The sequence below is a fragment of the Sander lucioperca genome, chromosome 12 (genome assembly GCF_008315115.2).
Source record: "Sander lucioperca isolate FBNREF2018 chromosome 12, SLUC_FBN_1.2, whole genome shotgun sequence".
Lineage (NCBI taxonomy): Eukaryota > Metazoa > Chordata > Actinopteri > Perciformes > Percidae > Sander > Sander lucioperca.
Window position 1 is genome coordinate 16,893,814 of NC_050184.1, and position 72,089 is coordinate 16,965,902.

General features: G+C 41.7%; 1 long non-coding RNA gene across 1 annotated transcript; it reads left to right on the top strand.

Moving 5' to 3' along the window:
• The first annotated feature begins 8,620 nt into the window (after positions 1-8,620).
• Positions 8,621-26,394, top strand: LOC116040624. Its single transcript, XR_004102721.2, has 3 exons — positions 8,621-8,746; positions 14,191-14,200; positions 26,384-26,394. It is a non-coding gene; the product is annotated as an uncharacterized LOC116040624 (long non-coding RNA).
• The last annotated feature ends 45,695 nt before the right edge of the window (positions 26,395-72,089 follow it).

The window sequence follows — 72,089 nt, forward strand, 5'->3', positions numbered from 1 at the left end:
GGAGGATAATCAGTTGAGATCGCGTGTGTGTGTCCTTAAGAACTGTAAGTCGTATAACTTATGTTGTCAGTTCATTTAAGCCTGTTGTTGTATTGGTCTATAGTTCTTGCAAATTTAAAATAAGTTAGCTAGTGATTTTGTTGTTTGTGTTCTTCACCAGGTTGCATTGCTTGATCTTAATAAAGCATCAAAATAGAGAAGTTGTCTCCGTCTGTGTTTTAACAGACACACCTGGGGCGAAGTTGGAAACCAGACACAGCTTTAAATACAGTCCAAATTTAGTCCTTACTAACAAGTTTCAAATAATTTCACTGGAGTTACCGTTATTTTCGCGTCATCAATACCACATTAATCTAATTGGATGGGAATATACTGTACGTTGCACTTGACACACCACTACAAGACGACTCGACAGATTTGGCGGCATTCTGTATTCATTCGCGGCAAATCATTGCGGGTTGATGGTGGTAACGTTAGCACATAGTAGTATGGATGGCGACATGATTGAAAATGAAGAAATCGGCAGCAAGACATCCTTGGCCTTATCTGAGAGAGATGTTTGAGATAGTGGGCACCAAGAATGACTCCTGGCCAATGTGCTGCGCAACTCTTAAAGTATGGGGAACTTCTTAATTAATGTCTGTTTAGTAATTCATATTTTATCCTTTATTTTCTTTCCAGAAGCCATATTTGAGCACACACACATACATGTAGATTCCTTTAAATGTTAAGGGGAAGATTAGAAAAGAGAAACTGGATCTGTGAATTCTCACAGAATCACAACTGAATTCATAAATAGCTACTCAGTCAGAATCTTATTAACCTGGAGTCCCAGTCTCTGTCAAAATAATCATATATGTGATGTTTTAGGCATATTGGCAGACATCCATTTAAAATGTAGCCTTTTTTCCATGTCCACTGAAGTTTCTCAGCTTGCACTCTAGTAATATTTGTGTGGTCCAGGTAGCTTTGCATGAAAAATGGTTGTCATTCACAAAGCTACTTTTACTTTTATACTTTAAGTAAATTTCCAAGCCTGTACTTTGTTACTTTTACTTGAGTAAATAAGTTAAATCAGTACTTCTACTTTTACCAGAGTATTTTTTAACACAAGTATCTGTACTTCTACTTGAGTACGGGAAGTGAGTACTTTTGCCATCTCTGGACCTTACCAGTTTGAGCCTGAATACTCAAGTTCAGAGGATTCAGGCGAAGAGGACCAATTAATTTCTTTTAGAAGAGGGCAGCAGTTTCAGAGTGGTAAGTTGAGTGTGTTTTTATTTTAGTAGGCTTTAGACAAAGTCAGCTAAGGTTAGACTGGTGTGGCTTCAGTGATGTGGCTATTCGGGGCTAATGTTATATGGTGTCTGTGTATTTTGGCGTCTTTTGGGTTTTTAGGTTTAAGGTTAGGTTAGATTTTGGGCAAAAAACTGAATATTTTGTGCATGTAAACGTAGTCAGTGAGTGCACTGGAAGTTGCACCTGCATCCTGCAACATACCATCAACATACCATCTTCAGTTGGGTACTTCGACCATGGCACTGTTGTGTCACAAGCTTTTGTTATTTTATACAAATGCAGTGAAAAAATAAGTCCCTTAAATGACTCGAGAGAAGCTGAAGATTTTTATTATAGTCATTAAAAAAATGTATTAAATATCCAAAGTGTTTAAGATGTTAGTCTTGCAGATTGATATATTGTCTCTCCTCTGTAATCAAATGGAAAATTACCTCTATTCCCCATGCTTCTATAGATTTGGACTTTGTAGTACCTCCACTTATGCGATCCAGAGGTTTATGGCTGATATATTGTATGGAATGCCACCCATCTGTTCCAATATCAGTTGTATGTTTATGGCTCTCTTTGATGAACCTGCTATAAAAGTTCAGTGAATCTGCCAATAGGGCGAGGGCTTGTTGAGCTGTAAATGGACAGTACAGACTGTCGCTACAGTCAAGTTAAATGCTAAAACACTAATAAGTCTAAAGTGCTATTTACAGGGAACAGGTACTGCAATAGGACCTAATAGTGGACTATAATTACATGATAATACTGGGTAGCTGTTAATGTACTGCATTAGCATTAATTGTTAGCTCACTAAAGCCCCAAAGTTGGTAGCTGCAGTTAGCACAGCAGCCGATTGTAAGATGTGATGCTGACGCATTGTTAAAACAATTTCCAAATGCTAACAAGAGCACAAAGACCAGTGGTATTTAAACGAGGCAAAGAAAAAAACAAACACAGCTTCAAGATTAATTGGTTTCATATCAAATTGTATAAGCGTAAAAACAAAGATGATCAAATACTCCAGTCAGCCCATTAGTTAGCGTACGGAGAGGAATGGATGGATGTTGTGGAGGAGAACGATGACAGCTGAGTACAAACTGAGGCGAGGCACTGAATCTGTCTCATCAGAACAGTTAGCTTTCTGCACAGTCATTATTCAACCTCTTCAACAGTGACTGGTGTGGAGTCTGTGATTAGAGGTCTACACCGGACGGAACAACCTGAATCTGATGTGCATAAATTATATTTTTATAAGAGAGCCTGAAATCTGAAAGGATAGGCAGGCCTGATCCAAACTGAAACAAGGATAATTAGACCAGATCCAAAATGTGATTTACCAAAGAAAGATAGAAAGACCAAACAGAATGGTGGCTCTGCTAAATAGTCTCTGGAAGGAACTGTTTACACCATACAGTAATGTGAGCTATTTAAAATAGCTGAATATACATGGTTACACTAATTTGCTCTTACCAGTGCATCGCCGTGTGTATTTCGTCCACAGCAATCCAGTCAATCGGTCCCAAAACGTCCCAGTGAGATAGTAAATGCCATAAACATATTCTTTGTAAATCTTTACAATCATTCCCCGAAAGTACCAAGCAGACCTGCCTTATTGCACAATAAAATTATTTTTAAACATTTTCAGCATGTAGCGAGGATGAGTTTGACAATGGCAACACACACAGAGTGGAAGGTGAAATGTACTGCCATTGATCCAGACATCCAGAAACATTTTTGTTTTGTGAATCATCAGCATTTCCAGCAATTATGCCAACGGGTGTCGTTATGTCATTATTGTATTGTATATGTTGTTTATACTCCATACCATGTAACCACAGTCATGTAACATGACCTTTATCTGTAATGGCATGGGCTTATATTTCAGAATTGCTACTTTTACTAATAATAAACTCATAATTATGAATATTGTTACATTCCATTTCTTCAATAGAACCTCCATGTTTATACACACTGCTCCTTCTGTTTACCTCATCCAGCACTGATCAATTCAATTGGAATTACATTTAAATACTGTACAATACTGTACAGAATATATAAAGTGCACCACAAGCTGAATTAAACCATTCAGAATCATTCATAAGGCTGTTCCTGTCCTTTTGTGCTGTCCCCCTGCTGTATGATTCAGTGGCTGCAGGATTTGGCCAATCTCTGTAGCACAGGCTGAGTTATGGCCCGCAGACAGCCCCAGTGTAGCGTGTCAGCTGCAAATCGATGAACACATCTAAATATAAACTTGTCTCATGTAACGCTGACAAAATCATCACCATTTTACTTTTCAATAAAAGTCCAGCCGTCGGATGGTAGCGTTTGTGTGTGTGTGCGTGAGAGACAGAGACTGAGAAAGAGAGAGAGAGAGAGAGAGAGAGAGAGAGAGACTATCAGTGTTCTTGATGTTACTGCACTGCTGGGTTTTGACTGATCCATCACTCAAAGGTAGCGATAAAGGGAATCCTTCCTGTACCTCCAACCACACACACACACACACACACACACACACACACACACACACACACACACACACAAGAAACATGGTTTGTCCATTTGACGGCGGAGTCAGGTGAAAGTATATTCTGAGAGGAAGAAAGGAAGGAGGTCCATGGCTTTGGGCCAAACAGATTTTTTTGTGTCTACATGGACTTCTTCCTTAGGCTTAGAATAGCATTGGCTTGCCCTTTGTTTCACCTAGATATATAACTGTCTTAATGGCAAGGTCATGGGACAGTTTTCCACTCTCTCGTTGTTTCAGCCTGACCCATCCTCACTTGATCCGAGATATGGCGCTGCATGACGGCAAGACAACAACCAATAAGAACAATGTTAAATCAAGGCAAGTTTCAATTATCCTTATTGTCAGCGAATGCATGTCTTGTCTCGCCATGCTAATGCACCAGCGGTCGGTGGGCCAGACGAGGGTGACGAGATGGGGGGGGGGGGTGTGCGGCGGCTCTGAGGGGACTTGGGGAACAAGCCGGTGACATATTGATGGATCTCAGTCCTGCTTCGCATAATCATTCTCCTGGCCACTTGAGGACAGAGAGAGGGAGGAAGAGAGACAGAGGAGGCAGAGAGACAAAGAGACAGACAGAGGAAAACAGAAAGACAGAGTGGGAAAATAGAGAAGGGGGATGGGGGGGGGGCAGGGGAATTAGAGAATGAAAACTGTAAGAAGGGAGAAATAGAATGCCAAGCAGTGCATTATTCTGAGGAAGGGAAACGAGCAGAGAGAGCTGAGCCATGCAAAGGACTCGAATGGAGCAATGGGGGAGAGGGGTTAGCAGGAGGGGGAGGGGGTAAAGAAGGCGAGAGAGGATGGAGTCAGAGGGTGAGACAGGGGGGAAAGAGGCGTTGTAAAGGTGGGCCGAGGGAGCTGAGCATGTCGAGGGCTGGGAGAGATCAGAGCTGCAGCTGTGGCTCGCGATAGCGATGTGTGTGTGTGTGTGTGTGTGTGTGTGTGTGTGTGTGTCAACACGCTACCTCGCTCCCCTCGCACATCTGCTCATTCATTCCCCTACGCTTGGAGCCGGGGCGCCGCCAGGTGATCATTTTCTCTGTGAATTAGGACTCCCGGCAGAGTACAGTCCATTAGGGCGGATCGCTGTGTATCAGTGTCTCTCACAGCCAATTGAGCATGAGAGAGCAAGCACACACAAGAAGCGGTGGCTGTCGCCAAGAGCCGGCGCAGAATTGTACAAATGTGACACCTGTTTTATCATGTCTTGTTGCTTAGGGACAATTGCAATAGTTGCAATTCTACACTGATTTAAAATGGCATACAGCACAGTTTTTATACATTTTGTTTATCATGTGCTTTTTTTTGCCTCAGTTTGTGTTACTGCTTCAATCTGCATGCTCTCTCTAAATGTTGTCATTTACCATCAACCTTTTTGGAACAAATGGACACAAATATATGAACTAATAACACAAAACTCTAATTTCCCTCATATCTGCCAGCGCCAGCTTTACAGTCTATACTATTTTGCACCACCAAGACATTTTTATCTCGTCTTCCACTTGTAGGCCTACTTAATACTGAAGCAAGGCTTTTAACAAAGGAAAAGAAAACCTCTGATTCCCTCTGGTATGGTCTTTGTATGGGTCCTTTTACACCGTCATCATTTGTTGCCTTTCTGGAGAACTTTACTGCACCTTACATGTATGTGTTTGTCATCTCTGATGTTACAAAGAGCTCTTCCAGTCCTTTCACATGCATTCATTCCAGTCTCCCCATACAAAAACAACTATGGTCAGAAATCACTTTTTCATACATACATCAAAATTTGGAATGACATTCCCCATCACATCAGAACACATCCATCACATCACACCACATCCATCACATATTTCAAAAAGGCATATAAACTGTTCTATCTCAACAGTTACACTTACACTCATTGATTGTTCATGTATTGTCCAAGTCTTGTTTGCACTGTCTGTATTGTTGTTTTTAGTTGTCTGTGTCTGTCTAGCCCATGCTAATGTCCTGTACATGTGTTTCTGTCTTCATGTGCCGTAACTGTGTTCTATGTTTCTGCAGAACAGGAACCTGCTAAACTGAGTCAGGCCCGTTTAAACTGTAACTTAATGTTACTTTTAATCCTTTCCTGTATAATAAATGAAATGAATGAATGAATGAAAAACAAATAATGGATGAGTATTATAAGACTAGACAAAAATCGCAACTGGACCTCGTTTATCATAAATAGTATAACAGACAGCAATGAGACAAAGGTTTTTTACCGCAACATAATGGAGGGATAGTTAATGTGTGGTCACTATATGTTTTACTATTTCACCCACTTTTTATTGGGGAACTGCAACAATAAACACAGTGGTTTAACTCCTTCAAGCGAGTCGCGTTTGTCATCCGTTACCATGACAGCAACTGGATTTTTAGGCTGAAATAATAAGTGGATTAGCCATGTTGTTTTAATCAGCAAGAGAGAATAACAGAAAACCTGGATGTATTTTACCAACATGCTTAGCAAGGAGGATGGATTAAATGCATCACAGCCAGACACAGGGGAAAAGGCTACTAACATTACATTAGTTAAAACCCAAAGTTTTGTTTTGACAAGGTTAACTTGTTAATAGCAATCTGTGCAAGCAGCAAGCTGTGAAGTCTGTGCTGGGGCCAGGTTTGGGTCTGATGTTTCTGGGTTCTGCATAGGTCGGGGTCCCAGCTTTCAAATAATAAACGGGTCCGGTTTGGTTCTGTGAAGTACATTTCCAGGTCTTTTTCGGTTCGGGCACACATTTCCAACCCATTCTTATTCCCAACTAGTCACATGCTAGAGCTTGGTCAGTGGCTCTCAGTGTCAGATACCGATGCAAAAATCACCCTTTAGTCTCTGTATGGAACGCACCAGGTAAGATGTCGTAGTATTAAGAGCAACAACGGTAGCGAGTAGTCTCGCATTGCCAGATATACCTCCATAGCACTGCGGAGGAGGGTCTGGCTAGTCCACACAGCATTCTGGGATGGTAGAGGAACGTTCTGTAGTTTATTGGCATTTGTTTAAACCGATAACAATCGTCTTGGGCGGCGCTAAGCTGCAAAATAGCCTCAGGAAGGAACTTGTTTTGTGTACGTTCAAAGGTTGTTTTAGACGTGCAACAGAAAACTCAGATTGAACAAATAGTTTAGCTAGCTGTCTGAATTGGGAGCATGCCTATGTTCCCACATTTTTTAAGAATTTTTTTTTTCACAGAAAATTAGGTCCTATGTTCCCACAGCCCTATGTTCCCACATTTCCTTTTTCATAAATTTGTATCAGATTTTATCCCCCTAACCCTAACCCTAAAAAATGTTGTTGGGAGGATAGGGCTTAAATTGAAGGGAAATGTAGGGACACAAGACCTAAATTTGAAAATGTCCTAGAAATGGGCCTAATTTTAAGAAAAATCTTAGAAATGTGGGAACATAGGACTGTGGGAACATAGGGCCTAATTTTAAGAAAAATCTTAAAATGTGGGAACATAGGGCCGTGGGAACATAGGGCTGACCCCTCTGGATTTACCCTGCAAAGATCTGAGGAGCAGTTAACCATAGTCCTCATGAATCCACCAGAGCTTAAAATGCCAACACAAAGAAAGCGGAAGGTGATGGACATCCAGCCGAAATGAGGGACAACGTCGTCGATATAGACTATGGTAGTGAGTAGTATGAAAGACCGAAAATCTGCGTAAGGAGGTTGGAGTGGTGGATGTGTCAAACAACACAGGACTTTTGGCCAGGAGACCGGTCTCCTGTGGTTGGGGAAAACAAGTTATGATAAAAGTTTCTCAGCTGCACCAATATTATATATATTGTTTCAGTCCAATGATTGATGATGAGGTTTAAGCTGTGCATGTATATTTTGCCATATTCACAATTTAGCATAGCACATTAGATTCAGTGTGTTTTAAGATGCAAGTGCTGTGTTAACAATGTTGAGGAACAAATTAAAACAAAATGAATTGAGGAAACGTTTGAAAGGACATAAACTGTAACTTAAAGGATAATTTAATTATTTTGAACCTGCGCTTTAATTTCCTACTTTTTGCCATTGTGATGATTGATTGTGTTCACTTACTTCTCTGTAGAGCTTGACATACCTCCAGTTTGTCTGCAGTGCTGCTCTCCAATACACAGCCGGAGGGCAAACACATTCTCCAACAGCTGAACCCCAAAAAGCAATTAAGAACTTTCGACAAAAACAGCCACACAGCAAAAGGGTCCTGTTTGAACATCCAGTCTGCAGTGATGATCTCACAAACCTTATTAGGAGAAGGGTTATGTTAAGATTGTTTGTATCTCAAGCGGCATCGTGATCTGTCCGCTATCGTAGGTAGTCCAGGGAAATCCATATTACTATTATCAATTATATTATAGTCACACTAATACAGTCTTCAAACTCAAAATAGCTGCTATAAAATTAAACTTTGATACAGCTGTTTCAAACATATATCATTTAGAGAAAAAATTACTTTCTTCCACTTCTTCTGATGTAATGAGTGTTTGAGCAAGTGTTAAATGGATTCAATTAAGCATTGCATTAGTTCATGCAGGACAGGGAAGTCATATGGCCACTAATTGAATTATCATTCCCACCAGTCACAACCAATCACAGCCATTTTTCACATCAGGCGGTCCATTTAACCCTTGTGTTGTCTTCCATTCGTCCTCCCGGGTCAAAACTGAAAATCACTTTTTCTAACGTTTTTGTCTCTTTTGGCGCTTTTTTCAATGTTTTTGGCACTTTGAAGTTTAACACTTCCTTTCACTACCATGTATGAACACCACTAACACCAACTCATTACTAGATTTACACTTATTTTTGGAATCTATGGTCAATAAACTTAATTTATAGGAAATTATACCTTATTCCTGAGTTATAAAGCAGAAATTATAAAAATTTTAGACTAATAATAAAGGTAGGATAATCACAGAATGGCATATGTCAACGTTAAAAAATTTCAATTTTTTCAAATGCAAAAAAATTGAACAAAACACACAAAATTCAATGAAAGTATAGCTTTTTGTTGTACTTGCGAAGCACGTTGTATGTAATCATCCATGTTATTTTTGGGTAATCAAAATTAGGTAGTAATTTAAAGAAACCCATATTTCTGATATAGACATTTAGACAACAGGTCAAATTTGACCCTAAGACAACACAAGGGTTAAATGTTTCCCTATTCCTCACTGCTTCCTGCTACTCCAATGCTGCCTCACACCGCTGCTGCTGGCAAAGCTTGCCTCCACCACCCCAGCCTCCACCTTCCTGGTTTATTGTGTCATCATAACTTAAGTCTGAAATTGTTTTAATGTCTTGGATTGGGCCCACTCTTGTGTACAGGAGGGTCTCAGCAGCGTGCTCCCTGTTTCAGCTTAGCATGCTGCTTGGCTGATCCAGGGATCATCATTAGAACAGAGCCTTCATCGTCAAGTATAACTTGTATTTCCATTTGTTGCAATAAATGGTTAAATCTATGACAAGAGTGTTCCTGACTGAAAAGTTGTAATTGTTGAACTGCAGATATTGAACCAGCCCTGTCTCCTTAAACTAGCGTTCCCATATAACTAAACTGCATTCTTAATTGCGTTTTGAGGGAAACATGTTTTCTTCCGGATTATGTTTGTTCCGCATCGCAAATATGTTTCTTAACAAAGTCTGGATGGATGGATCAAACAAACATGGGACTTTAACCCATGAGATGGCTGTTTGAATCCAAAAATGAACATTGACTTATTTTGACTTACGTATTACGTAACGTACCTGACCTATACGTCAAGTGCGTGACACACTTTATTTATGAAGGCAACGTAATTTACGTAGGCAACTTAAGTTACGTCATTTGACCCATTGTTCATATAAAAATATAGATTAATGCAGTTTTTAATACTTACTGCAATATGTTCTAGTGTTGACAGATTCTACACTCTGTTCTGTTTTCCTTTTTTGTGCTCCTCCATCCCCAACATGCATTGATAAAAAAGTTAAATTTGACTTCATATTGATATAGTACATTATAGTTGTTTGATAGTTATTAATTACAGTTTAACAGTGGTAATTTCAACTAATTTAGTTCATGTTAGTTTTCAGAGCAGCCTTTGTGTGCAAGTTGTTCAGAAAGGTTCAGTATTTGTAGATTTAGTTTCATTTTTGCAGTAGTTTTGGTTGGGGCCAGTAGAAATAGCAAGGATGTTTAATGTTTAATCTATGCACTGCTTTAGTGTCTGATAGGAAGTAATTGTAGGCATAGAGTCAGCTTCTGGAATGCCAACGTTAAGTCTGTTCTATTTCTGCCATTTTTTTTCTACAAATTTAGATTTGCATCCATGTTTAAGTTTACTTCATTATTTTTTTTATTTTTCTGGTTGGTTTCTTTGGCCTGGTAATGTAGGTTTAGTTTAGTTTTAGTTTTTCTTGAAGATTTCAGTTGTATTCAGTTTCAGATACCAAAATGTGTTGTTTTTCTTGGACTGTGTTTACTAACCCTGATCTGGATTGGTTGTGGCTCCCTCGGTTGGGACAGCGCCGTTTATATAGAGCAGTGGTTCTCAACCGGTGGGGCCCGCCCCCCTGGGGGGGCGCAGACACTCTCCTGGGGGGGGCGCGAGTAGGCTACAGGATGGGAGTATAAAAATCACGTAATGTAATGTAACTACACGTCGCTCGGTCGTGGCTGGGTAGCGTTGCATTTCCTCCATGACTCATTTCCTGGTTCTCCTTCTCCATAAACAACATGAACTCAAGGAGATAATTAACTTTTCCTGCTCCAGATTTCCCACCGTGGTCAGAAAGAACAAAGGAGACACTTTGTTAATCTCACTATGACTCTAGAGTCGGTACTCGCTCTAAAGCTAAACGCCGTCACTCTCTCACTTCTCCCTCTACCACACACACACACATGCCGGCTCACGCACAAACCAGTGCACAAGTATAAACATCAGGCCACTTACGTAGGCTACGGAGAAAGCTCTGTGTGGAGCCTCCGCAGAACTGTAAAACAAGTCATCCTCCTGGCGACTTTTTTTGTCAAAAGTGACTAGCGACAAATCTAGCGACTTTTACTGGTGTTATTGGAGACTTTTGTGGTGTTTGGAGACTCGAAAACACGTATCACTCTGCAGTTATGTGCTCAACGAGCAGCGGGTGCTGCCGTGAGCCCCTCCCCCGTCCAAAAGCCCTCACAGGCAGTGTTGCCAACTTAGCGACTTTGTCGCTAGATTTAGCGACTTTTCAGACCCCCTTAGCAACTTTTTTTCAAAAAAGCGACTAGCGACAAATCTATTAGTATTGTCCAGCGAGCACGCGAGGTATTTCTCTCCTGTAGCTGCCTTCTGTTCTGTGACAGAGGAGCAGCGGAGCAGCCTCTCCCCTCTCTCCTCATGTGTAGCAGCACTGCGCACAGTGTGCAGGTAGTTAGAAGGGGAGGGGGGGACAGGGTGTGCGGGTGCTGGTGTAGGTAGGAGAGACAGCGGGACGCGACGGGAGAAAGACTCCGCTGAGCTGGCCTGGTCCTGGGCAAGCCAGCCTTCTTTGAGAATTCTTTATCGATCTTTTTCCCTCCCTTTGTAGAATACAATTGTTTTACTTCAAAGATAGGCTACCTAAGTAATAATTATAAGGTAAAATAAATTCATGTATTGAATTTGTGATTATTTGGCTAAAGAGTTCTATTTCTTTTTATCTACCTTGCTGACAAAACCACTAAGCTTTATACAAATGATTGCGTAATGACGTCAAAAATATGCAAATGAGCATATGACGTCATCTAGCGACTTTTAGCGACTTTTGGAGCTGGTGCTAGCGACTTTCATTGGAAAAGAGTTGGCAACACTGCTCACAGGCGGTCAGTCTCTCAGTAGCCTCGCGCAGCAGTCCCAGCCTGCAGAGAGGAGACACACACCACTCCGCGTCCAGGCTGCACACACGCACTCATCGTTACATCATAGCCTCAACTTATTGAAAACACAACTAATCCACATCCAAAATATTTCAAAACCAAACAAAAATAGAGAGATTTCTAGTGAGGACCAACAAGGCAACCGACGCACCACCAGCTGCAAAAAAGCTTTGAAGGTACATTGAAGCATACTTGGCTCAGGTCTCACATTAACATCGCCTACCTGCAAGCTTCTGTAAAAAATGCAGATGATATGCCTACTGTTAGGCCTAGTAATAATAACAGTAATAAAGCATGAATTCATATCAGAGGTCTGGTGCCAATTCCCAATTATAGCAATAGCCTAGTAATGATAATAGGCCTACTACTACTCATAATAATAATAATAATGCCTGCAAGCTCACATTAGAAGTCTGGTGCTACTGCCAATTATAACAATAGCCTAGTAATGATAATAGGCCTACCTACCGCTACTGATGACAATAATAATAATAATAATAATAATAATAATAATAGTGTGGGCCTAAAAATAATAGCCTAGCCTAGGGCTATCTATCTATCTATCTATCTATCTATCTATCTATCTATCTATCTATGCAAGGTGGTGTAGTGGGGGTGGCGCCGGGAAGGGGGGGCCCAACTGCAATGAACCAGCTTTGGGGGGGCCCAGCTTGCAAAAGGTTGAGAACCCCTGATATAGAGAGTTTGGCCAACTCAAATCATGGGCGCCATATTGGATACCATCGTCAGATGACTCTACAGTGGGGCGAATATGCTATCTTGAAATAAATCGCTTATTTTCACCATAAACAGGCATATAAATGTTATTATCAACGTTTGACAATATGTAAAAGGCACTTACGGGAATATTCCAGTGTATATTTACTTTCTATATCATAAATGAGCCTCTAAAAAATGCCCATTGTAGTGAGTGACCACGTCGCCTAATAAGTCTCTGAGCAGTGTTTACCTTTCTAATGTCCGCTAGCATACATACAGGTTAACTATAGCCAGTTAGCTTTGTGTGTAACGTAACAAAAACCCACCCATCTCGTAGGAGCGAAGCTTAATATTTCATTCAATAAAATTATGGTACAAAAGGAGCACTAACACTACAGGTCTTATGTTGACAACATGGACGCAGATATAGGAAACTCCGAAGGCAGTCGTAATATTTACCAAGCAGGCTAGGCTAACGCTGTTGCGCTAACGTTAGTAAACGTCGGTGTAGCATTAGCTAGCTGTCTAAACTTGTAAAAAGCCAAACAACATCCCTGTCCAAGCTGTGTTTCACTTTCCCTCCAATATTATTATGAATATAATAAAGACACCTGGACTCGGTTGAGACCAAAAGCCATATGACTATGGCAAGATCACAAGCATTTAGGTACATGGAGTGCTAGCGAAAAAGCTAATGCTAGCATAAGGCATGGCTAACTTCAAAGTTCATTCATTTCTAAAGCAGCGTTAGAACTTTTTTGACAGCATGGTACACATTAACGATGGTATTACTATATTTATCCTATGTGATTTGTTATAAGTCAAAGAGAGAAATTGACATTTACCTCACACAATAATGAGTAGTCACTTGCTCTCCAGTTAGCTCTTTTCACCTTCAGCTCCCATACTTTTCGCCTTTTTGGTTCAACTTGTGAAATCTTTTGCCACTTCCCTGTCTTTCAGTTGAGCATTTTTTCCGTGATTTATGACATTTTTTAAATAATTTATTACATTTTTCCACTGTTCCCTGCACTATGTCAATGGGAATCAGATGAATGTTGGTATACAACATGGAGTCCACGAAACACGTGACCACCTCGGAACCAATCGTATAACGGGATAGCTCAGAACATTCGATTCCCTAGTTGGCCAAACTCTCTATATAAACGGTGCTGGGTTGGGATTGATGTGCTAATTGTGGATGATTTACTCCACCTGTGCAGTATTGGTTGTATAATTAAACCCACTTGTGTGGGGAGTGTTGTTTATAATTACCTGTGCACACTCTGAGAAACGTCCGTTGTGTGGCAATAAACTCAGATTGGAGTTCTGTCCTAGTAGCTTTATTAATGATTATTCACTCTTAGGATCCAGCACCCAGCGTTCAAAGCTTTTTTAAGTATTTACATGAGTTGAGTGCGTCCAGTCCTATTTTTTATGCCCTACAGTGGTAACACAATTAAGGTAAATTGCAGTTGAGCAAAAGCGTGTCCCTTAATTCATATGTGGTTAATAAAACAGACAGTGGGAGAGGCAGCGTAAGACTAATCGCATACATGTGCCTGTGTGCATTTGTATAAGAAAGAGAAAGACAGAGATAGAGAGATGAATAAAAGTAGAGCGCTAATCCAGTGATGAATCTGTGTGTATTTTGGCGCTGGCAGCTCTGATTTATCACCAACACTTTATTCAAGGTCCTGAAATTAGTAAGTCGCTCCACAAGATGGAAACCCCCGACTTTGGAGATGGTGACAAACTGGGTGTCTGCAGCTGCATATGTGTGTGTGAAGGTAAACGTGCTTCCCTTTACGTGCATGCATTTAATGTGTTCATCTGTGTGGGTTGCCTTAAAGCTTTAGTGCGTAACTTTTTTTTATATTAAAGGTCCAGTGTGTAACGTGTTTAGTTGTTCATTATCAAAATCTGTGTTGCCCATTCACAAACTTTTTCATGAATATTTACCACCACCATCAATTTCAAGTATTCCTTTTGGCTTGAAATTTTACATTTGCATTCGCATGAACTGGGTTAGACGCTCCGTATTCATGCGCCATCTTGAAATACGTTACCCGGTAAGGGACATACAGGGCATACTGCTCCGCCTTTCGCGTTTTCGCTGTCACATGATAAACTCACAAGTGCTGCTGATGCTGCTAATGGGTATCGTTGCTTCCCAGCCCCGGCAAGTTTGAAGAAGGAAACATGGAGGACCACACGTATTCAAACTCCAAATTTCAGGAACAGGAGTCTTCTTCTTTGCCCAGAAAAAGAAAAAGGATATTGAAAAGCGCAAGAGACCGGCTTTTTGAAGCGTGAAGGCTACCGTAGCTGTAATACGTACTTTGAACTGCGTGGTGCGAGAGAGTTGATTGCGATTTATGATCTCAACGCTAGATGGGAAAAATTCCTACACATTGGACCTTTAATGAACGTCCGTTACATTCAAGCCATTGCCAAAAGAGTTGATACAAAGCTAACTAAGACTATCAGCTCCACACAACTCTCTCTGTATTTCCCAGCATGGCTTTGTTAAGAAATTGGTGTCGTCTGGTGACTTTCGCGTGCAGAAACTCGAGTGAAGATAATTACCTCTTCTGAAGAGTTCATGTTTTTGAAATCCTCTGTGTCCTCCTTGGTCGACGTAGCAACTGTCTGGAGGCGGGGTGGGGGTGAAGCGCGATCACGGAATGCTTGTGTCATGTGGATGCACCGACAGAATTGTTGTCATTACTTAGAATTCCTCATGGGGGAGACATAAACTACGCACTACAACTTTAACTCTGCATGTGACAATGTTAATCTGCATCTGTGTGTTTTCAATGCATGATTTTGTGTTCAATGCTTCCATCTGGCATGAGTTCCCAGACTTAAGGCCAATTTATGCTTCTGCATTAAATCGATGCCGTGGGTACGTACGAAGGTACGTGGGGACACGGACCCTACACCGTAGCCTTACGTGCACCTCTTAAAAAAAAATGTAATACACATCGTGGCGACGCACGGCGCTTGGTCGTGGCTTGGTAGCGCTGCATTTCCCCCTACTCATTTACGAGTTCTTCTTCTCCATAAACAACATGAAATCAAGGAGAGGGTTAACTCTTCCTGCTACACATTTCCGACCGTGGTCAGAAAGCACAGGGGAGACACTTTGTTTCTCCCACTACGCCCCTAGAGTTGGTACTTGCTCCGAAGCTAATCACCGTCACTCTCTCACTCGCTCTACCACACACTCCCCGTGCACACACACATGCCGGCCCTGCTATTCTCTTAAAGAGATCGACACACACACCAACGCACAAGTATAAACTTCAGGCCACTTACGTGGAGCCTCCGGAGAAGCATGAATCCCACTTTGAGGCTTAGTTATACTCTGGAACGGACCTGTACACAGACAGCTACGGACACTACAGAGTAGGTCTGTTTTACGATCTGCTTGGAGGACACGTTCCACACATGCACAGTAGATTGCTACGCTACCACTTGACCACACGGACAAAAATTGGGAGTATGCCAACGCCTGCACAAAGCCTGCGCTTGAACCCTCTGATGACCACATTTACTTTACGTCACGCGGACACTGGATCATAGGCTACTGTATAATTTCGATTTAAGAGTGCAGTCAGACTTCCAGTGCCAGTCATGAACAGACTAATATAAACACTTTTACCTCAGGGACAAAAGTTTCTTCAAGGTGCACATCCACTTTCCAGAAGATGAACAAAATATTAGCAGAATGATAAAGCGAAGCAGACTGATGCTATTATAAAGGAGAAAGGTGGGAGAGCCAGGGGCTGTGGGTGCTCCTGAGGACATTATGAGAAGCGGTATGCTGGCTGATGATGAAAAGGCTGCAGGGTCTGGCTGAGAGCATTTGTTGAGATATGGGCGAACGCTGCCGGTGCTAAGGCAGTGAGATAATATAAAGTGCCTTTCGACCACCTTAACTCCTCGCTCTCTCCTGCTTCCTCACTCTCTCTCAGTGTCTCTCTTACCTGTTGGACCAAAAAACTGAGACTACATTCCAGTGCTCCTACCTGATCCGATTCCCATTCCCTTTCCTTAATAGTCACTTGTCCTTTTTTGTTATTAAAAAAAAAATCTATGCAAAAAAGCCTTCACACAGCCATAATTCTGCATGCAAAGGTCTGCTTGCAGAAAGCCTTCATGGTTAACGTCACATCTAACCACCAACTGTTGTGTAGATCTTTATGTAGGGGCTTTTATGGCCTTTAATTGACAGGATAGTTTGAAGACAGGAAAAGGGAGAGGGGGGGACGACATGCAGCAAACTACAGCGGGTCGGATTCGAACCTGGCCCGCTGCCAAGGACTCAGCCTACATGGGGCGCAAACTCTACTGGGTGAGCTAGAGGTCCACCATTGTGTATATTTTTACAGTTTGAAAACGAGGATAAAATCATTTTTGGACAAGTTTGTGAAAAACAGCATCTAAGCTTGTCAACGTTACACACTGGACCTTTTTTTATATTAAAGGTCCAGTGTGTAACGTGTTTAGTTGTTCATTATCAAAATCTGTGTTGCCCATTCACAAACTTTTTCATGAATATTTACCACCACCATCAATTCCAAGTATTCCTTTTGGCTTGAAATTTTACATTTGCATTCGCATGAACTGGGGTAGACGCTCCGTATTCATGCGCCATCTTGAAATACGTTACCCGGTAAGGGACATACAGGGCATACTGCTCCGCCTTTCGCGTTTTCGCTATCACATGATAAACTCACAAGTGCTGCTGATGCTGCTAATGGGTATCGTTGCTTCCCGGCCCCAGCAAGTTTGAAGAAGGAAACATGGAGGACCACATGTATTCAAACTCCAAATTTCAGGAACAGGAGTCTTCTTCTTCGCCCAGAAAAAGAAAAAGGATATTGAAAAGCGCAAGAGACCGGCTTTTTGAAGCATCTAAGCTTGTCAACTTCTGAGGTGCACTACTATAGTCATTATCCATGACATTCCACTTCCGGGATTGCTCCGGTGCTGCCGGAGTGTCCGCCGGGTGTCCCTCTTTTTGGCCGGATGTCCGTTACCTTCCGCTTTCTTTGTGTTGTCATTTTAAACTCTGGTGGCTTTATGAGGACTATGGTTAACTGCTCCTCAGATCTCTGCAGGGTAAATCCAGACAGCTAGCTAGACTATCTGTCCAGTCTTTTTTTTCTGTTGCACGACAAAAACAACTTCTGAACGTACACATGTTCCACCAAAACAAGTTCCTTCCCGAGGCAAAGAGACAATATTCTCACAAACAACAATTGTATAATTCCAATGAAGGTAATCGAGCAGCAATTAAAGCAAACTGAAGCAAGCATCTCCCTATCACTAACCTTATCCACATCATATTTAGACGCAAAAAAATGGTATATTTAGCTACAAAAAGCCTGGAAGTCAGAAGATAGGATGGAAGTACAAAGAGTCGTTGCTATGGAGTTGATACACCGTCTCATCTCGTCTCATTGGTGTGCACTGGCAGGTTTCAGAACGCTGCAGACCGATTCAACGCGAATCTTTGGTCTGAACTGGGCTTTACAAGGTTAAAGTTTTCACCTCATGGGTAGTGCATTTACATCTGTTAGCTTCCACTTGACTAGCATTTGGTCGGGCCATGCTAATACGGATGTCCGCACAAATGAGTAACAGTGAGTTCGGGCACAAACTCTTTGAGACACTCCCCTCTGGCAGGAGGCTGAGGTCCATCAGGACCAAAACCACACGCCACATGAACAGTTTTTTCCCATCCGCCACTAGCCTTATCAACAAGGCCCGGCAACCACCCTGACACTCCACCCCTGGCTCTTCATGCCACTGTTCTCTCTCTGCTGTAATGCTCTTCTTATTTTATTTCTATCTTTATTTTTTATTTAATACATACTGTGTACATATACTTATACTTATATTGTTAATACCTATACTTATATTGTTTAATATTCCATTTAGAGAATGTGTAACGTGTACCAACAACACCAAAACAAATTCCTTGTATGTGTTAAAAAACATACTTGGCAATAAAACCCTTTCTGATTCTGATTCTGATTCTGAAACAGAGCTACGTACCTCAGTTTAAAATCCTTGTGTCCTACTGAGCTTGTGTTGTGCTCCATGTTTTTGATCAGTTTTTCATTCAAGCAAAATGTGGCAACATCACACAATCCCCCTGTCGATGTTAGACTTAGAAGTCCTGTTTCCTCAGGTTTGTCACTATTTATGACATACAAGGTCCAGTTGTTGTTTCAAACAACAAATGTTCATTTATTTGTCTCTGATCTCTTGGCAGATTGGCACACCAGCACTGCACGGTCGCCTCGAACAGGAAGAGCGGACTGGACAATTATGTGTGCCACCAGCCCCCGCCTTCTCCGTCAGGGTAAAGAATGTAGTCCCTTTTTGAACAGAACAGACTGATTTATGTATCGAATCTTCCTTTTTGTTTAATTGCCCACTACAAGAATGTACTTTTGCTGCTGCTAGTAAAATTAACCCAAATAAAGACGATTTTAAAATCAAACCAAACTTGTGTCTGTGTGTGTATCAAGCCTGGGGATATAAAAGGGCCTAAATGTCTACTTTGTGACATTTACACGCAAACTACTCATTCAGGAGTTGTGACTTGCAAGATGATTTGGTGGTTTTGTAATTTAGGTGATTTTTTCTTGCCGTACAAATTGAGTTGAAACTCTGTGTTTTCTGCTTCTAGAGCAGATTGGTGCTCCGGCTGGAGATGGATGTGTGCTGGACAGACAGCGAATGAATGTCTACTATCTCTGCTTGACTGTAAGGGAACGGCAAGAACAGAGGGTGCTGGGGAAGAGATTAATGGATAATGGAAGAGGGAAGTGGTGAGTAGCGGTAGAAGGATGGTGCAGAGAGGTGGTATTGTGATGAAGGGCAGGAAGGACGACTGGTGCAGGTAAGTAAAAGAGCAGATGGGTGGGAGGGTGGGGTAAATCCGGATATCAGAGATTGCAGGTCTGTGTTGAGATAGATTGGGGCTGGCTGGGCCAGTTTGTACCTACTATCAGTTGTGCAAGGGACAGAGAGAAAAGAAGGCGAAAGGAGGTGCACGGTTGGAAAGACAATGAGAGTAGAGAGAGGAAAGAGTATAGAGGAGGGTTAGAGGACAAGGACAGGAATGGGAGGGAATAATCCAGGATGATGAAAGGTAGGGTGAAAACGGAAAGGGAAGGAAAAGAAGAGGGAGGTGAGATGAGAAGAGGAGACGGTGAAAGAAAAAAAGGAGTTTGGATTGGAGAAAGAGAAAAGTGGAATATGGAATATGGGGGAGGTTTGAAATAAAAAAACAGCTATCCAAGTGAGTTCCAGCATATCCTCCATTGGTCTCGGTCTCTCTCTCTCTCTCTCTCTCTCTCTCTCTCTCTCTCTTGCTCAGTATGATTTATGAGCACAAAGCTCCAAAACACTCTCAGACACTGTCTTCCGTAGCTCTGTTGATGATGTGGGTATTTATACACACATTCTGCCATTTCCCGCTTTTTTGTGTTTTTTTTGTTTGTGTGCTTGTGCATCATAGATTTCTCCTGACTCAAAATGTTGTCCAATGATTTTGACAACATCAGCCCTTCTGCAGTAGTAGCCACACACACACACACACACACACACCTAGGATTACTGTGAATGCTCTATATTTACCCCAAGGCCGTAATGGTTTTGGCTTGCTACTCGACAGCTTTAAACACAAGGGCTCAGCAATAGGACAGTATCGGCCGAGGAGGAAAACAACATTCATTAACAACCTTTGACCCATTCATAGACTCTCTGTATCTACCAAGGGGCACACAGAGTCCTCTTTTCCGTACACTCTGTCTTGTGAGCAACACACCGTGGAGACACAGAGAATGGAGGAATGAATGGATGGAGAGAAAAAAAGGGAAACCATTATCCTGTTGGACTTGGACTTCTGGACAGGTTTCACCATATCTTCTTTTACAGTGTTATATTATGTAATTCTTTTGTAAGTTACAAATTGTAACAGTTGAGCACCTTCATGAATAAAAAAAAAAAAAACAGGTACACAGAAATCACATACGATGCTGCTCTTTCCATGCATAATATAATACCTAATCAGTTTTAATTTAGCTTTTGTTTATTTATTCATGATGCCAAATTCAGGTAACTTCATGGATTGTTGGAATTCGACAATGGCCGTAGTCTCTTTGGCTGTGCCGTCCATTTTCTTTACCCTCCGCATATGGAAGGTAAAGCTTTATTAATATGTGCGGTGTCTCTCCCACACATCTCATTCATTATAGATAACCTTACACAGGACTGTTTGAATGGGAGAGGATACAGTACTCGGGGAAAGGAGGAGACTGTGACTTGGGTGTTAACTGAGCAGGTCTGAGTGTAGCTCTTTAAAAAGGAGCGATCAATTTCCAGTGGTACTTGTTGGTGAGGCTCGTTTTAATTTTCACCATACGCACTCTCAGAATTTTAGATTTTGATTGTGTCAGGATAAACCCCTTGAGCCGTTTCATCCTGTTTTCAAGGTACCAAACAAACAAATTGAAAACAGAACAGTACAAGACACAACTAAAACAAAACAACAACCAGCAAACAGTCAATCAACAAACTACAAGATAAACCTTAGACAGACACAATCAAAAGACAATTGATCTTTAAATAAAGGAACAGTGAAAGCATTACTGATAAGCTAGGCAATGTCTTTTAACTTTTTTAAAATAGCATGGTACTCAGAGAGTGCTGACCCCCGCCAAAGCCAATGGTGCATTCACGTGCTCCTCGGATGGTCCCATTTCTCAAGTTGGGAAGTCATTCTTCCAACCTCCATGTGTGTATGAGCATTAAGACGTAATGTGGAAACAACAACTGTATCTGTACAATCTGTAACCCTGCTGACAGACAAGCCAAAAACATAACCTCCTTGGCGAATATTTACAGGTAACTCATTCCAATCAGAAGAAACCTGAAACATAAAAACTTTTTTACCAACTACCTTAGACACAAACGGGACGATCGGATCAGAACGGCCTTAGGCCTTGGTTTCACTTGTCTTTACAGTGTACATACTTTACACTTTACATTTGTTTGTTTGGTACCTTGGTTTCACTTGTCTTTACACTGTGGTTAGATACCACTGTGCAAACTAGACTTGACGGCAGAAATAATGCAATAATTGAAGAAAATCGCCGACAATATGAGAAAGGAGGGCTATGCAAGAACTCGGCTGCAGAGCCAAAGAAAAATATCTCAGCATCTAAAAGCAATATACAGGACTGCTAAGGAGTCCAACAAAAAGCGGTTACAACCAGAAAACCTGTCCGTTTTTTGGTGTGCTTGACGTCCACCCAACCAGCACCACAAAGAGGACCCCTCAAGAGCGAGGATGCGGATGGTGGTGATGACAAAGAGGAAGAAAGTGCTGTCCGCGAACAAGGACCAGGTAAGTAGACGCTGGATTTAAGAATCAGTAATGTTAGCTACGTTGTTAGCCTCCTTCATAACATACACCCACAGCATTCTAGTGGAGTGCGCAACAATTCATTCCCAATTCCCATTTTTGAGTAGATGCTGAAATTATGTGCTAGAATTCCTGTGTGTCTTCAACAGCTTATATTGTGGTGCTAGGGCCATGCATCACGGTTAATGTAACTGAAAGGAATCCCTATTTAACTAAAAGGCTAGCTACCATCCATATGTTTTTAGTTGTAAGCTCTGATTTATTGGGCAGCCCTCTCTTGATCTAACAAGTGCCAGGGATAGAGCCTTTTTTGGGAGGGAAATCTTTTTTTTTTTTATCTCCCTTTATTTCATCAGTAGTTGCCATGGAACGGTCCATATGGTGCAGAGAAAAGCTATCCGGTTGTATAGCCTGGTCAGGTCTGTTCTGGCCCAGCCAGGGCTTGGTTAAGCCGAACACGCAACAGTCCATCTCCCTCTGAGAGCTGATTCCGGAATTGAAGGTTATGCCGTTTGTTGTGAAGAGATTGTACATTGGCCAGCAGCAGCACCAAGATGCTGCCCCATTTTCCTCATCTCTGGGCACCCTGTCTGCTGCCATTACTTTGTGGTGTTAACCGTTTGTTGTAGGTAATCTCTCCGGTAAAGCTGTTGGGGACACCTGCTTTGTATGTCCACTAAGTCAATTCTGAAGTTAAATGTTTTTGAGACAAGTCAGTTCAAGTCACTGACTTGAGTGCATATCTTTGTTGATTGTTTACAAAATTAAAAGAACTTCACAGAAGTACAAGTTGTATCATACATTCGCAGCATCAGCTGTTTTTATTTTCTACAGCAAACATGCAGTAAACAGTAGTGGTAGACTGATCACCCCTTCAGAACTTTTGAGCTAAAAACCAGCAAAGAAGGAAGAAATAATAAGTTTAGGTCATGTATGCACTATAAGTGAAGTTATGGAAAGTCATAAAAGAGCCATGGAACGTTGTAAAACAACCTGGTATGAGTGCCGTTTGTCCTTTAGTTTTAAAAAAAACCCTATTGTAAATACATTTTGTTTGCAGCATCTGTTGAGCTAAAACAAAGCAACAGCAAACATGAGGCTAGTTGGCTTCATTCAGCCGTCTATTGTCACGGTAGAATCAATTGTACAACAACATCACAGCAAATAATGCAACATATTATATTTCATTGCTTTGACCAAGATCCGATACAACAGATTTCATTTTACTTTGATTTTGATTTGCATTAACAAAAGTGAAAGCGAGCAAAGTGACGGCAACCTACCACGATTAAAGAAGGTGAATGCTGTGGTGGGTAAAAGACTTCCATGGGAGCATAACTCAGTGGCAGGTGCACAGGTCTGCACAGGAGACACTGCTGAGCTTTTTAAAGGAAAGCCATGGAACACTTGAGACGGTAAAGTTAGAATCAGCAGCATTTGGCGGCTTGAAGGATCTGGATATATGGGAGTAATAAAGAATGTACGAGTTACACAGTGCACCTGCTCTGTACAAAATCCCCTAGAGATGCAAGTTCCCGTTTGGAAGAGGGCTCTGAGGAGGCTTTAAAGTTCAGGGGTCAGACGCTGCGGAGATGGTACTGCTGAAAGGGTGAACAACCTACTTTTTTCATTTTGCATTCGAGCCACTTAAGTGCTGTTTGATCTCTCGCACATTTACTGCATAATAATTTAAGGCAACAATTGCTCATAATTAGTTTTGTTATTTGGTGCCATTGATTTCAGCACACAAGCCAAAAGATGGAATGACACATGAAATAAACCAATATCTTTCCTATTTGACTGTTCCCCCAAATGGCTTTATTAATGCTTAATTAACTGTTTAGTTATGTTTTATCAGCTATAACCTATAAATCAGACCAACTTTTGGGTTGTGAAAAATCCCTTTAACAGATATGTTTTGATGTGATATGTATAACTGATCTGTATTAAATCTATTAATAATTAACAACTTATCAGGCATTTTATGTAATATCAACATGTATAACTGCAATATTACCAAATAGAAACCAATGAATATCAAAGGCATTTTTACTGCCTTAATAACGTATTATCAATCAATCAGTCAGTCAATCAATCAATTTGTCATGTGAAATTGTACGAGGTACAATGTGTTATTTATTTATAAAACAACATTAATACATGTTCCAGTATGCATTAAAAGCCATTACAAACTTTATAAAGGGTGGCTTATTAGAAAGTGGTAAACTATTTCATTACATTACTGCTGTGCCTTAGATGCCCTGGCATTCAGCTCACAGCAGGTCTGGTCCAGTGCATTATGATTGAAGCAGCCAATATACTTAGCCTAGTGTATTTCTGTTGTAAATAGATCTAGTGTATTTCTGTGTACTGCAGTAATTCTGTGAAAGGAGTGACATAAATGTGTATTTTACACCACTGTTTAAAATTTTAAAGAACCACCAAAAAGGCTTTCTGCAATAATCTTTGTGGGAAGTTTAATCATCGGGCCTTATTTGCTGTTGACAAGATGAGCTTATGGTTTTAACTCAGCCAGCATTTTATGTTCAGTAGAAGATAGCCTACACTTTTGTTTGCCCAACATTGTTCTCTGGACATGCACAACACCCATGTTAAACAGCGCAGCATCAAGCAGACATACATTTAAATTAACTAAACTATCACCTATTTACAACATCACTGACATGGCCTGGCCATAGATAACCACTTTAACCGTCTAATGCCAACCATACACCAAACGACTTTTCAAGTGGTTCCACTGTTGCAGGGTAATTTCCAATATCTGAATGAAATCATGAGAGTCTTGCTAGAGTTGGGGCGCGCTCCCGTCGTCTCAGTCCTTTGGTGTAAGGTGGTCATAAAACTCAGTCCGAGTCAGTCTTTTTCCCGTCTTGACGTTCCGACAAAATCAAACGTGTTTGATATTATACTACGTCTTGGTAGTGAAGTTAAATCATGTGAACATTGTCAACAACCAAAAGTGTTTCCCACAGTAATTCTGTGAAAGGAGTGACATAAATGTGTATTTTACACCACTGTTTAAAATTTTAAAGAACCACCAAAAAGGCTTTCTGCAATAATCTTTATGGGAAGTTTAATCATCGGCCCTTATTTGCTGTTGACAAGACGAGCTTATGGTTGTAACTCAGCCAGCATTTTATGTTCAGTAGAAGATAGCCTACACTTTTGTTTGCCCAACATTGTTCTCTGGACATGCACAACACCCATGTTAAACAGCGCAGCATCAAGCAGACATACATTTAAATTAACTAAACTATCACCTATTTACAACATCACTGACATGGCCTGGCCATAGATAACCACTTTAACCGTCTAATGCCAACCATACACCAAGCGACTTTTCAAGTGGTTCCACTGTCGCAGAGTAATTTCCAATATCTGAATGAAATCATGAGAGTCTTGCTAGAGTTGGGGCGCGCTCCCGTCGTCTCAGTCCTTTGGTGTAAGGTGGTCATAAAACTCAGTCCGAGTCAGTCTTTTTCCCGTCTTGACGTTCCGACAAAATCAAACGTGTTTGATATTATACTACGTCTTGGTAGTGAAGTTAAATCATGTGAACATTGTCAACAACCAAAAGTGTTTCCCACAGTAATTCTGTGAAAGGAGTGACATAAATGTGTATTTTACACCACTGTTTAAAATTTTAAAGAACCACCAAAAAGGCTTCTTTCTGCAATCTTTATGGGAAGTTTAATCATCGGCCCTTATTTGCTGTTGACAAGACGAGCTTATGGTTGTAACTCAGCCAGCATTTTACGTTCAGTAGAAGATAGCCTACACTTTTGTGCAGTATGATACAGATACAGATGAAAATATTGCGACACTAGCGGCATCTGACACAATTTCAGGGTAGTTTTTAAGGCTGTACGATATGAGGAAAATATGCGATATGCCCTAACGTTGAATATCGCGATACGCAAACTTGTGATAACATTTTTTTATTAAAATGTAGCCTACTCAGTTCTGCATTTCTGCTGCATTCAGTATTTTGCTAAAATACAACAAATTGCTCAATTCATTTTAAACAAATGACAAAAAAGTGTAGCCATGATGTTCTTTGTCAATTAAATCAGTTTGTTTTTTTTGCCAAATGTTAACAGTTCAGCACATAAAATACCTGTAATACTATACTATGATCCAAACAGAAAGTTACATGTTATCATTAATCTCAACACTGTTCCCTCCTAACTCCTGTTAAATCATATAAGACTAGGGTTAGCTAAAGTTAATTCTTGTTCATTTTGTTGGTTAGATCATTGTTCGTTTTTTGAAGTGTATTAATCCGTGATTTGGGGATCCTAAACACGCTCTTCTGTACTATACATGTCCTGTTGCACTCATTTAGATCTCACCTGAGCAGATTTCTGTCAATCAAACAACTCTGAGTTGTAACTTTTACAGCCAATTTAATAAAATTAAGGGTTTTATTCGGGCTCGGGTTCATAAATACAGTTAATGGATAAAGGCACGGAGAACTGAAGGCTCGGTTAGCAACGATTAGCTCTGATTAGCGGTTAGCTCCAGTCAGCTCCGGTTAGCTAGCTAGCTCCGTTATAAAGATATTGAGCGGAGGAGACTGCTGCAAAGAGGGGTAACAACCAGACTGATAAATGACGCGTTGTGTCTACAGTTTTATTAGTACAGTTAACCCATTGCAAGACCACCAGCAGCATGCTACTACTAACGTAACAATAGCCTCTATGAGCAAGTGCAACGTTGACGCTGTCATGCACGCGGCACACAACTTCACGAGGGGGAGGGGCTGGAGGCAGCTGGTCTGTCTGCACTGTAAAATAAAACACCATTGTTTGGAAAGAAAATTGAATTTGGATTTTATCTACCTGTGTAAGTCTCAATTTACCTGGGCGGTGCTCCCAAGTAGAACCTATGTACGGGAAACACTGACCAGTGGGAGCGCTCCATCCAGCACCAAACAGGAAGCCGCAAACGGCTAGAGCCGGTGTTGTTTATGGTTGCAATGGCGCTGCTCTAGAGCTAAACGCTAAAGAGGGAAAGTTGCATAAACACTAAAGAGGGAAAGTTGCATACTTTTAACCCTTCTGATGCGCATCATCCAACGGGAGTTTTACCGGCGGATGAACACGGACCTCCGGGTACTGCCGCCATTCATCTGCATGTACGGCAGTACAGAAAATCTGCAAACTTTCCCATAAGTTACCAGATAAGGCTAGCGGTAGCTAGCTAGCTTGGCTGCATATTAAAAAACGAATCTAGATGTAGTCTTGCAAATTGTGACCCTGCAAGATGTCTTTACATACTGTGACAGTCTCTAATGTTAGATGTGAGATGGTGTCAGACTTTAGTATTTTCAAAGTCTGTTCAGATTCCTCTAGTGTATGGTAGGTATACACTGACAAACTTAACATTCTTCACACCTTACTTTACAGTATATTACAAAATATACACATTAGGCATGCTGCAGTCATGTTTTGAAGTGCATTAATAGCAATGACCTGCAGACAGTCAGGCCAGGTGTCTCCCTCACATTCTCTTATTTATTTCCATTTTCTTTTTGTGGCTCTCCCACTCTCTTTCCTCCGCCTTCCATGCTCTCTCATCCTTCCCCTCTATGTCTCTTCGGCTGGTGCTGAAATGTGATGCTGTCAACCGCTGTAAGCAGAGCTCTGTCACCGGGGCTTCTAACAGCCGTATGGTGGCTATTTTAGCGTGGACTTCTGACGGTTGTGGCTGTCACATCTGATGGCGAGGGAGGCGCTGATCTGCGGTGGCAGGCGGCAAATGAGGAGGAGGATTGCTGCTCTGGCCTCCCGTCCGACTGCACACTCACTACATCTAGTTTATAGTTTCAGACACGCACACACAGACACCACACACACGTGTGCACATGCCTTTTGCTGCCTGCCTGACCTCTGTTTTGTATGACCACATGCACACTCGCGTGCATGCATACACACCCATATATGGTACACACATAACAACTTCATCCACATACAAACAAAAATGTACTGCTGTGCACAAATGCACAAAATTAATACATACAAGAATATACACACACAAACACACACACACACACACACACACACACACACACATACAGTGCAGAAAAGCACCGCAGTAAGGTTGCCATGCTGCCATTTCTTACAGCGCTGAACACACACTTCTCTGCCTCTCCCTCTCCCTGTTTCTCCCCCCCTTGGTTCTCCCGCTCCTCCCTCCTCTCCCCTATTTCCTTTTTTTTCTTTTTATCTGACTGACTTTCTCTAAACTCCCACCTTCCCATTTTTCATTCATTCCCTTGTTCATTTAGCTCAGTGATTTATTCTTTATGACTTATGGTTCTCCCTCTATCTCTCCCGTCTTGTTCTCATCACTGTATGCGCTCTCTCTCCCTATCTCGTGCTCTCGTTCCCCTCGTGCTCACCGACTTGCCTTTCCTTTTTTCAGCCTCTCACATTCACACCAGAGTGGCTCTTTTGTGTTGAGAGGATCGTATAACCCTTACACGGTATTTGAGGTGTTACAGCCCTCCCTGCTCGGCTCCGGTTGGGTTGAGTCCAGCTTTCTCGCCCACAGAGAGTAACCGGGTCTCAAAGCTACAGCGCTGAGCCCTCTACTCATGTCTCTAACCCTGAGGCTTCAGTGGATCAGAGGAGAGATAGACCTGCAGCCCTCCTCACTTTCAACTGCTTCGGCCGTTCACCTGAATACTGAAATGTTAACAGAACTGACTCATACACATACAGCAGGGAACACGCACTCACTTGAATTTTGATATAATTGGTTTTGGTGTTACACCATTGAAGGACATTGCATTTAAAACCCATATTTAACTGCATTATCTCTGTGATCCTGGTCCAAGTTTTGGTTTGTGGATATCACCGCACACATTTTCTTTGTTGACATTTCCATGTGTAAAATTGTGCCTTGAAAACCAGGTTAAGCCCAGACTTGATTACAGATTTGTCTGGAGAGTTGCCTTGCCAAGACCGTAAAGCCAGAAATACACTTGAAACATCCGACACAGGCTTTTCAAATATCCAGAGGCCAAAAGTGTAACCAAGGTTGCAAAATGCTAAATAGCCTAACTATTGTTATAATGTTAAATATATCCAAATACAGAAGAGATTGGAGAGCCTTGTGGAGCTAGTGTTAGTGAGATAAAGATGGTGCTCTTTGGTAGGGGACATGAACACATCCAAAAGACATCAAGGAAGAACCAACGGCACTCGTTTTTGAGAAATAATATTTAAAATGCCTTTAAAACATCTGCACCTGCACCATGTCCTCACATCTGGTGTTTTAAATTGTTTCACCCTACTCCTGTGCCTGTTTCTTCCTGAAGAAGGCTGGATGCTGAAACTATTGAGAATGTGCCAGATGTATTAAAGGAATTTTAAATCATTTTTCTTAAAGACGAGTGCCTTGGGTTCTTTCTTTATTTGTATTGGATATCGAAATAGGTGCCTGGATTCATATTTGTAATAAGTTTCTAATTAGCCATCACATATTACACATTTGAAGGAAAATATGGAGAGTATCCGCATACTGGACCTATTTTCCACTAGGCGCGCCTGAGCTGCGTTCAAGAGCGTCTTGCCTGCCCGGCTCGCAGACTTATTGCCTCTACAATTACTTGAAAGAACAATTGCATGTTTATTAGGCTAGTATCTACCTTCCATTCCAAGCACTCCTGCAATTAAACTCCATGCCTTCTCTTTTCTGGCGTTGTCCTTATAGAAAGGATTTGTGATGTCTTATTATGTTTTTCTAGCCTGGCTCCGCCCTCCTACTTACTTCCGCTCAATTTTCATTTCCCTTCAGTACTCCGTCTGGGTTTGCGGTATATTCTTAGGTTCTTCTCTGACCCCCTCCCCACGGGGTTCGGGAACAGTTTGATTTTCTAGCTCGCTCCGTTAGTGGTGAAGTAGTTGGCTAAAGTTATCGCTAGCGGTGCTAATGCTAATAGCCTTGACGGTCTCCCCTTTTGTTGCACATGCGCATGGCATACGTCACGACCAAACGTTAGCGATTGGTTATGGCAGATCCAGAGTGGCTCTGGGCAGATCCAATAGTTTTAAACTTCAACAGAGTACCCGCCTTCAAGGAAGTTAACACTTGTCAATGGAGAGAGGCCAGACTCTCTGTACAAATAAAATGTACAAGTAGGACCAGGCTAATGTTTTTCCACCTCCAAGATGAATCTCTCGTCGTCCATGGTTTTGTAGAGAAGACATACGATAATGGGGGGATGTATTTTGGTAGATTGACTGGATGCTCTCGCTGTTCCATTTCCTTCCCTTCTGTTCGAACGCCTCGCACGCTTCTGGGACGTGCAACGGCTGGTGGAATATCAAACATTGACTTAAATGGCCGTGATTGTTCTCCGGAATGCAGCGCACATGAGGACTAGAGGAAAATAGGGGTTATGCTCCCAAAAACTTTATTAACTTTTAAATTTATTAACAGGTAGGGCTAATATTCTACAGTTTTTCCTTCATTAAATCATTTATCACCAGATGTCACGCCTCTGCCTGCTGTGAGTTCCGCACGGTGATACCGATCTGGTGTGTATGATTGAGTTTTGGTTTATTTCTTCATTTTGTTATGCCTGCCTTGTGCTTGCTGCCTGCTTGCTCCCCTGCTGACTCTCCTCACACCTGGCACCAATCCCAATTAGCGCACCCGCTAATCATCCTGCTCCATTAACTGCCTTCAAATACCAGTCTGACTTTCCTCTCCTTGCCAGATTGTTGCTTACCACTGAGTATGCGTATTCACCAGCTTTCGATATTTGTCTAGTTTCTTGTCTTTGTACTTACCTGTCTGCTCCGTTTCCTGACGTGACTAACTGGAAGATCTCTGTCCTCAGAAATAACCTACCTTCGGAATCATCTGCTACCAAACAGCCACGCCAGGCACTGGATTATAGAATCGCCAGCCAAGCCATCTTTGGACCCAGCATCCCCACTACTAGCCCACACTTACTACTTTAATAAAATTCTTTACCACCTACTCCAGTCTGTGTCTGAAGGCCAGATGTACGTACATTTGCGAATGTAGCGTTATCAGCGCCATGGCCAACTCGCAGAAAGTGCACGCTGTGATAATTCAGCTTACGTCGTATTTACCAAACCTGCAGTTCGTCGGGTATTCAGCGCCTTTCTCCGCCCACTATACCGTAAATTGCGCTGCAGCAAAGCGTTAAGTACTTGTGCTATGATACGGCTGAGTGCAGACTATATTCCCACTGCTGATGCTAAGACTGTTTGAAATGATCCTGATGCCAATTTTTGTAATGTAGCGAGGAGTTTAACAACTGCTAGAATGGAATGTGAACACTGAGTCGGAGAATCAATGTCATCTTTGATTTCTTCCAGTAACTGTAATATTGCATGGCTGCTTAATCTGTAACGCTTAAAGGGATATTTCACCGCTGGAAAGATGAATATGTATTTAAATTGGGTCATTTATGCAGTAGAAATGTGAATTTTTTTTTAGAAGTTGGTGCCTTGTAGACCGAGATAAGCCAGAAATTGTATTTTTGGCTCATGTAGATGAAAGATAACAACTCCCAGAATGCACTTGCTTCGCTTCCCTACAAGGCCACTCCCAAGCCATGCCTACCAGTTACAGAGGGCAGTCAAGTCAAGTCAAATGGGTTTTATTGTCATTTCAACCATACACTGTATATAGTGAAACAAAACAACGTATCACCGTGGCTCAAGTGGTCTTACACATTTAAAATGTATAAAAACGACATTTTATAAAAACATTATATAAAAACGACATACGAGATAGGCTACATTTAGTGCAGACACAAAGTAGAGCATTTAAGACAGACAAGGGACAGAACAGACAACAAAAGACAGGGCATAAGTAGACTTGTAACAGAGCACTGATTGTTATAAGTTAGGTTCACCATGAGTTGAAGATAGAATATAAGAACTTTCTTGAGAGTTGCGTGGTTGAAATCACCAGCAACAATAAATAGTCCATCCGGATGTGCGCTTTGGAGCTCACCGATAGCTCCGTAAAGTTCAGCTAACGCATTGGTAGCATTAGCGCTTGGTGGGATGTAAACACTGAGTATAAACACAGCCGGGAATTAGCATGAAATGTAGAATGATTGGCATTTAACAGTCACAAACTCCACCAGCGGTGAGCAGTAGTTGGATACAAGCGCCGCATTTCTGCACCAGTCCATGTTAACATACAGTATGCACTGCCCACCTCTACGAGTCTTACCCAACAGAGCAGCATCTCTATCTGCTCGGAAGGCTAGCAGGCCTGGTAGTTGGATAGCGGAGTCTGGTACACTGTTGTTCAGCCATGTTTCCACAAAAACAAAAACACAGCAGTTTCTGAACTCGCGTTGGGAGTTTTGTTGAAGTTGGATGTAGTCCAGTTTGTTGTCTAATGAGCGTACATTTGCAAGCAGGATGGATGGGACAGGTGGCCGGCTAACGTTAGCTTTCCACCTAGATCAAACTCCTGCCCTCGTTCCGCGTTTCCGCTTTCTCGCACACCGCTTTCGATGTCCCCTTCCCCCGGCTAGCGGCATGAAGCAACACCGCAGGCTGAGGTGCTGGTCTGCGTAGCAGGCGAAGCTTGCGTAGTGTGTCGAGTATTCCGTCTGTAATAAAGTTTCCTACATATTCTCCGATCTATACCAATGTATCCCGGTGGTACACATGTGCGGTAGTTTGAATGCACATAATTGCAAGGTTGCTGCTGAAAAGAGAGAGAGCCTGTTAGCTTAGCTTAAAGATGGCTGACACTATTAGCACATTCTGGGAGTGAGATCCCACCCCCTATGGGCGGGTTGAAAACATGCGGAACTAGCTCCTACTACCGGCTGTAGTCCATAGCGTCTGGCCAAAAATGCCTCTGATGACGCAAAACGATGATTTTTCCGTCATCAGAGGTTTTTTTCCAGACACACAATACAGAGATCTCTCCTCTCAGGGGGACATGAGGGAGGGAAGCACGGTCATTCGAAAATTCTACCGGGTTTCTACTGATACAAAACTTAATGCTAATCAGTGAAGTATCCCTTTTAATGATTTTGTGTTCACTCAACTGAAAAAGTGTGATCCTTTTTGTGATCTCTTTGGCCTATGTCTTCATCTTGCTCGGATTAGTGCTGCCGTTTCACCAGGAGGCATATGTGAGGAAACCCGCTTGCGGCTGTTTTACACCTGCTTTTACGAGGCGGAGAATTTTCACCGCAAAATAGAGGCGCGCTTTCACAGGCAGTTTTTGTACATACCACGGAATACGTAATTAGGCGCACTTTACGCTTCCCCTCCCATCTCATTATGGGAAACTCGCACTTTCCCCTTGACCCTCCTGTGAATGCATATGCATGACACGGAAAAGCGCAATTGGCCATTTTCAATTCCCGCGACAGGCAGTCTGCGCTTTAACCTCAGTACAGCCTGTTTGTACATACCTTGCCATGCTTTTACGCGCACGTTGCGAAACTAATACGCCTGAAGTGGGCACAAAATTACACACACAGTACATCTGGCCCTGAGTTCTGTCCCCCAATCCTGACACCAGATATTAATTCACATGATATTATGTAAAAAGACCAAGGCTGAAGCTTCATGTCCCAGGAAAAATACACAGCCTACGTCTTGCATTGGAGGGTAAAGCTAGTGAGACCAGGGTCCGGGGACCCCCCAGGGGTCCATGAGGGGGGTTCCAGGTCTTCAGTTGACTACAGCTGGAGTAGTAACCTTTGAAATTCTTCTAACTCAACAGCGTGATTAAAGGGGAGAGATGTATGTGTGTGTATTCACCTTGTCTGCACTTTTGTTTGACAAAAAATGCAAATAATGTCTATGGGTGTGTACGTGCGAATGTGTTTGGGGGCTGATTGTGTTTACCCCCACATTCACACACATGCAAGCCCACACACACACACACACACACACACACACACACACACATTTCAATAGTGCCACTCAGCCATCTGTGTTACACCCCTGACCATGACCTAGTCCCTGCACATGATTAATTCCGCTTTATTCCACTTTATGCATTAAAGTCCATTTCAGAAAGGTCAGCAAAGGGGTGGTACAGGCAGGAATTGAGCAGCCCCCCGCCCCTCCTCTTAAGATCGTTGTGTGGACTCAAGGCCAGTTTCCTCTTAGTAAGCTCACATTCAATTCACACATCTTTCTTTTTACCTCCTCCCTTTCTTTCCATAGGAAAAAATATGCAGAGTAGTACTACCCATTCAATTACTGTTAAGCCCTACTGACCCAGCAAAGAGAAAAACGGATTCTAATTCATTAGGTGGGATTAAATGACGGTTTCAAAGGCATTTTGGTGTCTGGGAGAGCGCTGACTGTGCTAAGAAGTGGTAGGTAACGAGGCGATGAGGGGTGTAATTTGAGTCCTTTGCATTTTCTGTTCTCCAATGTCTTCCTTTCACATTTCATGCATGTTGGGCTGCCTCAGATAGACGTTATATGTCTGTTAAAAATTAAGGTGTCTACCTAAAAGACATTATCAGGCCCAACTCCTTAACTGCTGGATGCCAGCTAAGGAACCAGATTGTAAAAAGATATCACTGACAACCCTGTAATATCTTAGATTCAGACTGACAACACACGTTTAGTTTTTAGACCCTTTATCCCCACGTTAAGGCTGCCCTAGTCTCACATTGCCAGACACAGCATTGCGGAGGAGGGACTGGCTAGTCCACACAGCATTCCAGGATGGGAGAAGAACATGTTCTGGTTTATTGCCATTCCTCTAAACCAATCACAATCGTCTTGGACGGCGCTAAGCACTGGACGCAGTAACGGTGCCTCTGCAAAATAGCCTCGGGAAGGAACTTGTTTTGGTGTACGTTCAAAAGTTGTTTTAGTCGTGCAAGAGAAAACTCAGATTGGACAGATAGTCTAGCTAGCTGTCTGAATTTAACCTGCAGAGATCTGAGGAGCAGTTAACCAGAGTCCCCATTAATCGGCCTAAATTTAAAATGCCAACACAAAGAAAGTGGGAGGTGTTGCATCTGGCCGAAATGAGAGACATCCGGCGGAATTTCCGGCGGCACCTGAAATGAAACGTCGTCGATATAGACTAAGGCTGCTCTAATCTAATCTTGATATTAACAATTAACAATGTTTGTGTTAATTTTTTCTGATAAGTTTAGTTTTTATTAGTTATTTGATGCTATAGAAACAGGGTGAAACTTCTGAAATGATTGACAGCTGTGATTGACTCGCGATTAGTTGGGCGGATATGGGCCGGAATTACCAATACCATGGCTCCACCACCCGATCAACCCATTCTCATTACCAACTCGTCAAATACTGACACTTGGTCAGTGGCCCTCAGCGTCAGAATCAGATGCAAAAATCACCCTTTAGTGTCTGTATGGGACGCACCGGGCAGAGCAGTAGCTTGACCAATGCGCTGTAAGATGACGTAGTATAAGAGCGACAATAGTTGCAAGTAGTTTGAAAGACTGAAAAATCGGCGTAACGTACATTGTGTAACCCCACCCATCACATTGTCCTAAACCAAACTGTGCCATTCTTGTGCCGCATGTCAGTTAAACGTACGTCCAGGCCCATAGCGTCAAAAACTGACGCCAAGACTCCCGACCAATCGTGTTGAAAAATTTCGCTAAAGACTACTGCGCAGACTCTGGCTCCAAAACTACAAGATGTCAGTGCGTTGGGAGGAAGTGAAGATACGTTGTTTATCTTTATATACAGTGTATGGTTTAACCACAACACCTTCGTCAAATCACCATTATCATAGGATGATATAAAGCCAATTTTGTACAGCTTGTTATGTTGCCTACAAGTAGCCAAAAGATCACTTAACAGGTTTAAGTATGAGGAGTATGTAAATCTTTGAATCAAGCAAAAACAACTTAAGAAAACTGCCAACATTGGGTTGACATTGATATCGCATTATGACAGTAGATGCTTGAGGATGGTTTCATTCAGGTGGTTTATTTTGTCCTAAGATTCTCAGATTCTATTTTCAGTCGTGGCAAAGTGCATAAATCATAGATAAAGAATACGGTGCAGCACTCCAATTTAAGTTTTTATTGCCGTGTAGATGATTCGGGCAAGATGCCATCTTTCAGCATGCATTTCAGGCAATAATAGTGTCAAACCTCAATTAATATTCATAAATCGACAATACAGCCACGCACACAACTGTGTCAAGAACACCATCCCTCATGCACTGATTCACTCCCACTCCCAGAGACAGTAGCTTTAAGAAGAGCTAGAGGCTCTGCACAAACTGCTTTCTGGGTAATAATTTCTTTTTAGGGCTAGAAGAAAAAAAAACACTTAGATTCATAATCATTTAATGGTGCGCTCAAATGGGGAAAAAGTTGGTCCTCCAGCTGCAAAAATATTGGGGAAACTCACTAAGAATGAGATGGAATGAGAGGATAAATGACTCTTGCGCCCGACGCAAATCTAAAATGGGTTGGTCTGAAGTAGCTACATTACTCATAGGTGTGGTTTGGGCGTAACGTGCAATAAACCAATCAGAGCGTTATCTCACATTCCCTTTAAAAGCAGGCGTGCTTGTTTCATGGCGGATTGCTATTATAATGGCGGATTTGCTAGTTGCACGCTCTTAATACATCCATGGGCACACGCCAGGAGCGGTTCACAGCCAAGGAGACCGACGTTTGCTATTGATTTTTCTTTTTCTCAAAATGTAAATAAAGAAATGTCATAAAAACATACTTTCCGATGTTTTGGGCTCACTCTCACTGAATCACGAGGTTATGAATGCATGGTGATATTTTTGCAATATAATCTAACATTAGACCGAGATTACCTCCCTATAGACGATGCAGCTCTTCTGTCTCTCCTCTCTCGTGCTGCTGCTGGGGCATTTGGGTTAAGTGGCATCGGCACATGCAGTTCAACATCACATCTCCTTAAGTCCTCTAATTTTTCCTCATTTATGTCATCAACACATCCATGATTCATGGAAATGTTGTGTAAAACAAGGTCATATTTTTCCTTGTATTTATGTATGGTTTGCAAAAACGGGAACTGCTGGGTCCGTGAGATGAGAGAAGCAAAGTGTATGCGCGGTGTGCACACTCTACATTACGGCTAAGCATGCGCCCTTAAAATAGCATCTGAATAACGCGCCACTGACTTTAGACTAGATTTTTCCTGGTCTGTGGCGGAACTGTTTTCTGAAACTGCAAAATAGCACTAGGGAACGTTTGCGCCAGAACACGCCTCCTCTTTTTGCTGAACCGCCCCCGGGAGCGCAAGTTCGTTCCCTAATTTACCGACGTGAGTCTGTTGAGGGAAATGTCTGCTGTGCGTCGGGTGCAAAATAGGAATGATACATGCGTCGGTGTACAAAGTAAATTGCGCTGGGTGCAAGATAGGGCCCTTTATCTCTGTGCGTTTATGTATATCTCTGAAAAAGGTTTTGGATCAGTCGCCCACCCCTTGATTGGCCTTATATCCTGACTGGATGGAACACAAAGGCAGCATGGGATAAAAACGCCTCAGACATGGTTTTATTTCAGTTAGCCTAATAGCTGGTTTGATTTGCATTGATATGAATCTTATCTCAGTTAGCTATTAGGCTAAATGAAATAAAACCATGCCAATCTCTAGGTATGGTGAAGGGGGTGTGATGATGTGGGGCTATTTTAATTCCAAAGGCCAAGGGAACTTTATCAGGATGCATAGTATCCTGGATCCATTAAATAACTGGCCTTTAAAAATAAACATCTGCCTTCCTCTATGGGAATTTAACATAGGGGTATGTATAATTATTACTGTATTTTAAGGAAGAACATTTATTTATTTACAATACATTATTCATTCACAAAAAGAATTGGTGTCCTTAAAAGGTCGGATTTTCCTCATTTTTTTAATTAAGGCATTAAGATCAATTTCCAAAAGATGATTTTTTTATTCCTCTTTTTAGTCAACTTTAGCATGGGTATGAATACTTATGAGCAGCACTGTATATATATATATATATATATATATATATATATATATATATATACATATATAAACGAGGCAAGGCATTTGAGAAGGAAGGAGTGGTAGCATGCAAGCTCCCAAATTGACGCTCGTCTGAGAAATGGAGTTTTGGATAATGTTCAGCTTTGGCAGCTTTACCTATATGCTAAAATATACAATGACTGAGGAAGCCTAGTGACGAGTCCATAGCAACCAGCGTTGAATTTTTTATTACTCAGTGTGTTTTGCTGAATGGTCTCAATGTTTTATTGTTTTATTTCATGTGAATATTAGTTTACTAGAGGAGTAACTTAGTATTTGAAGTAATGCAGTAATGAAGGAAGTGTGCATTTAGTTTCCATGCTTATTGTGTTTCCACAACAATGTTAGTGAGTAAATCTACTGAAATGGCCACCACACCATAACAGAGGAGTGTGATGCGTAAGATGAGAATGCAGAGGTTTAGTCATGTATGCCATGGCTGTTAAAAAACAATGCCTATTTGTCTGTCTTTGCCAAGCACAATCCAGTACAGAAGGTAGCAATAAATTGTTGGGCAGGGTCATCCCTTTTTTCCATATCATTTTGGAGGGTCATTCAAAATGTATTGCTGGTGAAGGGAGGGTCAGGTCTATTTTAACTAAAGATCCCAAAACTCCTCCGTTGGCCCCTGAAATAAAAACGAACAGTGCCTTAGCTGATTTTTTTGGTACAAGGTTCGGTTGTTTTGTTTTATTTTGCCCTAACCAAGTGTATCCGACGTCAGAGATGTGGACGGTGATTTAGAGGTCTGGAACCTACGGCTACTGATAATGTATTGTTGCTTACCTACCTAATTTTGTCCATTTAAAATGAACCCTGGAGCGCTGTGTGGGATAGTCCGGTTCGTTTGGGGTGGTGTGAAGGCTCATCCGAACTGTGGTGCGGATCAAACAAACAAACTCTGGTCCACTTGAAAACGGGGGTCTCAGTTCGCTTCCTAGTGAACTAGAGTTTGGTTAACTTTAGGTGAGAATGCGATCCAACCTAAATACAGTAAGTGAACCAAAAACGCAAAGTGAACCCAAAGTGCATTTACTAGCCTGCATTCAACCTCGCACACAATTTACGGACTTATATATGATTTAAGGGATGATAACTTTTAGATCCATAAGCTGTTCTGAGCACACATCACTGGTCTTCTGTGTGACATCATCATCATCATCATCTCTCTCTATATACATTAGAAACACTAAAGCAAAACCAGAAAACCCAAGACGTAGTAAATTTGGTGTTACTCCATTATTTCTGAGGCCAGAAGTGTCGGCAAGTTTTGGATATTTTGTCCAATAAACAAGCGACCGTTTTGATCGTGTGACAGTGACGTGTGTTTACAGTGTTTGGTGCGTTTGACAAAGTGCAGTGTGAAAGCAAACCGAACCAAATAAAAAAATGCAACAATGTTGCATTCAACCCCCAAATCGCACCAAGTCCACTGAACTATAGGTGTGGAAACGCCCTAAGATCCAATGTACACTATTGGCTGTGCTTGGCGGTCAGTAAGGGATCATGTCTTTGTCATTCCACTAACGCCTCCTGTTAGTTGGTTTCCAAGTAGGTGGGTGGGATCTGGGATGAACTTTTTTTATGTCAACCAACTTTTTTCACTCATGTTCACACAAACATTATCATCTGACCTTCTATTGGCATAGGTGCTGGAGAGTGAAAATAAATATGGTTAAGGATATATATTTTCCAATAATACAGAAGTGTAATTTTCGGCAAATTCAACAAAAGGTTAATTACTGTAACAAGTTTAGCAGATCCATTTATTGCCCAGGGCTAATTTTTTGAACTTGAAAAGCCCATGAGAGATGTGTGGCATGCTATAGGCAGCTTATAAGCTAGCTACAGTATTAATAAAAAAGGTAAAATTGTAATGGGGCTTTTTCATGGCATTTATATGACCTGCCATGTTTGCAGGTTGTCAATCAAAGACATCCCATAGGTGATTTCAGTTAATTGTTTGTGTCTGGTTTAGGGAGGCTTCTGATTACTTCAAGGTTCAAATAGAATTTGTCAAATAAATAAGTGGAAATTACCGATTGTTGGCTAAAACTAAAAATGTAACTATCAATTATTACGTTTCCTAACTAAGAGTGAACTAATGGAATTCATGTCAAGACGACGACTGAACCTATAATCTAAAATGAACACACACACACACACACACACACACACACACACACACACACACACACACACACACCGACCGAGTAAGAAATACGAGACACACAGTTTGGTAGACAGCTGGAGCCATTTATAAACTTCTGTGACCAGCTTCATCCACTTGTTTCTCAGCAACTGCTGTTTCTATCAATTAACCTTTAAGCTCTCTCTCCCTTCACAGACACACTAATAGAAGATTGAGGAAGGGGTGTGTAAAACCCAAAGAAGTGTGGAGGGGCAGTCTCCATTTCCTGAGCTGAAATAATCAATAGCCTATGAATATTCTGATCAGAGTCCTCAGGCCTGGGAAAAATGTCAAAGTTTAGTCTACAAGAGCTACTAACTGACGAGACAAGAAAAAAGAACTTAAGAAGGAGAAGAAAAAAGCTAAAGGCGGCGATGTTGCTGGCTCAGGATGCTTTCATCACATATAGCATCAGTGCTAGTTTGTGCTATGAACTCTGATGTATTTTTTGCTCAATTTCCATTAAAAACCTGGTAAGACTGACTGAACACCTTTACTAGTCCCCTTTAAAATATTAAAACTACAAATCCAGAACCGCAGAATGATGTAATCAATGCATTTTTGGAAACTGCTCGAATGAGCACCTTGCACACAATAAATAAAGGATTAAGGGTCAGGGTTAGGGTTAGGGTTGGGGTTAGGGTTAGGCTAAGAAATACTTGACGTAGCAAATCGTACAGTAGTCACTGCACAAAAATCATGCCAGAGAGATCTGTATAGCATGACAAAGTACTTACTGAAGCCTACTGAAGCATGTATGAGAATGCAATGTTTTTTATTTCTCCTAAAGTAAGAAGTACCCATTCTACTCAAAGGGATCATCCTGTTGGGAATGTTTCCTCAAATATACGATAACCCTAAGATAATATCCAGGAAAAATGTCTTCGCCACTGTGATATTCTCGTTTGGTGTTTTAAATGACCAGATGTTGGTTGAGTAAATAACTTTACTGTGATATGTTCAGGCAGGTCTCATACATACAGCCGTACAACACGTCACTGTCGTAAACATCACACTAACGTTGTATACCTTAAACATTACAGCACAATATTAACATTCATTTATGCTGCCAGAAATCAAAGAAGTGTAAATAAATACACCACTTTTAAAGTTTACAGCCAGATGTTAATGTTCTTATGCCACTTTGCAAAATCCAATTGCTAGCGTCATGTTCACAGTGATAGATTACCTTTACTGAGTAAATCAGAAGTCACCAGTTGTTGTTGCCGTTGGGAATCGATTGGGGCTGTAAAAGCCCAAGAGGTTTAGCATGTGTTTATTCATGCCACAATTGACATTAAGGTGAGGAACCACCTCTAAAAGTGATTAATGTGCTGATGAATTCAGTATCCAGAGTTCACTCCAACCCAAGTGTTTTTATAATTTTGTTATTTGTTACAAATGTATCTACACAAATGGAGCAACATGATGTGATGGCTTCCCCTGAACAAAAAGTGTTATTTTAAAAATCACAATTCATTTGAGGATCATTACCAGAATACCTGGAACCTCTTAAGCTGGAGTGACCACGTAGATTATGTATGATCCCGTTTACAGCAAAGACTGTATTTCTTACGCAGACTAAGGGTGTTTGGTGTCAGCCAGAACATCATGTTTTTATTTTATCAGGCAGTGATGGAGAGTGTTATCAGGTATGGGATGACGGCGTTTTTCGGCAATCTCTCCACACAGTCCAAATCAAAGTTGCAGCACCTGATACAGACTGCTATGAAGGTGATGGGGAGGACTGATAAGCTCTCCCTTCAGTCCATCTATGAGCAGTCTGTACTTAGGCAGGCGCGGAGAGTATTGTTGGACCCGTCCCACATCCTTCAAACGGAATACGAGCTCTTGCCTTCTGATTGCCATTCTGCCTTCTGCGCTGATTGTTTTTAAATCAAAATTTTAAATAGATTTGTACGATTTGTAATGATAGGCATGAGAAGTGTGCAATAACTCGGTGTTCTGTATTTTATTTTATTTTATTTATTTATTTTTTTTTTTTACGTTTATTTATTGTCTGTAATGGCAGCTACTACTATGCACTACGCACTCTTGAGTCCATGACAAATTTCCCCTAGGGGACAATAAAGTATATTCTATTCTATTCTATTCTATCCCGTTGGTACAAACGGATGGTATTCTTTCTGATCCCATTAAGTGTACCATAGGTGTGCCAGGCAAGGTTAAAAATGTGGTTTAAATAAAAAGTAAAATATGCAGAGATTGTGCAATAATACTAGTCCAACTGAGTTTGTGTGTGTGTGTGTGTGTGTGTGTGTGTGTGTGTGTGTGTGTGTGCGTGTGTGAGTGAGAGACACAATATGTTCCCTAGCCTGAAGGGCACACCATTCTTTGGCTGGTTTCATCTCCTAAGTGATGTCACCATCCCCTCTCCATTTAATCTGAGTCTCTCTCTCTTTACACGCCTCTCTTTTTCTCTCTGATTCTTTCTCAATCTCTCTTTCAAGCCAACACCTTTAACACCCCAGCTATCACCTCTTATCACTCGAAAACTGTCATAAAGAGTGTGGGATAAAATCAGAGTATTTCTTGCTCATACACGTCACTCTCTATCTCCTCTACTCTCTGTGTTATCTTGTTCACACACTCATCTATCTTCCTGGCTATATTTGTCTTCTTTTTGCTCCCTACGACTCATTTTTCCCCTCTCTCCACCTTATTTTTTCATCTCACATGTTCCTTTGGCCCTCTTTCTCTCACAAAAGCCCTATAGTTGAGTTAAATCATTCTACCTCTCTCTTTGCGTTTCTCTTCTCCTTGACCCCCAAGTGGTTTTCTCCTAATTTCCTAGATCAGCATTTTATTCCCCATACGCTGTTTGGTTTCCCTTTGTGAGGGGGCAGGGTTGGGGGTTGAAGTGCCAATCCCACAATCCCTCACTCCACGGCTTGGGGGTTGCAAAGGGGGACTTCATCATTGGTTGACTGTCCTTCAAGAATCACTTCCCCCTTCTCAGAACCTGAGTCAGCACAGGATCACCTTTAGAGAGAAAGGTGTTAATGGACTTTGTTCATTTCAGACCACTTTATACCAATGAGTCAAAATTGGAGATTGCAGGGTGACACATAAAGACGTGCACAAACATATACATAGTCATATACACACAACAAACTAAGTACCTCTCCAGTACAGCATAAGGTACCGTACATGGACTGATCAATCACAGCCTTTCACAGTGATCTCATTTACACTTTTGTATAGGACAACAAGGACCAGCAGCACATGAATCAAACTTGCCAGCACTGACAATGGACACAAAAGACTGAATCAAGCCTAACCATTAACACTGAATCAATTATCAAACAGCTAATTCCTTGATTCGGTACACCCAAGGACATTTATCTGATTTGGCATTGCTTTCCCCTTGCAGATGATTTGAGAGCTGCCGCCATTATCGTAATCACTCTTTTTGCAAATGTTCATAAAATATAGAACAAAACACAAGCGGCAAACATGTAAGGTAGGTTTAATGTAAAGGTTCATTAGGAGCTTTTTAATAATTTAGGGCACGTTTCAAAACAAGTCATCAGTGTTTTAGAATTTCCATTTTTGCCGTTTTGATGTTTCGTACTCATGCTGATGGTACAGTAACAAGAACATTTTTAGCAAAGCTAGTAGCGTGGCTCTAGCTGGTTTGTTGGTCAGTTGGTTTATCATTTTGGTCCCGACTGAAATATCTCAACCTCATCAAATGCTTTAGGCACTTTTGTTAATACAATGTGAATAGGACACACACAGAAGCTAAAGAGATGTAATATCAAGTGACACTACAACATCTACACATGTGAGGGAGCCTGGATGTAGCTGCATGAGTGGATCAAAGTGCAATATAGTCTTTTGCATTAGTTTGCCCCCTGTTTGAATAGCTTCAAATGTACTGATCCAAGCATGTGTGTGTGTGTGTGTGTGTGTGTGTGTGTGTGTGTGTGTGTGTACTGGCTGTACATGTGTTTGGTGAAACCCACTCAGGGCCAGATGTACGTACATTTGCGAATGTAGCGTTATCAGCGCCATGGCCAACCCGCAGAAAGCGCACGCTGTGCTACTTCAGCTTACGTCGAATGTACCAAACCTGCAGTTCATCGGGTATTCAGCGCCTTCCTCCGCCCACTATACCGTAAATTGCGCTGTAGCAAAGCGTACTAAGTACAAAGTACTTGTGCTATGATACGGCTGAGTGCAGACTGTGATATTCCCACTGCTGATGCTTTGACTGTTTGAAATGATCCTGATGCCAATATTTGTAATGTAGCGAGGAGTTTAACAACTGCTGGAATGGAATGTGAACGCTGAGTCGGAGATTCAATGTCATCTTTGATTTCTTCCAGTAACTGTAATATTTAATGGCTGCTTAATCTGTAACGCTTAACGATTTTGTGTTCACTCAACTGAAAAAGTGTGATCCTTGTGGCAAAAACTCTTTAAGCTCATCTCCTTGGCCTGTGTCTTCATCTTGCTCGGATTACTGCTGCCATTTCACCAGGAGGCATATGCGAGGAAACCCGCTTGCGGCTGGTTTACACCTGCTTTTAAGAGGCAGAGAATTTTCACCGCAAAATAGAGGCTCGCTTTCACGGGTGGTTTTTGTACATACCGCGGAATACATAATTAGACGCACTTTACGTTTCCCCTCCCATCTCTTTATGGGAAACTCCCACTTTCCCCTTGACCCTCCCGTGAATGCATATGCATGACACGGAAAAGCGCAATTTGTCATTTTCAGTTCCTGCGACAGGCAGTCTGCGCTTTTACCTCAGTGCGGCCTGTTTGTACATACCTCGCCATGCTTTTACGCGCACATTGTGAAACAAATACGCCTGAAGTGGGCACAAAAGCGTTAGTACATCTGGCCCTCAGTCTTCATTGTTTTGAGCTGATTGTTGTCTTCCATATATGACCCTTGATAAGGTGAGAAATTATACTTCATGGACCGTTAACTCTTATTGGTTCTTGGAAGCTGGGGAGGGGAGTCTCAATTTAATTTTGTGTGAGGGTTTCCCCTATAGGCCGAGACGTAACACACCCTCTGGAAAAAAATAATTTGGTGCCGCTCTCACACATGGTAAATTGCCCTAGGTTGCTCACCGTGGCCAGTTTGGTGTTTGTCATTTTTTGCCCCGCTTGCACATGTCATAATTCCGGTCATAAATATCAAATATGTTTAAAATACTCTTAATAAGAACAATGGGCAGTGACTGGATCAGCAGACAAATGATTAGAATCCTTCAACATCATCAACTGTATGTTTGTTTTTTTTTGTCTCCAGACAGTCAATACCAAAATAACCAGGTTAGAACAGAGTCAGACCAACATGCTCCAATCAGTCGACACTCCCAAATCATATTCATAATCAACTCAATAATCGTAATCAAACCGCCTCGACAGGCCAGCATTGCTGTCTATCCCATTTGTGTGTAGATGTCTAGGTGTTTAATATCATTCGGGCTACAGTAGAATATTTTCATGCAGCATGTGTATCTGCTACTGTGCTTTCTTGTACATCAACCTTACACATGATCTTAACACAGTATGTTATTGACAACCTGTCTGACAAAGGGATATGTGTGCCTGCATTAGACAGTTATGTAAATCTTATATAGTGTAGTGGCTCTGTAATAGTGTCTTCTTCGCCTTTTAACAGGTGGGCGGGTCACCCCATACAGCAGCTGTCACCTGATATAGATTGTTACTTGTTCTAGTTTTAATGGAGAGTTTTGACAACACTCTCCATTGTCTGTCCATCTCCAGCATGTCTGTAATAACAGCAGAATAGTTTATTGTTTGGCGCGACTAGATTAACGGAAATGTTTATTATAGGACAGTTTTTTTTTTGTGTTTTTTTAAGGTGCATAACAGTGACTAATGTTTCGATGTAAGGTTACATCTTCATCAGAGTCCTTGGTAGATAAAAAAATGTAAACGTAAAAAAATTTTTTTTTAAAAATATAAAGTAAGAAGACATCTGTGTTGCACCGGCGATTCTTTTTTACTCTACACTATTATGTCCTGCCCTGGTTGCACCGGATTGTTGTGGACTGCAGAAGTGCACAGAACCCTCTCTTTTTCAGTTTATTATAGGGCATTTGACACAGGAATAAGACTAAAGCCCTATTCACACAGGATTAGTATTACCTGGTGACCTCTAGTCATTTGCCATAATTACGGAGGTCATCTTTGATCTTAATCCCGGGCGAATCGGCCATATCTGTAATTTGTCAAGTAAAAATTTCGCCGCAAATGACCTACCGTATTTCGCCGAACACAAGGGTCTTGTAATAATATTAGTCCCGGGTGAATCCACATGTCTGTGATTTGGCGGGGTTGTATATCATTTTTCAAGGTTTTTGTTTCCTGTGCGGCTTTTTTCTAGCCTAGAAATCTAGACGCAGCCTAGCAGCAGCAAATGTAATTTGCAGCCAGGGTGAGTCTAGCAACTCTCCATTGGCTTGTGAGCTCAGGCCAATCATATCGTGTATAGAGTCGGTGGGTGGGCTTAACATAATGATGGCAGAGTTGTAATGGTTCCGCGTGAATTCCCTGCTACTTGAAAACAAAGGAAATGGCTGCTGCTGCTGGTGAACAATGGCCTTTCAAATCGGCTTTGGCCGCGACTCTGGAAGACTTGGAGTTAAGCTTCTCTTTGAGAAAAGAACAAAGAACGGCACTGAAGTCATTCTTAAAAAAGGAAGCTGTGTTCAGAGTTTTGCTGACCGGATACGGCAAAAGTTTAATTTATCAACTAGCGTTGCTCTGGTTGGTTGTAGCCCCTCGGATTGAGCCCTGCCAATGGTGAGTTCCCAGACCCAACATCTTAATGTGGGTCTGGCTTGTCAGGCTAGCTTTTTTCCCTATCGCGAAGACGAATATGGGATGGCGGGGGGCTGCGGACAGAGCCTTTCATGGCCAACGTAGCCTGGGTCACTGCCCGACCGGAGACCCCCGTCTCCTAATTGACGCACTCCCTGCGGCTTCGTCCGAGGGCAGACGGTGATGCTGCGCCTCTGGTAACCTCTATCGGGCTTGGCCCAAAAAGACACAGAACCCAGACCCAAGTGCGGTGCAGCGGTCTTGCCATGGCTGTCCTCCGGGGCCGTCCTCCACGCACCTCCAGGTACCCAACTCTCAGGTTACATGTCAGTAAATTAAAGTAAAAGCAGGCTTCACTTATCCTGTGCAAATGCAGCACACGAAACTCAGATGTGGGGGGGTAATTTCTAAATCACACGAGGTCCCCAGATGATACTAATCCTGTGCGAATAGGGCTTTTGTTAAAGAAAATAGATAAAATCCAGAGAGAAAACATTTTGACTATTTAAGTAATGAATACAAGTTGACTCAATTGACTTTTCTTCGACGTAAATTGGACTAAAACACTATGAGTTGTCGTCGACTAGAACTAAACTAAAACTATGAAGGATAAAAATAACTAACAAAAGTAAACTTATAAGCATTTTGGTCTGAAGACTAAGACTAAATCTAAGATAGGTGCCAAAATAACACTGCAGCACAGGAAGCACAGAGGATGTGGCTTTGACCCAGCATGCCATAGCTGGCTCATTACCACGCCTGATGGGATGTTGTGTGTACTCTGCAGAAAACACAATCCCTCATACCATGTTTATTTCCTAAAACATCCACTCTTAAAAGTTGCACGCACAAACTGTATGCCGCACATGCAACACACATTTTCCAGCCTTCGTTTAAAAAAAAAAATGTTTCTACATGCCGGGTAAGCAGTTTTGATAAGAGCTCTTTTCACATCTGGTCAGTTCTCCAACAAAGACATATTGCTCAAGTTACCTTCACCTCTGAACTCTGTGGCGGGAATGGAAAAGACGTGTGGACACTGTACATCTAAGGAAAGGGTCTCAGCGAGCTGCTGGGCTTCATGGATTTTTAATCTCCTAAAGCACTGTGTCATTATTGCGATCAAAGCAACTGTCCCCTGTTTTTCCTTGATCATCTCTCTAATGATCTCTAAAAGCGCAAATTGAGTTTGTGTGGATTTCAGTGTCTCCTCACTCCATCACACTGTGTCCGTAAGTGTTACTCTACTGTATTAGATGGATGGAGTATCGCCCACGTGTGCACGCACATACATACACATAATAACGCATTCACATCCACGCGCTGCTGCATATGTACTCGCACATATGCACCCAGTGGTGGAATGTAACTAAGTACATTTACTCAAGTACTGTATTTAAGTTCAAATTTAAGGTACTTGTACTTTACTCATGTCTTTTCCTTTTGGTGCCACTTTCTACTTCTACTACTCCGCTACATTTCAAAGAGAAATATTGTTCTTTTTACTCCACTACATTAATCTGACAGATTTAGTTGTTACTTTACAAATTAAGATTTGTGCGCACAAAACACATGTAGTTTATAAAATACTATTTTTTATTATAAATTAAACTACCCAACAATATAACGGCCTACAAGTCCAGCTGAAATGATTAGCTGATTAAACACTTAGTTGATTGACAGAACTGTTTGGATCGTTTCCATTTTCTAAATTGTGAGGATTTTTCTGCATTGAGTACTTTTACTTTTAATACTTTAAGTACATTTTCCTGATGATGCTTCCATACTTTTACATAAGTAACATTTTCAATGCAGGACTTTTAATTATAACAGAGTATTTTTACAGTGTGGTATTAGTACTTTTACTTAAGTAATGGATCTGAATACTTCTTCCACCACTGTACGCCCCTACAGTTTACACACATTGCTCTCTCTCCCTGTGGCAGCCCTCCGCTGTGCTCCCCAGCCCCTCAGCGCAGGGAGCTCAGCTCCTGCCAGCGGCAGCACTTTAGGGTTAATAAATGAAGCCCAAATGGGTTTGACCTCCAGAAGAGACACAGAGCGATGAAAAATGGCACTTTGACACGGCACGGATACAGGTTCTATCGTCGTATGGCGACCTTGATATTTTAACCAAGTGCTTTGTGAGCCGTAATTGACTTTCCCTCTCTAAAAATCCATCCTCTCCTAACAATCAGATCCTTCACACGCTTCTCTCTCTCTCTCTCTCTTTCTTTCTCTCTCTCTACCTCTTCCTCTGTGTCCCTTCATCCATATGTTATAGTGCATCACTGCTCATATGTTGCAGAGGCCAGATTGATGTTAGTGTTCATGCTAATGTTGTCATGCACTATACAGGCCACTACATATATCAAACCCTGAGGGGGAGGCGCACAGGAAGCCCATGTGTCTCAAAACCTTAGCTTTTCATACTCTGGAGTCTAGAATAGAAAATATTTATATTGTGGACATTTTGAATGACGTTGCTAATTTAAATAGTTCTGTCCAGCAGGGGCGTTTCTAGGATTTAAGGACATTCGGGGCTTGTGAATATCTGTGCCAAAATGTGTGTCAATCCATGTTGTAGATGTTACAGTATTTTACTGGTTAAGTGAAGATTTTCAGCTGCTGTTGGCACGAGAAAAGTCAACAAATCAACAAATTCATTAATCATCTGGGGATCATAAACGTTGGTACAAGAATCTAATGGAAATCTATTTAATGGCTGTTGAGATATTTCAGTCTGGACCAAAATAGTAGCAGAATGATCTTGACATTGCTGTCCCTAGAGCTGCTCCGCTAGTGTGGCTAAAAAACAATGCTCAAAGTTTTACTCATTTCAGACCACTTCAGAACTTATAAAAAAAGGAGTTGTTCTGACTTGAAATGATTGAGTTGAATGCATGAACTGTACTGCTCAAGTTCGGTGAACCTAAAACTCATAGGCCGACTTTGAACAAACTATGAATAGTTTAGTTCAGTTAACTCACATTTTTAACAAAGCAGGGAAACTTTTACCTTGCACGGCAGCTGGATTCTTGCCATATCTCGAGATCACGCGAGATTCGCGGGATCACATGGCACACATGAAAATCCAATGAAATTAAATGTGTTTGTGTCTGAACTACCAGCTTACTGTACCAATCAACGTGTGGTGAGGAGCTACTGGCAGCTACAGGAACTTTTAAATGTTTCTGAAACTGTTTAAATGTCCATCTGATAATCATAAATGACTTGTAACAGCAAATGAGACTAATAGTGCAAAAAAATGCTGTTTTTACATAGTTTTTTATTAATGCCTTTGCCCAGGACCCATTTTTCCCACGAAGACACACAATGATTTATGACATAGACACAAATACAGGATTGTAAATTATTTAAAACTGACCCTGAATTTCCTCTTGTCCTCCTAGACAGGTTTGTAATATGTCTTTACAATGCGAGACGTGGTTGTACGTCAGTAGCCTACATGAAATGTTTGTGTTAGCCTACTATTTTCTTTTTGTCCCCCTGTACTTGTGTAAACAGTTTCCAATGACGGCTTCTCAGATGGTTCTGGGTTAGCACACAACCTGGTGCGTCAGGTTCGAAAGATCCCTCCAGAGCCACAGAACACATTGTGCAACTATTTTTTACAGGCTGATGAGTGGTACTTCTTATTATACGCCTACTGAACGTCATGCGTATAATCGGTGCAGTAACCCTATAGGGCTAAACTCCCAGTTACCTGCAATAGGGTTGTCACGTCATGATGTTTCTGTAGGTTTTCTAAAACGAATGTTATAATGCGTTTTATACCATTAAAAGCAACACTGCCAGCCACTGTAACCACACTGGTGGTTCGCTGTTCTTCCCCAGTCCAGATGACTTCTTCTCACATGACTCTATTGGTTCATTAGGCATAATTAAATACAAGAACACCTTGTGAAAGTTGGATACTTCTAAACTCAACATAAGCTATTTAGACAAAGCTTAATTCCTCTCTTGCAAACATCCACTGGGCCATAACGGTGTCTGTGAGGATTCTAATGGGTTTTGTTATGGAGGCAGGATGGATGATGATGGTTACTGTTTCACACTGGAACACAGCTAGGGCATGGAGAGGGCTATAATTCTCATGATAATTGGGTTAATACCTGTCATGATATCCCCTATTACCACAGCAGTAAATAGAGGAGAGGTAGGAATTATCGTTGTTAATTAGAAAACATGTAGATCAGCAGCATGAAGAGGAACTGTATATCTCAGCTTACTGCAGAGCAGAGATCACCTTTATTGTTATGTGTCTGGCCTTGCACGTGTGTGTGTGTGTGTGTGTGTGTGTGTGTGTGTGTGTGTGTGTGTGTGTGTGTGTGTCATACCAGGAAGGTACAGTATAATTTTACATGTTGCTATTTGTGTGTACATGTGCAACTATTCCTATACATGTGTTCACCTTTGCATTGCTGTGTGCATATCAGCTGTAGTTCCATGTGTTTTTGTACCAGTGCACTGCAGATTGTGTGTGTTGGGAGTGTGTACATGTATGCGTGTGTCTTACCGAGCAGGTGTGTGAGAGTGACACAGTGTCTGCTGTCCGCTTCCCTTTTCTGGGCTGGTTACTCAGGGGGGCAGCTATAAAAGGAAAGGGCTCTGTCAGCCTGCTGTGATGTAGCTGGCCGTGTGCTACACACACGCACACGCACGCACGCACGCACACACACACACACACACACACACACACACACACACACACACACACACACACACACAAAAGCTAAGGATAAGGCAGCAAGAGGATATGGCCCAAAGGGCCAGCTGAGTTTACTAAACTTTCACAGGAGACTAAAATAGGTCCTGCCAATTTGTAGAGTTTATATCTGTGTGTCTGTGTCTCTGTGTGTGTGTGTGTGTGTGTGTGTGCAAAAGAGAAAAAGACCAGTGAGTGCATATTGTCACATTACTCATAAAAGATGAACAACCAAGTGAACGAAAGAGGTAAAGAAAAAAAGTAGAGAAAGAAAAGAAAAGAAAGTGAGGGGGAAAAAAAGAGAAAAAATGAAAAAACAGCAGGAAAAAAAACAAGGACCAAAGGGATGAATGAATGGACATGTTAGAGTCAGGAAACAAGAAAGAAAACATGAAAGCACTCCTTGAGGACAGCCAGCGAAGGACGGTTGAGAGGAAGAGAGGGGGGAAAAGATGGAGTCATTGAGGGAGTAACAGGTTACAGGGTGGCTGTTATCAGCCAAGTGATTGCTGTTAAATTGACTTTTGTCCCCCTGGTTGTAATGAGACAGAGTGGATGTCCCCACTTTCTATTCCTTTTTTTCTTCTCTTCTCTCTTGCTCTCTTTTCTTCTCTCTTCCTCCCCTCCTGTCGGTATTCCTTATTAGGCCTTAGGCGAGGCCAATCACTCATGCATGAAGAAGACAGTTTGACTGATACCAGACCTTCAGCAGCACCCCACCCCACCACCCCTCACACGCACACACAGCACATTCTCCTCAGAATGCTAATGCTTCGATCTTGCTGCTAACATTTGCATGTGCCGAGGAGGAGGAAAAGGGCTGAGAGAGCACAGATCAGAGTAAACTGCTGCTCAATAATGCCTATGTAACCTTGTCCCCCAGGTGAGTTTATGCTACGCAAGCTACAACTCAACGCAAATGGGTGGAAAAAAGGAAAAATCAGCTGTTGGGAGTTATGTGCATTATTCTCTCCATCAACCAAATAAAATATGTCATCGCCACTTTTCAAATGGTTCAATCCCTGGCTCCACTCTAGGCTGTTACTGCAGTGTAAAACCAACCCGTTCTCACTCCCAACTCGTCAAAAACTGACGCTTGATAGGTGGCTATTAGCGTCAGACACCGACGCAGAAATCACCCTTTACGCCGCTTTCACACTGGCACTTGAAATCAGCTCCGTAATACATAATGTGCCCCCAGTGGATGTCGTACTACACTGTTGAAAGCGTCGGAAGCAAGTAGGACAAAAATGGAGAGACTAGAACGACTCATTCTGTCAGTGTCTGAATGGCCAATTCTGTATGACCTCTCATCTGAGGGCTATAGAGAGGGTTGATCATGCACAACAAAACAAAACATGCAAGAATTAAATCCCTCTTTCAATACCATGGATATAGTGCCAGGCATGCCAAACACTTAAATATGCACTTCAATATTCAATGGAAAATAATCTCAAAATGAAATAGCACAACGTGGTGTCAACATAAAACAGCACTTTCAAGCAGGGGAGCTGAGTTCACTTCGCGGCGAAAAATGCTCGTTCGTTCCTCGGGAGTGTTTTAATCCAAACCACGATCTTTTTCCTAAACTTAACTAGTCGTTTTGGTGCCTAAACTGTCGTCGCCTTATGACGCTCACTTATTCTGGCTAAACTCCACTTCTACGGCCCCTTGAAAGAACCGTCATCTGGCGGTGTCTGTAGACGGTTCGTAGTTACCTAATTGGCGGCTAAACAACTGCCGCTGGTAGCCGGCGTCCCGGAGCTCTATAGCGGCTAAATACAACCAGCAACTGCCGCTCGGATTTTATCGTTCTATGGCACTATGGACTGTTTACATTACAGCGCTTTACTTAGTTGAAAATGCTTGTCTTGTCTTATAATGGTCTATTGGTGAAGTAGCATTGATCACTTTAGGGGGGGGATACATTTTTTCCTCACCGGGGATAAAAAATAATTTAGCAGAGGCAGGGATATGTAGACCATTAAGGGGGAAATCCCATGCACCCACGCATGAGTGGTCTGGTGATGCTGAGGAGGTGAAACAGAGGCTGGCCAATGGCGATTATGTTTTGGTTGCACCGGCAAAGAAAGCAAAGTCTGAGGCCTATTTAGAGTACTGAGATATTACGATGTTACAGAGGACTTATTTTATTTCTTTCTTCCAACTTCCAAGTGGCCTATAGCCTGCGTTAGTCATGAATAAAGTATCTTAAAAAATGTATAAATGACTCATTCTTGACAAAAGGCAAAAGAGCTGTGTGCATACGCACATTTGAATAATGTCGGGCTGTAAACGGGTTCAGGCTTTTAAAAAGCTGTCAATCAAAATGTACTTGTTGGGCTCGGGCCGAATTCTGTCTGGCTTGGGCCTTGTCGGGCCTAACTTTTAAGGCCCGATTAGAGCTCTAGTGTGCGATACTGCAAAATTTGGTATCGATCCGATACCAAGTAAATAAAGGGCCAGTATCGCCGATACCGATACGATACCGATACTTTTTAAAAATTAAGGTGCATCAAGTTGCTAAATCTGAATGAATTGTCATGACCTTTAAGTGTTTTTGTGATTTTTCCTTTGGATTATTAATAAGTTAAAACCCAGGACAGAATTTTCATATGCTTGTATAAATTTGTTGTGTTACCACTGTATCTCACAGCCTTTTTACAAATTATACAGCTTGCCGTTGTTTCATTTTTGGCCTGAAAATATAGCCATAAAGCGCTCCTCTTCCTCTCTGCCATTCTTCTGCTCCGTCTCTGTCCTGCTTGTGTGTGGGGCTGGCCGCCGCCGGGCCTGGCTGCTTGCTTGCTTGTTTGCCTGGCGCCGCTGAGTCACGTGACGGTACAACATCAAATCACAAGAGGGGGGGAGGAGGAGCAAAGTGTGCCAGGTCACCTCTTTGATGAAATCGCAGCGGTGCATACTGGAGAGAAACTAAAACTAAAGTATCAATCTCATTACACTGGTATTGATCAATATCAATATCAATGTTGGTATCGATATTATCGATATTTGGATCGATCCGCCCACCACTACTACATACTGTGCCTCCGATTATCCACCCACACCACTGCCACCACCCCTGCCAGAAACCAAATGCTTGAGTTACAGTTTCAAACGTACCGTTTAATCTGGACCAAACAGAATTAGCCCAATGTGAGCTGGGATGGGCTCCAGACTGGATGAGCAGGATGTAGAGATGGATTGATCGACGGCTGTCTCATCCCAAGCATGAAATAGAATTCAGTCAAAACATGTAAAGCAGTTATTGTCATTTTGGACATAGTAATGTGTCAAATTTGACCCGTTTACAAAAACTTTCTATATCAGAACTATGACAAAAGAATGTTGAAAAAAGTGACAAATGTTGGAAAAAGCTAAAAAAAAATGCAGGAAAAAAATCAACAAAAACATTTTTTTGATGGAAAAATTTACAAAAAAAACCCATCAAAAACATCATCAAAGGTGACAAAAACTTGTTAAAAAAAGTGACAAAAAAATGGAAAAAAGTGGGAAAAAAACATCAGAAAAAGTGACAAACAAATTGGAATAAAATCGACAAAAGGTTGCATGGTCGACGGGAAGACAACACAAGGGTTAAGGCTGAATGTTTTTTTCTAATTTTAACAAAATATGGAGCAACATACCAGCTTATCATGTTAGAATGAGAAATGTCTCTTGTTTTGATGAAATACATTGATTTTCAGTTCTGAGAACGTTCTGTGATATCACAAGACAGAGACATGTTAAGAAAGGTTTTTTGTTCAAATAATACCAGGAAATAATGATAATTTGGTATGAAATAATACCGAGATATGGCACTATAACATTAAGAATGTATTATCACATGAAAAGGGTGTCATTCAAATATTTTTTACCGTTTGTTTTTGACATGGCTGCAGCAAAAGGCCACTGTTATTCTTCCAATGTTTGACAGCTGCAGCAGAAGTTATTTGTTATTTCATGGAGTACGGACTACGGTGTTTGGTATTTTAAGCCCTCAACGTCGCCTTCCAGGCAGCGTGGCAATGATTATATTTAGGGTTAAGGTTAGGGTTAGCTACCTGGAAGGCGACGTTGGAGGCTTAAAACACCATTGAGCACGGACTACACACTAAACTATGGCCAGTCATGTTACAACTCATTGGAAGTGTGCTCATATAATAATGTTGACTAAGTTATACAGTAGCATGAGAAAATGACCATACAAGTGTGTATGTATGTGATTCAGCTCAACACAAAATTACAATACAAGGGAACTGTTACACTGTTATATTTATCGACTACAGTGTTGTCATAATTACCTCAGAGACCATATGTATGCAAAAGATACCTACAAGAAAACTCTCGAGGGCTGTGTGGACATCATGTGGTCAGCATGAAACATGTATACAGAGACAAACAGCAACAAAGACAAAAAGAAATGCTGAGTGAGAAGGAAAAGTTGGCCAACCGCTGTCACTTCCGTCGCCACGCTGTGAAACTGCGACTCATTTATAACCTCAGCTCCTCTGTTAATAATCACTGAAGGGGACGCGAGCTGTAATGTTTCGTAAAGGCACAAAGCAGATTTTGAAGTGTGCGTTCTCCACGAGATGAGGCGCTCACACCGGGAGGCTCTAACGTCGCCAGTTGGGACAGATCTCCTGCAATGCAGTAAACAGCCAATGCAGATATATACTGCCCCACTGGCACGCGCGCGCCCGCACACACACACACACACACACACACACACACACACACACACACACACACACACAGCAGCAGCATACACTTAATCGCTCATATCACTGCATGCAGGCATCACACATAGGACACATCATTCTACATGCACCCACTTACTCACAAATTACACACATAATTTAAGACACATTTTTTCAACAAAATAAAACTAGCAAATGCAAACTATTCCTCATTACCGGTTGGTTTAGATGCATGCAGAATATGGAGGCCACAGAAGCCGCTGCCCGCCCCCACCAGGAGGTGTATTACTTCAGCTTCAAGTGAGCTGAGTTCATCTAAAAAATGTAATCACGATATGATGTAGAAATTCAATGCATTCTGCTCTTCAATTATTGTGGGCAAAAATTAAACACTCTGTGATGAAATTGTTGAAATGTATCTATGCAGTATTTCTTTTCTCAGCTACTTTATGAATTTGTTATTTCATTTTTTGGTTTGCATGCATGTTTCTGTTCGGAATTAAATACCAATCCAATTAAAAATGTGCCTTTTGTTCACAAATTGTTCCGGATTTCTGGCCAGATTCAGAGTGACTGTCAAGACAGAGTGTTTGGAGAGAGTGTGTGTGTGTGTGTGTGTGTGTGTGTGTGTGAGAGAGAGAGAGAGAGAGAGAGAGAGAGAGAGAGAGAGAGAGAGTAAGAGGGAGGTGGAGGAGGAGGAGGAGGAGGAGGAGGAAAGACCTTGGTGGGAAGCAGAGGGCGTCCAGGAAAACATCAATGAAACTCAACTGATGAGGGCTAAAACTGAGTGGGAGCGAAAAACCTTGACTTTGACGAGAAGTTGGGCAAAGATATCGAGGATTTCAAAAACAGACAGAGAGAGAGTGAGCAGTATGAAAGAGTGAGCAAGTGATGGACTGAGTTGGAGGCAAAGGGAGAGATAGATAACTGAGACAGACAGAGAGAGTGATAAAGACAGAGATAGATAGGTGACAGGCAGAGAGCATAAATAGACGGGCGGACTGGCAGAAAGAGATTGACAGAGATGGATAGCTGACACGGAGAGAGAGATGTTCATTTGGATGGAACGTATGTCGGTGTCGGGGTCACTGGCTGTCATTACTGGCCACGGCCCAATGTCAGCACAACTGAGTCAGGCACAATACCTGAGCTCCCTAGCATGGCCCCTCATCCCTGTGTGTGTATGTGTGTGTTCAGAGAGAGACATTGTGATCAAGTGGAGGTGGATAATTATGCCCCATTCACTCTCTTCTGTGTGTGTGTGTGTGTGTAAACCTTTATACACTATATACACATTTTTAACAGAGACCACAAACACAAATTAAGTTTTTTTTTACCAAAAATCTTGATAGCCATTGTGAAATATCGTGAATCGAGTTGCAGATATACTATAGAGCAATACCAGTTGTTTTGCACATTTTAGCCCATTCACTACATATCACTTGTCAGCCCAGTCTCATGGCAGTTCGTGAAATGGTTACGTTATTGAATCTATTGATTCGTGAACAGGACATGATTATGTCGTTCTTTTCGTGTGGTGATTACGAATTTTAATTTAATGTATTTAAATGGGATGCATATTTTGTAATCATAGCACGACAACGGTAGGGAGTAGTATGAAAAGCAGAAAATCCGCATAGGGAGGTTGGTCGGGGTGGTGACGGGTCAAACAATACAGGACTTTCACCCTGGAGACCGGGGTTTGCGTCCAGCGTGTTGTAGTTCCTTTCCGCGTTATTCTCTTCCTAACCACAACCGTCCCGTTGTTGTTGGCGTGTCCTGCATGTTACGGTTCCTTTTCCAGTTTTTCTTTTCCTAAACTCAACCGTCCCGTTGTTGTGGCGTTTCATGTCCCTGTTGTTGCGTGCCACAGAGACTGCGGATCGTGTCCCTGCGCCCGGGGATCGCGTCCCCGTGTGGCGGTCTGTCCCGTTGTCGCCGGCGTGTGGCATTTAATTTCCCCGTTGTGGCGTTTAATTTCCCCGTTGTTGCGTCCCCCAGAGCAGCGCAGTGTCATGGCAGTTTGTGAAATGGTAACATTCGAAAATTGTGACCTGTACACGAAATAAACGAGAAAATCGTGACCTGTACACGAAATATATAAAAATAAATAAAAATAATGTGACTATTTACGAACTGGCGTGAGACCGGGTTGCACTTGTACATCACATCATTTTGCAAACCATACCAATTTTAATGAACTGAGTCCACCAATCCAAGAATCCCTTGGATTCCATTCTTTTTTTGTACAATATCAAAGTCCATTAGCAGACAATTGATTGTTATGACAACCAGTGCAGTCTTTTTAAATATATGCTTACATTGCCATAATAAGCAACATTAATGCAACATTGACTAAAATCTAGGCAGAGGTTCACTGTAATGGCATGCACAATTCAAGAAAGGTTAAAGAGTCTGCTAATGGGTTTTCATAATGCATGGGTGGAAATGACTGGAAGCCAATGGCTGCCTGCAACAGTAGGAAAACAAGACCAAGTTTAAACCTTGTTTATGGCTTGACGGTCCCACTGTGGCAAAATTGGGTAACACTTTACTTGAAGGTATCTACATGAGAGTGACATGACAGTGTCATTAACACAGTCATGACACACCCTAACTCTAACCCTAACCATAACTATAACTTGTCATGACACTTACTAAAAGAAGCGTTATGTCATAAATGTTCATGACACGTTCATGACAGTGTCATGTCACTCTTATGTAGATACCTTCAAGTAAAGTGCAACCCAAAAGCTAGAGAGTGAATTAAGAGGAGCGGCATTAGAAGAGAAAGCAGTGAATCTGAGAAATACAATTTTATTTCAACTGTAGAAAGTATCTTACTATCACTACCCTCATTCCTATTTTAAGACGCTACAAATTATAGCCTATCCAGCTACAAAAAAAGCCTGACAAGTTGGAAGTTAGTAAGGAGGTGAAGAGAGCCGTTGCTATGGAGATGATACACTGTCTCATTTAGTCGCAAGGGGGTGAACCGGCAGGTTGCAGAACGTTGCAGACCGGCACATTGCAAGTAGTTCCAAGTTTCAACTCGTCTCGTCGCTAATCTTTGGTCTGAACTGGGCTTTATTCAGACCAAAAATAGGTTGCTAACCTGACACGCCAGATGGTTTGTTAACACAGAACCATCGTCATTGTAAACTGTTTGAAAAGGGGCAGGCACTTTAAAAAAAAACAAAAAGAAAACACTCTAAGAAATATCTGTGTATTAACAGTTGTATGACAACTTAAATTGTCCTTAGAACCAGATTAACAGTTGTATTTAAGTTTTTTTTACATTTGGAATTGCATAATTTGTGCTCCGACAACTTTTGTCCGCCACAGAGGTTGGTTTAGGGAGAGTAAAGTCCACGTTGTCACTTTTTCCACAATTTTGAAGTTGGTTCTCTTGAATTTCTTGCTTCTTTCTCGCTTTTTTTTTTATATCTGTGGGACACTTTTTTCGTCCTCTGTTGCTTTTTCCGATGTTTTGTTGCTTTTTTTCAGCGTTTCTTGGTTTTTTCTCTTGACATTTTTTCAACATTTTTGACGTTCTATCGCTTTTTTCGACCTCTGTGACACTTTTCTTTTTCAAATGTTCTGGATTTTAACTGAGGTACACACATAATTTCCATTTGTTTAATTATGGGGCAAAGTCCGGGTAATGAGCTGCCAGAACTTTTTCTGTTATTTTACGGATTTATTTTGTAGAGTGTACCTGGCAGGTGATTGGATGAACCATCAGTCCATCACGTCCGCCATTGAACAAACAGTTGCGGCCGTCACACACACCTAAACCACGACCATAGCTGCCAGTAGCTCCTCACCGGACGCTGATTGGTTCGGTTCGCTGCTGTTCGGACACAAACGCATTACTTGATGCCTGACAAGATGGATTTTCGAGTGATATGGGACCTTATGGTATCTCGAGAATCCATCTGCCGTGCAAAATGTGTTGCATCCCAGCCTCAAATGTAAGGCATCGACAACAATTCTTATTTCTTCCCTTCTGTGAAACAGGTGCGGGGGAAACGTTTTGCCAGGTAAAAAAATATAGAAGTGTTTGTTGTTGTAATACTCATTTCAGCCACATGAAGCTACCCCATGATCTAAATTAGACTAAAAGTTTAGAGTGCATGGAGAAACTAAAACTCCCCTGGATAAAAAAACATGAATGCTTTCAATTTGAAATTGCCGAAGTGGCCGAAATTACTACAGCGAACACTTGGAAAAATTATCCTGACAAAACTTTTTCTTCCAACTGTTTTCACAGTTTCAAAAAATAAAAAATAAATAAGTACTTAGAAAAATGATCCTGGTAGAGCTTTTTTCACCTGTCCTAGAAGAGAAATACATTTAGACTTGGAAATCAGACTTGGAAAATGTATCACCAGAATTTCCTCTGTCTCACTTCCTCTGTCGTCCGAAGTAAATGACAACCAACATTATTTTAATTCAAAATATGAAATACTTAAAACATTAATAATCAGATGTGTCAGATTTTAGGCCTTTTTTGGCACTAAGAGCGTTTGAAAATACAAACACCCTCTGAGGAGTTATATATTACTCAGCGCTCCGCATGCATTTACAGACACTGTTTGTGAAAAAAAGCTGACCAATTAGATGCCACCGCGGTGTGAAAACATATCAGAGTGACATACATTAAAGTGTGATTTTTCAACGTCTGGGCCGGGGTCCAGGCCGGAGTCACAAAAAGATTTAAAACCTTCCTGAAATGATTGTAAAATTAATATCCAAAGCCATTAGCGGTGTGGCGTTGCCAAATCCTTCCAGAGTAGGTCACATCTGAAAAAAACAGCAGTGTAACATTTTGTTACAGAATCTGCATCACAGTCAGCAAAAGCAGCAGAGGGGAAACTTGGAGAGAAAATACAGTCCCCCCCTCCCCCCGTGAGAAAAAAAGAAAGTTTGAAAAACCCCTGTGATTAAACGCAGCAGATGAGTTGATGGGGCGATGGAGAGGTGAGAGGGAGTGACGGGGAGGGCTAATGAATAGCAGAGAATGATTATAGGGAATGTCTTATCACTCTTATTCCTCAGTAGCTTTATTCCCACCCCCAGCCCTGTCCTAACACACAGGTCTATCCTTCATCGCCAAGCAACCGGAGTGGGTTTGTGTGTGTGTGTGTGTGTGTGTGTGTGTGTGTGTGTGTGGATGCACGTGTATTTAATGTGCGTGTGCTTCAATTTGCCACTCCAGAGCATGAATGTGCCTCTGCATTATGTGTGTGTCATTGTGTGCATGTGATTTGAGGAGCCTGTCAGTAATATGGACTGTCCCGAAAATCACTTCATTAATCTAGAGCGCTGTACATTTATCTCCTGGTTCCTGGCTCCTGTTTAACACTCAGGGTGTGTGCAGGTTGTCGGGGCACAGAGACACACCATCCTGCTTCAACATGGAAGGACACAATCAGGGAGAGAGAGAGAGAGAGAGAGAGAGAGAGAGAATGCGGGTGAAACAAAAGAGCAAAGGTCAAAGAAAGAGTGAATGACTATGTTTACATGCACATATTTTCCCAAAAAGACAATATTCCAACTAAGCTGTTTACATGGTTAATGAAAATGAATATTGCACTAATATTCCCGTTTACATGTAGCCGTGCAAAACAGGACTTTTTAAAAGTTTTTCACTGGTAGCGGACTTATTGGTCCATGCAAACACAGCCTCCCTTTTTCATTCTTTGTGCTTTATTCGGAAAAAGACCTTATTCGGAATATGCAAATGGAATATGCTGTTTGCATGACCCTATCAAATTCAAAATATTGTCATATTTGGAATAACAGGGAAATATTAGTGTGTGTGTGTGTGTGTGTGTGTGTGTGTGTGTGTGTGTGTGTGTATGTGTGTGTGTGTATAAACATACTCAGTGTTAGAGGAAAGAAAGAAGAACACAAGAGTGGGAGAGAGAAGAGAGTAAGGCAGACCGATGGATAAACAGATAGACAGATTAATGTAGACAACCTAAAGAGACAGAACTTATCAAGAGATGACAGAGACAGAGAGATAACACAGACAGAGCGAGCAGGCAGAAAGACAGAAAGACAGCGCTGGTCGAGAGGGGCGAGACAGATGAGATGCCCTGAGAAAAATAGATGACACATCGCTGTATATAAAGGTGGCAACAGCTGGCGTAGTCTGCTGTTGTCATGGCCTTCGCAGTGCTGCCAAACTAAAGTTCCCCAATGCATCCTTAAATAGCCAGGGCTAAAGACAGACTGCCAATAAAGCATGCTGAACAGCCAGGGCTAAAGAAAGACCCAAACATTGGAGCCATGCAGGGACACAGCCGGGAGTTTTAAGGGGGAAAGCAGCTGGGATGGCAGTGGTGGAGAGTTGGGTGTTGGATTGGTGGGTAGAGGCCTTTGGGAAACACTGCCAGGGACAATGTCACCTTTATGTTAGGTAACAGCAGGACGGCAGCCTGTCACTGTGCATATACTCCCCTCACACCTGGCTCGCCCTACTCCCCCTCTCTTTTATTCTATGCATGGACTGTACTGCATGTTTAACATGTGTTTGAACTGTCAGCTCATATGTTTTCATGTTTGTCTCACATTTAAGATGCTTTGGTAATCCTTTCTTAATCCTTTAAACTACAATGAGAAAGCTTAGAATATATTTCTAACCTCTTAGTAGGAACACTTGCTGAACACCGTTGTCAACCTCCTGTACATTCACTGTTATGTTTGTTTCATATTGTACAATAGAGGGGTGATAGCAAATGACCAGACTGTTAGAATAGTCCTGTAACCTCAGCACTATGCATGTTCACTACATGAGTAGTCTCACTTTGCCAGACTACTGCGAAGTGAGGGTCTGACTAGTTCACACAGCATTCTGGGATGGGAAAAAAGTGCTCTGGTTTATTGGCATTTCTTTAAACCAATCACAGTCATCATGGGCGGTGCTAAGCACCGGCAAAAAACTGCAAAATAGCCTCGGGAAGGAACTTGTTTTGGTGGAACATGTGTACGTTCAAAGGTTGTTTTAGTCGTGCAACAGAAAATTCAGATTGGAGAGATAGTCTAGCTAGCTGTGTGGATTTACCCTGCAGAGATCTGAGGAGCAGTTAACCACCAGCGTTTACAATTTACAATTCCAGAGTTTAAGCCGGCGGAATTAACGGACCAATCCTGGAAGTGGAACGTCATGGATATAGACTACTACACGAGTAATGCTACTGAGTAACGCAACGTTACGGAGTTAAGCTACCACTACAAAGTCATGCTACAGGATACTGCTATGCTACAAAGTAACACTACAGATTAATGCTACAGAGCAATGCTATGCTACAGAGTAATGATAGAGAGTAATGCTACGCCACGGAGCAATGCTACAGAATAACGCGACAGAGTAGTCTATATCCTTGATGTTCCACTTCTGGGATTGCTCCGTTGCTGCCTTGGGCTTCCTTTGTGTTGGTATTTTAAACTCCGGTGGATTTATGAGGACTATGGTTAACCTTTTCTCAGATCTCTGCAGGGTAAATCCAGACAGCTAGCTAGACTATCTGTCCAATCTGAGTTTTCTGTTGCACGACTAAAACAACTTTTAAACGTACACGTTCCACCAAAACAAGTTCATTCCAAGCCTATTTTCTCCGGTGCTTAGCACTGCCGAAGACGACTGTGATTGGTTTAAAGAAATGCCAATAAACCAGAGCATGTTTTCCTCCCATCCCCGAATGCTATGTGGAGTAGCCAGACTCTCCTCCAGCGTGCTTTTGGAGGAAGGTCTGGCAAAGCGAGACTACGCTACAGAGTAATGCTACGGAATAATGTAGAGATTGAAGTACCAGGCTAACAACTTCAAACCCCAAGGTATAGTTAAGGCCTGGTCACAACAGCATTTAAAAACAGTGAGTGCAATTCAACTTTGGTGAATTTTGACCTACAAATTTGCACAGTTGATTCAAGTAGTCACTACCAACCTTCCAGAACCAAATATTTTGCAAAGATATGCGGATGAATTTCACTGTGCCACTTTCTGGTGTGACCAGGTTTCACGCTATTAATGGGATGTGTTGACAATAGGAACTTTATAACTTACCATATTGTTCTGATCATGTTTCCATATCTTCTGGTTTCAGATTACATCAAACTGCACAGCGACCCCACCTTATTCTCTAGTGCCAGTGACTGAGACCAGCTGCGCTGACAGCATTGCAATGATGATAATTTATGTGACTAATTTAGGGCAGATAATCAGGCCAGGTACTAAATGAGCCTGACCTGTATAGTATCCTTTTTAGAAAGAAAAAAAAGAAGAAAAAAACTGTCCACTCTCATCTTAAAAATGCTTCTGAACTTGAAAAAAGTCGAATAAAGCCGATATACCCTTGTGCAAGCATTTCATACTGTCTGCTCAAACTTGCACAAACATTACTTAGAACATGAAAATGCTGATGTAGGCAATTGTATTTTTGTACATATATTTTGGCAAGACAGTGAAATATTGCAGTTAAGACCACTGAAGTTTGCAAATATGTAATTCCCTTTGATAAAAAACAAAAAAATCAAAAGAGTTATGGACAACTACATGTACTGTATATAAATACACATCCCAGACACCAAACCACTAAGGAACAAAAAGCCATAAGTCTGGATGAAAGCAATTTTGTTCCTACAACTTCCTGAAAGCTTATACATCAAGGTCCGTTTATATGATCTTATCTGTGAAAAACTCAGACAGAAGGAGTGAAGATCAGGTCTGTAGTAAAGACGATTTATAGTAAGTTGTGTCTGAGACCCAGACACTCCAAGTCTGAGCAGCTAATTCATTTAATTAAATAAATGCATCTAGTATTTCTCTCTCATTATATACCACACACATGCAGTGATATTTCTGGCAGGGACTGCCCATTTCTCCAACGCTCCATTGTTCCGACCTCTCAATAACCCCAAAAATTCCATTTGGTCGTACAGCCCACTAGTCCGACGTCCCGCTGGTGGCGAAATTACGAATCCCACTATGGCCACGCCAATTAAGACCCGCCCTACGAAGCAGCTCGATTGGTTGGGGTTAGGCATTTGACCTTGAGTAGTTAAGGTTAGGATAGCCGATTGGTCAGGGGATAGGACCTGTACAAATGGGGTTACGTTACCTTGCGTAAGCATGGACACCTGGCCAATAAATGCTATTGAAGGGCGGGTCTTGGCATGGCCATAGTGGGATCTGTAACGTCAGACTAGTGGGCTGTAGGACCAAAGGGAATTTTTCGGGTTGAGAGGTCGGAACAATAGACTGGGTAAACCCAGCCCAATCTGCCGGCGATTTGATTTCGCCCTGAAGCTCAGGCTGGAAACTTGTGTTTATCTATCCTGCTTCCGTTACAAATTTGTGGGAACCAATCACAAACTGGCTTATCCACCCGGCGCGCTATTGGCGGGTTTAACACGATGACGATAGAGAAGCGACCAAGCAGCTTTTTGTTTACATTCAACAAGCCGGCCACCAAAGCGCAGCACTCCATGGCAGCAACCCGTTGATGCCGCTGTCGCTGCTACGTCACCCGGATCGTTGGTCTGATTGGTTGAAGGACTATCCAATTGCGTACAGAGTCATTTGAACTACGCCCATTGATCACGCCTCTTGTGCAGTAGAAAATACAGAGCAGACTCCCCAGACTAATGTTCAATCTTAAAAGATTGAGCTTGGTCTGGTGATAGCCAGACTATCGGAACAATGGCACGCCAGAGAAATGACATGGCACCATTTCTGGCAGTGAGGCTTTGAAACTGCATTATGTTTGAAGAGAAGGTTTGCAAAAAAAACTACATCTTATATTAACATATAGGATATTTGCAATATCTAATATCAGTTTTTTTTAAAATTCCTGGCTATGGCCCCGTGAATCTCCTCCGGTTTCTTTTGTTTTTTTATTTGTACATTATCCTATACAAAAATAAATACTGATATGTTACAATACAATTATCTGCAATTCAGGAAACTCAGTGGTGATATAATATAAAACAGCTCAGATATGACCATCTTCTGTAATTAATCCATTTTTGGTTTGAAGTACTAAATATAAAAAAAAAATGAAAATTTTGTCTGCTGCAAATGAACTTCACTTTTGGATTCTGGGTAAATGTTGGATGAATTCAGAAACTATGGCCCCGTGTTTTGTTCATAAATTCAATGACAATTGACAATAAATTTGCCTCTTCCCATAGCATCTGCAGCCGACATTTATGGCTATTATCCAAGAGTCCCCTATTTCTATGTTAAGAAACATTAAGGAATTTTTCAAAATGGGAATACAGATCTACTTCTCAACTTTATGAAGGATGAAGTTTTTACTGAAATGCTGCTGACTGTTCCCAGGTCAGAGCCATCAATACAGTTGCGATCTAATTTGTAATTTGTTATGTTCAACAACCCCATATTGGCGCACTCGCCTCAGGTACACTGCCCCTGCCAGTAAATTTAACATCAGCACCCACATATTCTTGATAAATGAGTAGCAAGGTTGTCCACTGGCATATTTTATGATACAAACACCTAGCAGATACCCAGCATTCCTAGGGTACATCCCAGGACCTTAAATTGCATCCATGTTTCCTTCACTTGCTTCCCTTCCTCGCGTCTAAGTCTGTTCCACCATGGAAGCATGTGGAGGACTGGGGAAATCATGGGAAGAGAGAGAAAACAAGGAAATGGGTTTTTTTTAGAGGGATGAGACGTCCTTTCCTCTGAAGCCTCACGTGAATTTCGTCAGCTGTACGGACGGAGTTAGCAAAGGCTTTCAGCTGCACTGCTTCCGGGAAGGTTGCTCTCGTGTGTCCTCGCTCATAGCTCCTTGGAGATCCCTCCACCATCCTCGATCCTAGCTCCTCTGGGCAGGAATAAGAGCTTTTAGACCAGGACGGCGTCCGAGGTGCGAGGAGATATCAAATAAGAGACTTGGGATCCACCCGTAGTGGCCGTTAACCCTCTTGTTGTCCTAAGGTCAAATTTGACCCATTTTCAAAAAGTTTCTAAAAAACTCTGTCTTCCCAAAAATAAAAATGACCATTCCACTGTTTTTGCTGTTACTGTAGACTATTATTTGTCCCGCCATGTTTTCTTCTTCTGATCCTCTCTGTCCTTTTATTCTCCTTCACACACTTTTTAATTATTTTCCTTCCACAGTTCCCTATAGTCAGCTATCAGATTAAATGGGATGTGTTGAGGAGAATGGCTGTGATGTGTTGAACGGGACGACAGTGTGTGTGTGTGTGTGTGTGTGTGTGTGTGTGTGTGTGTGTATCTGTATCTGCCCATATGTCTGCCTGCATGTTTCTGTGCATATTATAGATGTGTGTATGTGAGTTTATGTCAGTGTCTACATCTTACTATGTGTGTGTGTGTGTGTGTGTGTGTGTGTGTGTGTGTGTGTGTGTGAAAGGGATTTCCTAGTGCTCCTATAGATGAAAACGTCATTTTATCAACATTTTCTGACAGAAGAGCTGATTGAATGCTGATGCTTGCTAGCTGCTCTGTTCTGAGGGGCTCTCGCAGTGTGTGTGTGTGTGTGTGTGTGTGTGTACAGAGCGCCGGTAAACAGTTGTGAAGGCTGATCTCTGCAGGTGTTGGAAGCCTGTGAGTCCTTTTGATGGAAACAGCATGGATGAGCTGAAATGTGTTTGGTCAAACCTGTCCTTCTGCATTTACAAAGAAGATTTAGTGAGATGCCTTTTACAGGAAAGGCTGCAAAAGTTAGAGGCTATAGCCGAATGATTTGATTAAAAATCCTAGTAGTGGTTGGATTGGATACAAAACCGCCAATAAAAATTAATTTACCTATGCAGCACTAAGAAAGAATGACTGTTCACTAAGCCGGTCAAACTTTCCATTCTTGCATGCATGGCGCCATTGACAATGTTAGCAGTCAAAGATTTACCAATGACATTCATAATAATCTTGAAAACAGTGGGTCTTTGATTTCACACATGAGTGAACAAAAGCAGGCTTCTCATGACTAGCTAAAAGATGATGGCTGTCACTAGCAGATGTATCAGCTGTATGTAGCTAGCTAACCTTAAAGTGCCCATATTATGAAAAAATCACTTTTTCTGGGATTTGGGGTGTTATGTTGTGTCTCTGGTGCTTCCACACACATACAAACTTTGAAAAAAATCCATCCATGCTGATTAGAGTGAGATACAGTTTCTGAATGTGTCCTGCCTTCAGTCTCTGGGTGAGCTGTTCAAAATCGGCACGGCTTGTGACGTCACAAGCCAAAACGAGCAGGCTAACCGCAACCATTAGCTCGTAGCGTTAGCATGCTAACGCTAATGCTAACGCTAGCATGCTACCTCGTTCTCAGTAGCAAAGCACTGCTACAACACACACAAGTTCACCATAATCTACAAAAGAACTACTTACATGTGCACCCTCATTTAGAAGTCTCCCAGCTAATCCTGCCTTGTAACTGACCGAAGTTGTAGAAACAGCCTTTCTTTTACTGTCTATGGAGCTAGCTAGCTGACATGATCTACATCTGAGCTACTGCGCATGTGCAGTGCAATCAAAGATAGTACAGAAGAAGAAGAAGAAAAGAGGTCTCACTCTGTAGCTAAAACAGAGACCAGCTGAAAAGAGGATCTGCAGCAGTGAGAGAGAGCACTGCAGTACAACAAAAATATGGTGTTTTTTGAAAATTAAACCATGTAAACCTATTCTGGTACAACCTTAAAATACAATTATGAACCTGAAAATGAGCATAATATGGCTGCTTTAATGTAGCTAGCTAACCTTAACCCTATCTCCAGCGGAGAGGTTTTTTTTTTTTTTTTGCACATTTATTTGACAAAGTAAAGCAGTGGTTCCCAAACTTTTCCTGCAGGGCTCCCGTTTTGTAGATTTAAACATATTCAAGCCTCCACCCCACGCGAAGGAAGAGGAAGTCACACATACGTACTGAGACCCTTCCTTTCAGGTTGATTGGTCCGCACCGGGGTTCGATTGACAGCTTTGACACCAGCCTAAACAAACCTGGCAAATGCACTTGGGTTTCTTTCAAGCAGGGGCGGGTCTAGAGGGGGGACCCAGGGTGGCAACCGCCTTCCCCTAAAATATGATTGGATCTGATTTTGTGTCTGATATCTCATTTTGAATCAGTAAGTGAAAGCATGTGTCAGCCAGGATTTGACAAGAATTTCAAATTGTACATTTATATTATTCCACTGGATAATAAAAAAAAACTCATAAGTCATAGCACAGAAATAAACACAAGTTCATAGAGTGAAAGACAAATAGTTCATCACTCAGCGGGTCAAACACATCAGCAAAATTACTCAAATTGCTCTCTTTTGTGGTCTTCTTGCATTGTTGCCTCAGTATGAGATTACTATCAAAAAGTGAGATGTCTAGATGTATTTTAGAGTCTTCAAAGCAGACATTTTCCTCCCTGTTTTCCCTTGCTCTCTACTATTCCTTGGCATCCTACCTAGCCAATATTGCTGAATCAAGCTTTACATTCCCTAATGAGCATCAGCAGCACTGCTCCTATAGCACGCACACACACACACACACACACACACACACACACACACACACACAGAAGAAATGCAAACACAAACACATGACTGTTAAGGAGGTGAGCACATTGATTGATTAATTCCAGTGTGTGTGTGTCTGTGTGTGACCCTGGGGTCTGAGTCGATATGCAACTGATCATCAGGACTGGACGAGGCCTCGGCTCAGCCTCTCCAGCCTATAAACCAGCGGAAACATCAGACCACGGAGACGTGAGGCGAGTCATTTCGACGCCGCCCTTCCCTCCTGATTTGATTTTAATAGGGTCATTATCGTTCCGATTTTTCACTTTATAGGGGAGCTACATCATTTCTTTCAAATGTTTCACTCTTGAGTAAAACCCTCCAGCGGCTGTTGGGACGTATTGAGTTTCCTCCTCTGTAGTGACCCTGTGAATGACAGTCATAAACTGGAACTTCACTAATGTCACATCTACATCAGAATATGTTTGGGCCTAAAATCACATACTGTAAGCCTGTCTGTCTCTTACATAAATACATCCTCTGTCAGTGCTGTGTAGCTTACAGTAACATACTGTAGGCTTGAGAAACACCACACAAAAATGAATTTCACTGAAATTAGAGCCAATATTCCACAACTATAGATAATAACCTTGAACCTTGGAGTAAATTATGTTTGGCACGTAATTGTTTGTGTGTGTGATGTGTGTGTATGCGGTTATTAAAGTGTGCATATTATGCTTTTTGGCTTTTCCCCTCTCCTTTATTGTGTTATATATCTTTTTGTGCATGTAATAGGTTTACAAAGTGAAAAAGCCCAAAGTCCACCCAAAGGGACTTACCATCTCCAACAGAAAACACTGTTCACAAACTGCTCCAAACAGCTCTATTGTAGTCCAGCCTTTACTTCCATGACAAACGTGCGTCACTTTGTAACACGTTATAATGCTCGCGTAGCTGCTTATATTGCACATCCATCGACTTACTTACACCTCATTACGTGCCGGCATTTTAAATGCCCACTTATTCTGCACTTTATGCAGTCCCTCCAAGATTTCGCGCCCTTTCTTTGAGATTGTTGCGGTCCAAAATGCCTGATTTCGCGGGAGCTTTTGTAAAAAATTGTGATAAAAGATGCGATGTCTTTTGTATGTTTGTTGCAATGAAGTTGCCCGCTGCAGAAAGCCGACACAGAAAGCCAACAGAATTGAAACAGCAGCAGCTTTCAGCGACTTCAGAGTGAAAAAAAACGTTACAGCGTACATTGATGTTAAAATAAATACAGGTTGGCAGGACGGTCTGAAATGTTTTGCACGGTCTTTCGCTGTACGTTTTGTTGGTAAATGTGAGATGTTCGAGTCACACATGTCTCGCCTTCATGTCAGAAACAAGGAAATTATTTTGACCCGTTCTCATTCCCGCTTGGTCATTGGCTCTCAGAGTGCACGTGGCACTGCTGGGATTGGTTGAAGCCGCGGGAAACTCCAGTTCAGATTTGCGGAAAAGTTGTGATGACTGGTCAAAATTGAGAGTCGCACCAAATTCACGGGGATTGCTTGAATTTGCGTGAATTGGCGCGATCGCGACATTGCGAAATCCTGGAGGGACTGTTTATGTAGCATATTGTATTCCTGTATTGTATTACTGTATTGAATGTGAAACTATTTGTTGTCTTGCACGCCTACGCTTGTCTTGGCAAGGTCGCCGTTGCAAATGAGAACCTGTTCTCAACGGCCTACCTGGTTAAATAAAGGTTAGATAAAAAAATTTAAAATAAATAACATGGCATGCCCTCATACTCTGCAACTGACAAGCTAGCAGTGCTTACTTAGCTACTGCGCATGTGCAACTCCCAACAAAGATGGAATAGAAGTGAGATGTCTCACTCTGTAGCTAAAACAGAGAGCGCAACACACAGGGCGAAAACAGGAGCTGCAGCAATGTTCAGTACAACAAAAAGATTGAATGAATGAATGATGAAAATTAAACCATGTAAACCTATTCTGGTACAACCTCTAAATACAATTATGAACCTGAAAATCAGCATGATATGAGCACTTTAAGTCCACAGCAACAGACTTTGTTCGACATCAACATTCTTCAAACTTGTATATGTGTTTACAGTAAATGAAAACAGATTTGCCTTATAGTTTTTATTAGATTACTTCATTAACTATTCGCATTTCCATAATTACCCAACAGGCTGAGAGTCTTCATCTTC